The 71167-nt window shown below is 40.6% G+C and overlaps 3 protein-coding genes across 11 annotated transcripts in view; 1 reads left to right on the top strand and 2 right to left on the bottom strand.

The window, feature by feature from the left end:
* The window catches only part of CBX3 (chromobox 3), a 12561-nt gene extending 807 nt beyond the window's left edge, over window positions 1-11754 (bottom strand). The window contains exons 1-7 of one of the 7 annotated variants that reach the window (XM_063098568.1): window positions 10934-11100; window positions 9728-9779; window positions 6617-6688; window positions 6366-6508; window positions 3644-3806; window positions 964-1058; window positions 1-433 (exon numbers count right to left, since the gene is read on the bottom strand). The exon at window positions 1-433 is cut by the window's left edge and continues 807 nt beyond it. In XM_063098568.1, coding sequence (XP_062954638.1) covers window positions 307-433; window positions 964-1058; window positions 3644-3806; window positions 6366-6502 — 522 coding nt within the window. In that variant the 5' untranslated portion in view covers window positions 6503-6508; window positions 6617-6688; window positions 9728-9779; window positions 10934-11100 and the 3' untranslated portion in view covers window positions 1-306. Of the gene's footprint in view, window positions 434-963; window positions 1059-3643; window positions 3807-6365; window positions 6509-6616; window positions 6689-9727; window positions 9780-10288; window positions 10358-10933; window positions 11101-11212 lie in introns of those variants that run through there. The other 6 variants (XM_063098566.1, XM_063098564.1, XM_063098565.1 and 3 more) reach the window with 6 other exon arrangements.
* Window positions 11755-11961: 207 nt separating this feature from the next.
* On the top strand, window positions 11962-21960 carry HNRNPA2B1 (heterogeneous nuclear ribonucleoprotein A2/B1). Of its 3 annotated transcripts, XR_010023810.1 has the most exons (13): window positions 11962-12180; window positions 14965-15000; window positions 15098-15208; window positions 15409-15555; window positions 15856-16066; window positions 16205-16306; window positions 16409-16489; window positions 17191-17253; window positions 18521-18640; window positions 18884-19006; window positions 19719-19801; window positions 21200-21335; window positions 21877-21960. XR_010023810.1 is itself a non-coding variant. In XM_063098562.1 (12 exons), the coding sequence occupies exons 1-11, from the start codon at window positions 12175-12177 to the stop codon at window positions 19778-19780; spliced, it is 1062 nt and encodes a 353-aa protein (XP_062954632.1). In that variant the 5' UTR covers window positions 11964-12174; the 3' UTR covers window positions 19781-19801; window positions 19961-20486. The 3 variants fall into 3 exon arrangements, 2 of the variants coding, with proteins under 2 accessions (XP_062954632.1, XP_062954633.1); XM_063098562.1 differs by lacking the exons at window positions 21200-21335; window positions 21877-21960 and adding an exon at window positions 19961-20486 and having other exon boundaries at window positions 11964-12180; XM_063098563.1 differs by lacking the exons at window positions 14965-15000; window positions 21200-21335; window positions 21877-21960 and adding an exon at window positions 19961-20486 and having other exon boundaries at window positions 11965-12180.
* A 4642-nt stretch (window positions 21961-26602) lies between these two features.
* NFE2L3 (NFE2 like bZIP transcription factor 3) lies at window positions 26603-57282 on the bottom strand. Its single transcript, XM_063100773.1, has 4 exons — window positions 56691-57282; window positions 35479-35661; window positions 29049-29129; window positions 26603-28190 (listed from the first exon to the last, which is right to left on the bottom strand). Exons 1-4 carry the CDS (start codon window positions 57258-57260, stop codon window positions 26928-26930), a joined length of 2097 nt encoding a protein of 698 aa, XP_062956843.1. The 5' UTR covers window positions 57261-57282; the 3' UTR covers window positions 26603-26927.
* Window positions 57283-71167: the final 13885 nt, after the last annotated feature.

Raw genomic sequence — 71167 nt, 5'->3', positions numbered from 1 at the left:
ACTATGGAAATTTCCCCCAACATTTAGAAAAGATGTTCTCTAATGCAGAGGAAATAATATGCTATGGAATCAAATGTCCTTTTCTGATAAAGGAGGCAACTACAGAAAGCTTTTATTTATTTGTTCAAAGTAACCAGTGCTATTGATGCAAAAGAACTCAACAACTCCCCCAATACTACTTTCAAAACGAACACATCAAACTTGATTTTCATTAGAATGTAGTTATTTCTTCACACTAGTAAATCAAAAACTAAGACCCAGATTTTATATATATATATAAATATATATAAAAAGCAATGCAAACAATTATTGAGCTTCATCTTCTGGACAAGAATGCCAAGTTAGTCTCTCTTCATAAAAAGCAATTACAATTTGAGGACACTTCATATTTGCCTCTTTTGCCAGCACCAAGTCTGCCTCATCTGAATCTTTCCTGTTGTGAGAGGAAAAAAAATTTCAGTTAAGTCTACATTGTTTATGTTAACTGAAAATTATTCAAGAAATAATAATTCAGTCAGGGCTGGCCGGTTAGCTCAGTTGGTTATAGCACGCTGTAGACAACACTAAGGCCCAGGGTTCCATCCCTGTACTGGCCAGCCCTGACTGAGTTATTATTTACTGCAGGAAAAAATAATTATTACTGAAGGAAAAAACAAAAAACAAACAAAAAAAACCCAAAACAAATAATTCAAACAAAAGGTATTTAAGTGCTTTGGGAGGGTTATATGGTAGTTGTGACTATTTTCCAATAAACTTCATTTTCCAAAACAGGTCATAGTTTGCTGACCATTGCTTTAACAAACATCATTAGCAAAAGTAACTAGAATCATCCTTTTAATAGATAATCACTATCTAATGATAGAAACTATTCATAAAGCCTTTCCTAGATAAGGCTTCACAATTTTTTAAAAAACATGTCTATTTATTCTTACTTTAAAATATAACAATCACCTATATGCTTACCATTTCATGAGAAACATCAGTTCTCCACTGCTGTCTGTGGCACCAATTATTCTTTCAGGATCAAGGCCTCTCGCAAAGCCTCTTGGTTTGTCAGCCTGTTTAGAAGAGGTTAAGTCATTACCTACATAAATGTTTCCATACATTTTCCCATAAAGCAAACTAAGAATATTAACTTCTGATTTATTTTTATGACATATAGTTCTCAAATAAAAACTTTCCAATACCGAAACAAAAATGATTAGAGCAAAAGCCTATATTTGGTACTAAAACATGTAATATTCACTAATTTTACAAGCAGAAAAAACAAATCAGGATGTCTGATATCCGATGTAGAATGCTTAAATTTCTAAAAATATTCTGAATGAAAAGTCAAGAAAACAAAAACTTTCTACCTCCAAAGACATCAATGGCAGAAACATGTGGATAAAGAGAAAAAACTAATCCTTTTATTTCTGGTAACAATAATTAATAACTGTAAACTCTTACAAGTTAATATTTCAAATTACGTCTTTATATTAGTCTAAATTAACCACATTTTAAAAGCATAAATAAAATACAAAGAGTAAAAACTTTAAAACTCAGACTAACTCACATTGTAATTAGTCTGAATTATAGAAAATTTAATTATAGGAAATCTTAGAAAGTACTTAGTATAAACCAGTGGTTCTCAGAGTGTAGTCTGAAGACCCTTAGGGGTCCCTGAGATCTTTTCTGAAAGGAGTTCTGCAGGTCCCCTCTTTTCATGTTATCTGTGACTTTGGATTGTCCACCAAAACAACATACCACAGCAATCAAATGCTGAAATAGAGCTGTTAAGCCAGACATTAAAGATTCGCAAAATATAAAACACCACACTTTTCTCAATTTGTTTTGGAAACGTTTTTCATAAAGTTATGTTTAACATGAAATAGGTTTTTATTGTTATTTTTAAAGAAATACACAAATATAGAAATTTGTTTTCATTTCTAATACAAAAAATATTGATAATTATAGCCCATATAAACAAAAGCTCTTTGGGATCCTCAATAATTTTGAGACCAAAAAAGTTTGAAAACTGATGATATCAATAGATCCTTTATTCCAACCAGAGTTTTATATGAATGCCCAGAATGCCTGGTTTAGAATGATGGATCTATCGCTTATTGGCTATGTAGCTTTGGGCAAGTTAACCTCTTTGTGGTTCAGGTTCACTATCAATAAGACAGAAATAATTATAGTACCTACTTCATTGTATGTGAAATGCAAATTAAGTTATTTATAATACAGCTTGGTGCACAGTAAGGGCTCAATATAGGCTAAGCATTGTTATTAAAGTTGTGCTTCTATTGAACTTGTGATTTGTTTTCTATAAAATGCAAATATCTATAACTCTATTGAGTCGTCATGAAGATTTAATGGACTATCTGTAAAGTTCCTGGCATCTAGTTCAAATGATCAAATTTAAAATCCAAAGTCTTTACTAATTAATCTGTATTGTACACATAGTGCTCAAGTCTAGAAACTAATTCAGCATCAAGACCATTCCCCAAATTGCCATGCTAGGTCAAGGGTACAAAAAAGAAGTTACCTAATTTTGCCCAAAGCCAGACATATTAGTGAAGCAAATACTGAACCAAAGTACACGGGTAGTGAATGAACCAAATGTCTTGAATTCAAGCCAATAAAACATAAAGCAATTTTTATTATCAAAGATTATATACTTCAAAACCAAAGTACTGTTTGGTAATAGAGATCACACGCAAAAGTACTTTCTGGTAGTTAATGCCACTAATGAACTACAATCAAGATGTTATCTGGATTGTTTTCATTGCAGTGTAAAGGCTTTCAATGATCTGATCTTAGTACTGTTTGTACAGTCATGGGCCACATAATGACGTTTCGGTCAACAATGGACCACATGTACAAATACAGTCCTATAAGATTATAAGGAAGCTGAAAAATTCATATTGCCTAGAGTCATTGTAATGTTGTAGCACAATTAGTTTTTAAAATAAATTTAGTGTAGCCTAAATGTACAGTGTTTTTTATAAAGTCTACAGTAGGGTACATTCATGTCCTAGGCCTTCACATTCACTCACTGACTCACCCAGAACAACTTCCAGTCCTACAAGCTCCATTCACGGTAAATGCCCTGTACAGGTGTACCACCTTAAATCTTTTATACTGTATTTTTACTTATCTTTTCTATGTTTAAATATACAAATTCTTATGACTACCTACAGTACACAGTAACATACTGTACAAGTTTGTATGTAGCCTAGAAGCCATAGGATATATCACCTAGGTTTGCATAAGTACATTCTCTGATATTTGCACAACAACAAAATTGCCTAATGATGCATTCCTGGGAACAGATTTTTGTCGCTGAGTGACACATTATTGTATTTAATACTGCTAGCTTTGGATCACAGGTACTGGTCTGATCAGGCATCAAATCCACGAATATACCAAAAATAGCACTAGCACATTTTGAGTGGAATAAGCACTTACTACACATTTATATAACATAGGCTAAACCATGCCTATCCTTTTTGACCTAAATATTAAGCATTTATAAAAGGCTTCTTACTGATATTTTAAAAGTATCTCTGAGTTTTAAGAAATATCTTAAGAGTATTTAAAAACGAAGTCATCAACCTTTTACAAAAAGCCATTTGGGTGGGTAAAGTTTTATACTTACAGCATCTCTTTTCTTCTTTGACTTGCTATCATCCGATTCACTGTCCGATAAAGATTTTCTTTTTGTACCGTCTTTCTCTTTACCAGCTTTTTGAGAATTAAGAAATGCTTCAATTAACTCTGGACAATCTAAATTTTCTTCAGGTTCCCAAGTATTGTCAGCACTGTGTTCAGTAAAAAAAAATGTTGATTCTATTAAACATGGGTTCATCACCATCATCTGGATCCATTTAACAGATATCTGAAAAGAAAGTCCTCTATCCTGCAGGTAATCATTTCCTCCCTATCCCCTACACTCTTTTGAGAGAATCTGTCTAGATTTCCTCTTGTGTCTGCTTTCATAGGCCCAAGTGAGCAACCTGCTATTTTATATTCAAGTTAACTGAACTTGACTCCAATGGTGTAATTGAAGCTAATATTTCTAAGTTCACAGACAACCCACTTTAGAATTTTCTGGAAGGGCTTTTAAAAAAGGCAGATTCCCAATTCCCACCCCAAATTACTATATCATATCATACCTAGAGTTGGGACCTCCAATACTGTGTTTTAAAACATGATTCTGAGGCATTCTTAAATGTGAGACAATGTTTACAAATTCTGCTGGGTGTTCAAACTGGGAACTGATATAAAGCAGGGGCTGACAAACCAAAAGCCAAAATGTAGCCTTTTGTATGGCCTGCAAACTACAAATGTTTTTTAAGTTTTTAAATGGTTAGAAAAAAAATCTCAAAATGAAAATTACACAAAATTTGAATTTCAGGGCCCCTAAATGGAGTGTCATTGGAACACAGCCATGCTCATTTGTTTAACATATTATCTGTCGCTGCTTTTGTACTATATCTGCAGAGATATGGTAGAGAGAGACATGTATGGCCCGCAAAATCTAAAATAGTTACTGTATGAAGCTTCAGGGAAAAAGATTCTGACCCCTGATATAACGTAAGGCTGAGATGACCATTTCCACGTGTTTTTCAGAAAGGATGTAAAGAAGAAAATGATTACTGATTAACAAATGTGAAACTAAGATCATCCCACAGTAGGGATAGGCTTGCTAACTTTTCATGCTCAGGTCCAAAAAGCCTTTACACAACTACATGGAATGAAATTAGTCATTTTAGGGCTGCTGGGAAAGGTGCTATTAAAACCTTACACTTGGGCCGGCCCCGTGGCGCACTCGGGAGTGCGGGTTGGGAGCGCAGTGGCGCTCCCGCCGCGGGTTCGGATCCTATATAGGAATGGCTGGTGCGCTCACTGGCTGAGCACGGTGTGGGCAACACCACCCCAAGGGTTGCGATCCCCTTACCCATCACGAAAAGACAAAACAACAACAACAAAAAAACCTTACACTTAACAACTTGGTCTGTTGATATTCTGAGACTCCAAAATTGACAAACCTAAATTAATGGATGGAGGAGGACAAAAGAGTCTTCATTCTGTAGTGCTATTTTCATTACAGCCTTCTGCATTTTCCTAATACATAACACTGCACAAGATAGGTTCTCAATCATATTAGTGGCCTCAAGTTTGGGGAGAAGAGAAGTCCACTCATTTCCTAATGTTTTAATGGGTAGAACATAGAGACAAACAGTTTTTCAAGTCTCGTGGGATTCCAAAAAAAAAAAAATTGTCCACCATTTGAAGGTAATCAACTCTTTGGCAAACTGGTTAAATCTAATTTTAAACCACCATTGTATATGCGATCCACCCCTGACCAAAACGCCGTTACGCGATGCATGACTGTAGCTCACAGACATTTTTCTTAGTTCTGCTCTACCAGGTAATTCTTTTAGTGGTAAATCATAAATTTTTGATATATACTTAGGCTTACTTAAGGAGATACTGAAAGATAAAACATAAAAATCTAAACTTCCATTCAACTCATAATTCCCAAATTGCTATATAGGTGGCTTCATATGTAAATGCTGAGGGAAGAAGTAGATAGATATCTAAAGCCTAATCATTTGACTACATATGCCCCATAGCCACCATCCTCAGGTAACTGCTGATCTTCACCTATCTATTTTTAATTGTCATTGCTCACGAAGTTTTATTTCCTGATTTTGTGGCGTGAGGTAAAAGAATCAAGTAGATTAGCACAATAAACAGTGTTGAGAGTATAATTTCTGCATGTTCATTATTTACAAGACAGCTAACACCATCTATAACAAGGAACATGAATAATCAGGAGCTTAAAAAATGCCCAGGTTCTACTTCTTAGAGATTAGGATAAAATAAAACTAGTACAGGACCTAGATTATGATGAACACTTCTGTTTAAAACCACTATACCACTATCATTTTTACCTTCCTTGTACTGTATGTACAGAGGCAGAAAGCTATTTGGGTGGTGCTTCATTGTTTTTTACAGTGTACCTTCAGTGTTTAGTTCCCTCTGTATGGAAGGAAACAATGTATATTAGATATTCTAATCAGTACGATATTTAACTACATTAAATTGCATTACATAGTAAACTACCCCTTATAATTTTATAAATTTGACTCTCCAGGGTAATAAACTAGCATCCAATCTGCTTAGTTTCAACCACAGGCTACTAAAGACTTGGCTCTTTTTAAAAAGATCTCAAGCAAGATTCCCTGGAATTAAGGGTGTCTTTAAATTTAAAGAGACCTATGAGAAAACTGATATGAGATGCAGGCTAAAAACAAAATTTAAAGCCACTTAACTGTACTTAAACATACAATAAAAAAGATGATGTTTCTTACTCTGTAAATCCCTTCCACTTGAGGAAATACTCCACCTTCCCATTCACTACACGTCGGTCCAGTACTTTTTCCACCACAAATTCTTCAGGCTCTGCCTCTTCGACTTTTTTACTTTTTCCATTCTGTTTCTTTCCCATTTTTTGCTAAAACAAAAGAGAAATTACAAAATATATTCTTTTTGAACTTTGAGTACACTGCTTAAATTGTTAAATTCAACACAAATTTTTACTTCTATAGCCCAGAGCAGATACCTTCTGAAAAGATGAAAGTCAACAGACAATAAAGGAACGCTTTATTCTGTGAATTTAGCTTGAACTTATGAGCTGAAATGATACCAAATTACAATCAGAAACACTATCTGGAAAATATTTATCTTTCCCAGTCTTGTATATAGTTAGTCTATACCAGAATAAGTCTACTAGAGCATTTACTCATATTAACCATAACACAAGCCACGAACAACTAGAAAGTATTTTGGATGACAGAGAAGAGAGTTAGTAGTGACAGGTCTGAATAAGTGATAGACCTGTTAAAATGGTAGCCCCAAGACAATTAAAACCCCCTTTCCTAATTCAAACGCCAATATTAAAAGTTTCAACAGTATAGAGAAGAGGTAAACTGCAGAATGAAAACATGTTCAGAATCCTGATATCAACTGCAGGGTCAACCAAGGAGACCATTAGTACATAAAAAAGCATGAGATTATTTTTCACATAATCTCCGTAGCTAATATTCCTGACCACTTGGAACAAACCTATAATGCAAACAAACCTATAGTGACGACTCAAGAAGCCAAAAGGCCAGATTCATTTTAATTCTCGAATGTGAAAAATAATCTTCTTTTACTGGTTTCTCAAGAGAAAGACTTTAAACTGGTGGCTAACCAAATTCACTTTAAACTGGTTTCTTTTTTTTCTTTTTTTTTTAGTATAACACTACTGAAGGAAAGCAGGAGACCAAGCTCAACCGGCCATTTTCAATTACTCAAACGAATTTGTTATAGGAGGATTAAAAACGTATAAATTTTTTAAAAACCTGAAGAAGTTAACTAGAAGATACTAAGGGGGGGGGGGGAATCCCTAATGTAACGTGCATTTTAAAGTCATTTCATCTTAAAACAAGTGGCATTAAAAAAAAAAACCCAAAAAACCAATTGCCCAGTTACTAAAGCCATCCCACAATTAAAGCATGCAAGCAGAGAAAGTAACAGCAATGCCTCAAGACTGCAAAAGAACATTTAAAGTTATGCAATTATATATTAGTGTACACATATATGAGAAGTAAAAATCCCCAGAATTTAAAAAAATTCAGCAAACATCTGATTTTGTTGGGTACTAAAATATTTGCCAGTCAGGCCTAAAGATTCTCATTGCCAAGGTATTTGAATATCTGGCCCAAATAGCTTTCTGCCTCTGTACATACAGTACAAGGAAGGTACAAATGATAGTGGGAGAAGCAAAAAGAAATTGGAATAGACAAAAGTTTATTTATTAGACACTGATCATAGGGCCAGCTGATTAGCTCAGTTGGTCAATGTGCAGCCTTATAACACCAAGGTCATGGGTTTGGATCTCCCTACAGGCCAGTCACCAAAATAAAGATAAAAATAAAAATGATACTGATCATAAATGAAAAACAAAACAGCTACTGTCCATGAAAGGAGAACAAAATAAAGAGAACATCAAAAATAAATACAGAAAATTAAAAAGATATATACTAAGATTAAAAAAAAATGGCAAAAAAAAAAAAAAAAGGCAGACAAAATGGCATACAGTATTGACTACCATGGCATAAGCTCATCTCAAGTGCTCATCATTTTCTCTTAAGATAAAAGTATATACAAGTTTTTGGCTTAAGCCACCAGTTTTTTCAAAGTGTGGGGTAGATTTTGGAGTCAAAATGCATTTCTCATTACTTAAATTCACTCACTTTTGCATTTAAATTACAGCACACATATCTCACAAAACTAATAAAATTATTTTAAAATGAAGTTTTTGTGAACCTTCACAAAAGGAGAAAAGGTTTAAATACCAATAAATTACAGACACCAAACTACCAAATTGTGTCCAAAAACAAATTTAATGGGAGCATCTGTCTGCTTTCTGTAACTATATTCATCCTCAAAGCCTCATGGTCAGCTCATTCCTTTCCCATGCAATACTTGAAGGAAAAGCCAATTAAATTATCTACACTTTGGTTTATTGGTTATGGAATGTGAAGATCAGTTCAATCCTGAGAAGGCATGCAAGATGCTCCATATGCTTTTCCCATTAATAGCTTTGACCTATATGTATATGAGAATCATTTGTAGCAGAGACTCACCAGACAGGCCTTATATTTCACATCTCATTCTTTTTTCCAGAGTATTTGCCTTAATGTTTAATGTAATGGTGGCAAAAATTAACTCACCGATTTGCCCTTTTTAGTGTGAAACCCAAGGAGAGAATGTACACAACAAAACCAAATGTTTTGCTTTACTTAGATGTTAACACTCACATTTACATGCTGCTTAAAATTATTAACACAATGTGTTAGAATTATATACTGTGGGAACCATAACTAAGAATTTTGTGATTTTTATGCGAATATTCCAGTGTTCTTTTTTTTTTAAACTTGTAACTTGACATGGCTAAATATACTCATACATGTCTTTATACGTTTGTATAACTTGTTATGATGCCTAAGAACATAAACTTTGTGTTTAAGAAACTGCTGGAAAGAAAAAAATTGCTTAAAAGATACAGAAGATCTAATCTTCTTCTTGGACATATCTGTGATTTTGCTCATTTTGTGTTTTAAAAAACACTGCAATGATTTAAATTTCAGATCCTTCTGCATTTTAGAGCAAGCAAGTTGAAAACAGGATAAAGAGACCAAAGTAATTTCAAAGATTCAACAACTTTTGTTCTACTTTAGGTGCACAAGGTACCTGGCTCTTTAAATTGTGCACCAATGAAAATATTTGACTTCTCTAGAACTCAGTACAGATTTAAGGAGTACCATGCCAATCAATGAGGTCTTTATCGCTTTGTGTAACAAATTCTTCCACATATATAAATTTGTGTATTTTTATTTCAAGATAAAAATACTCAGAATTCATACTGTGCTGTCCTCCTAATATTAGTCTTCTCTAAACAAATTACTAACAACTAATAACTATGAAGATACTATTAAGTCAAGTTAATAAGGTATCACACTGTTACAATGATTTCGTTTTTGTCCCTAATTCTCCGCCATAATAATATTGGGGGAGCTGGGAAATATATGGATGTAAATTTTTAAACCACAAAGATGCAAAGTTATAATTTTGGGGGGAAAAAACTTGAGTTAGATCCTTAGTATTTACGTCTTCGTTAACTTACCAATGTAGTTTTATTGGAGGCCATTTTTTATTGCAGACTTGAAGAGCTATTGCTAAAAAAATGCATGACAGTTAAAAGGAAGTTTGCATGACACAAAAAAGGCACCTAATACAAGTTTTGTTTGGTTTCCAACCCCCATGTAGTTAGCGCACATTTCAAACATGGATACAAATCCAGAGAAGCAGATTTGAGCTCTTAAGTTATTTGTGATACATGCCTGAGTACACCAGTGTTCTAACCAAGTGAGTATAGAAAGACCTTACTGGGGACATAAGTAACTTAGCTTTACATGGCGAAAAATAGTGGACAAATATTTTCTGCAATCTAAATCCCATTTACAATAAATATTAAACATTCAGCTTTTTTTTTTTTTTTTAAAAGAACCACTCGATTCCAAATCAGGCACAATTCGCCAAACAATTCACACCAGTAAATTAAGGTGAATTTTTCTCTAGACCTCTACAGAGTCCAAAGAGTCTCCTATATAATCCCAACTTAATTTCTACTCAGAAACTCTCCCTCTTTCCAATCAGTAGTTAAAAAACTAAAAGGAAAACACACCCAGGTGCTTTAGCCCCATTTCCTGACACTTTAAAACGAGATCCTCTTACACACTCGCTCCCCCTAAACCCCAGGCCCCTCCCGTCCGCGTCAGCTCCAGCGTCCTGAGGCCTAGGCGCCCGCCCCCCACCCGGGAGCGCGGGCCTCGTGGTCAGCGTGTCCGCGGGGAGAAACAAAGGCCGCGGCGCCGGGGCTCAAGGGCACTGCGCCACCGGGCCCGCGCCTCCCCCCGGCGGTGGCCACGTAACGGAGCTCCCGTCGCAACCTCGGGACAGCGGGCCGCACGCGCCGCCAGGCCTCGCGGCTGCGGGAAAAAACACCGCCCTCCCTGGAGGCCCAAGTCGCCCACCCAACCCGGCGTGGCGGGAGGAGGGGAGAGCCCTTCATCTTGATCTGGCATGGAGGGAAGGAGAGAAGAAAATGCGCTTCGTCTACAAATTAGGCGGCTGTGGCCACAGCTCCCGACTCTCGAGGGCAGTGTCGTTTCCCCAACTAACTACAGGCGCCGGCCCAGAGCCAGGCCCGCCGCGGGGCCTCCGCTCGCTGTTCCACTCCTCCCTGCAGCTCTCCGCGCGGACTCCGGCGCGGAGGGGCGGGAAGCGGAGAACTAAGGGGTCCCCAGAACGCATGTAGTATCTTAGGTACCAGCACCGAATGAGATCTAGACAGACAGCAAGCCACCGACTTCACCGCCTCCGAGCTGCTCCGGGTTGCGGGTCTGCGGCGTCTCCGGCTCCGCGCGCCTTCAGCTCGAGCCACATCCGAGGGTGGAGGGGGCTGGGTAGCTGCGCGCGGGGCCGCCGGAGGGGGGGGAGGAGAGGGGTAGTGGCACCGCCCATGCCGGGCGGCCGTGAGGGGCGGGGCAGCGGGCGCGCGCCCGGCGGGAACGCGGGGCCCGTGGGGGTGGGGGGTTGCGGCACTTACCGTTCGCGGCTTGGCGTCCGGTGCCCCACGAGGGGAGGGAGAGGGAAGGAGGGGCGAGGGTGGAGGCCAGCGTCCTTTCGGCGGAGGCTTTTCTGCTTCGTAGCAGCCTTGGCTGGCGCCAAAACCGGACTCCGCCCACTTCCTCGCGCCCGGGGGTCCGGGCAAGTGGGAAACTAAGAACGAGTGCTCCTCTCGGACCACCCTCTGGAAAGATCTCTCCTAAACTCGAGGGTCAGCCCCAGAGACGTTGCCCAGGGTTAGGTCGGTGCAGCGCGAACTGTAATTTGTTAACTAGAAGTCCCTTCGGGTGTTTCCGGAAGGGGCCGAGGTAGTCCTCTGTGCTGGGGGAGGTGAAACGGCGGGGAAGGCTACAGATTTTAATGTACTGAGAACATAAAATGGGGGGTGGATTATCACAGGTTTAGAAGTTAGGACCACCTCCCGGGTTGAGGGGCCGGGCTTCTGGACTGGGGATTAAGCTCCTCCCGACAGCGTTAATTTCAAACTGCGCGACCGTTTCTCACCTGCCTGCGCTAAGGCGGGGCCTGGACCCAATTCCAAGAGGGAGTTGCACGCAGGCCTCGAGCCTTCCGCAATTCACTGAGCCCATTTACGCAACTGACGTCAAGCGCTATCATTAGCCGCAAGGGGGAAAGGTACGCACTTAGCGTAGGGTGGTCGTAGAGCCTTCCCGCCATTGGCGGCGGTTAGGACGTTTACGCAACGCTCTGACGTAGGAGAAGACGCGTTGGTCGGGGGGAAGGTTCTAGAAAAGAGGCGGCAGAGGCTCTAGCGGCAGTAGCAGCAGCGCCAGGACCGGGTGGAGGTTCTAGCGGTGTTGTTTCTCGAGCAGCGGCAGTTCTCACTACAGCGCCAGGACGAGTCCGGTTCGTGTTCGTCCGCGGAGATCTCTCTCATCTCGCTCGGCTGCGGGAAATCGGGCTGAAGCGACTGAGTCCGCGATGGAGGTAACGGGTTTGATATCAATGAGTTATTGGAAAGGGCATGGCGCGGCCTATGGCGCCTCGGTGGAAGCCGGCCAGCCGCCTCTATGGGACAGCGGCAAGAAATTGGGCCTCTTCGGTAGCGGTTGGTCTTGAGATATTTTTGAGAGGGGTCGTTAGTGGAGGCCTGATCGTACAAACGCCTTCCCCACCCTCAGTCTCCCGGCGCCATTTCCTTTCACTGGGGGTGGGGGATGGGGAACTTTCACTTGGCTGACGCAGCCCCGCTTTAGCGAAACTGGGGCTCGGAGGCGGGAATTTTTTATTCCCCTTTGAAAGAATGGTTATCTGGGGGCCCGGCGTCTCCGCGTTTGAGGGTTTCGGCGGGAATCGGGTCCTCGTGAGCGAGTCTGCGGCGCTTCCCCTCCCCCCTTCCCGGGAACCGGATTTGGCGGCCGCCATTTTCCTCTCTCTCCTTCCTCGCAGCGTTTTTCTTTTAACTCTCTCAGTTCTCCTCGTTTGATCTCTCTGTGAAAGCACAGAAGTGGTTAACTCTTTCTCCTCGGGCTGTTTTCATATTGTTTGGAGGTGGATTTCGAGTGTTTTGTGAGCTTGCATCTTTAGAGTCCTGCGCACCTCATTAAAGGCTCTCTGTCTTCCCCTCGATGAAATGGCGCCATTGCGTTCAGAAGCCACACGGGGGAGGGGGGGCATTACAGGGCTTGCTGGCTCGATTTGAGAGAAGGTATAACAACGTAGGACGTTGGGCCGGTTTAAACGAGAGCCGCATTACAAAGAAACCATTTTGTTCTCAAGTTCTTATTTCTTTGAGTAACAGTTTTGCATGGGTCTGCAGTGATTAAAAAAGGCAGTTGAATCGCAGGAACCTAGAAGGAAAAAAATTGGGAGCCATTATATTAGTACCGACTACAAGCGTGGCAGTGAGGAAAGAGATTATTTTGGGGTTAGGGATATTCCTATTTTAAGTATTTCTACTGGGAAGTTTAATCTGTACTGGGTAAAACTACCGATCCTTGTAAATGGTAAGCCAGAAATTGTGAGGAAGTGAAATTGAAATGAGTTTACCTTTACTTGTAATTTGGTTAAAACATGGCTCAGTCTTTTAATGCGTGCGTTGCTATATGCAAAACTGTTTTTGGCCTGGGCCGCTATGTATTTGAACCTTGTCACTTGCTTTTTTCATTTACGCTTGCAATCATGGTTGATCATTACATTGATAAGCATAAGGTCTCAAGCGAAGGGGGTCTACCAGGTTATTTTCTTTGACCCTAAACACACTTATAAAATAACTTTGTTTATAATCGATAGTGGACATCGGGTAAGTTTGGAAAAAAACTGTGAGGTAAGTAATGAGTTTCTGCTTTTTGTTAGTGATTTGTAAGAATTGTAGATGTACTTTATTTCCGTAATTTATTTGGGTTTAGAGAGACCTATTTACTGACAACATTTAGAATAAATAAGAAATAGCTGGGAAATCTAAATATATTAATCTTGCCAAATCACAGTTATAAAAGGCTGTTTTGGATGTCTCCTAGGAGCTAATTTGGCTATTTTAGTTCTTTTTTTAATTTTCAGAATCCCAAAAACTGTGCAGGAAAAAAATCTGAGTTGGCCCTTACCACTGTTTTTTGAACAGTTGGGAGAATATGTATGGACGACACTTCTGTAGAACTGTGGGTTGAGAACAGTAATGTTTATTGCTAAGGAACAACATTATTTCATGCATTGAAGATTCCATTTGACGTTTAGTTTATATTATTCATAGCAATTGGTCCTAGATATTATGACCTGTTCTAGTTTATGGCCTGAAAATTTTTTTAACCTAGTTTATTTGTAAGCCAGGTTAAATGATTCTTCCATGACGGCCCCAAATAAAATGCTATTAATGCAGCATCCTTGGTTGGTGATTTGCAGATATTAAAAGATTTCAGCTCAGATTTTTTTTTTTTTTTTTGACTTGTAAAATTTGAGGCACTTGTGTGGTTTGCCAGATGGCCACTAAATCCAGTAAGCCTGAGCTTTTGATATTGGGAAATAAGTGTAGTGTTATAATATGAAACATTTATTGTGGTTTTTGAAATGTGAGATTACTGCAGGTGAATGTATTTTACTGTGCATATGGTTGGTTGTTAACTGAGTAGCAATCCAGTTTAGTATTGTCTCCTAAATACTGAATATAGGATAGGAGTACTCACCAAAAAAAAAAATCAGTATGTTAAACTATTTAAGCTTTAGATGCTACTGGTCATATTAATTTTAAGCTTATTTTTATGCATACATTGAATGTATAAAATTTTTCGTAATCAAGAGAAGTTATGTGGAGAAACTTAACCATATTTGCCTTAATAATTTTTTCTTTTTGATTGAGATACTTAGAATCACCACCGGAGGGGGCTGTTAAGGGAAAATAAATCTCACTATTCGTGTATTAAATCCTGAAATAAGTGGTAAATTTTGGGTCATTAATAAGGAACTGATAGTTCCTTTTTTATATTAAGAAAAATCTGGATTGAGTAAGTTAATTTCTGTGTTTTTAAGATACAGGGTTGAATGAAAATTTTGATTGAATCCTTTAATAACCCTTCATTGACCACTGAATAGATTTGTTCCTTTCTCAAGAGTTTTTAACAATTAAGTGATACTAAACTGTCAAGTAAATTTAGATCAAGCATTAATGACTTTGAAACTTGTATAGTTCAGCTGAAGCAATTTTTTTGGTGTAACACAGCTAGTATGCAGTTTAACATATGGTTTAAATTTGATGTAAGTTTTTTTTTTCCCCCCCAGAAAACTTTAGAAACTGTTCCTTTGGAGAGGAAAAAGGTACTCTGCCAGCAGGTCACCTCATATTTAAGAATTTAATTTCCTGCATACAAAGAGAAAATATAAATAAAAATTGAAATGGTGTTTTCCTTTGCAGAGAGAAAAGGAACAGTTCCGTAAGCTCTTTATTGGTGGCTTGAGCTTTGAAACCACAGAAGAAAGTTTGAGGAACTACTACGAGCAATGGGGAAAACTTACAGACTGTGTGGTATGTTAGCTATGAAATTCTGACTACAGATACTAGCCCCTTTAACTGTTTAACTTCTCTTTTTAAAACAAATGATTCATGCAAAAGATAAATGAGCACTTAGAGTAAAAAAAAGAAAAGAAAAAAAAACCTGTTGATGTTCGTAGTTTATAGCACAAATAATGAGAGTGAATGCTGAAGTTTCCCCTTTGGTTTTAAAGGTAATGAGGGATCCTGCAAGCAAAAGATCAAGAGGATTCGGTTTTGTAACTTTCTCATCCATGGCTGAGGTTGACGCTGCCATGGCTGCAAGACCTCATTCAATTGATGGGAGAGTGGTTGAGCCAAAACGTGCTGTAGCAAGAGAGGTAAGCAAAACATAACTTCTCTGTGCAATAAACATGAAGAAACTGCTGTCAAACTGAAGGTTAGAATGTAATTTTTGAAAGAACTGGGTTTTAGCTCAAGATTCTTTTTCTTATTTAAGCTGTGTTGTATTTTTTTTCTTTAAGCTTATTTTCAAAAGACCAGGCTCTTCATAAGTTATTGCTTTGTCTAGTATTTTATCATAGGGTAGATGAAAGCCATATGGTACAAAGATGTGGTGTGCTTTCATTTGTGGTTGTAGTTCTTGTGTTAGAATGACTTTTTCTCCCCCACTATTTTAGGAGTCTGGAAAACCGGGGGCTCATGTAACTGTGAAGAAGCTGTTCGTTGGTGGAATTAAAGAAGATACTGAGGAACATCACCTTAGAGATTACTTCGAGGAATATGGAAAAATTGATACCATTGAGATAATTACTGATAGGCAGTCTGGAAAGAAAAGAGGCTTTGGCTTTGTTACTTTTGATGACCATGATCCTGTGGATAAAATTGTATGTAAGTGTCTAGGCACCAGGTGTATGGCTCTTTCATAAATTTTGGGTATGTTAACATCTACAACTTTATTAAAAGGTAAACATTTTAAGTTATTTACTGTTAGAGTTGGTTTAATGGTGTCTAAATTTTTCATTCCAGTGCAGAAATACCATACCATCAATGGTCATAATGCAGAAGTAAGAAAGGCTTTGTCTAGACAAGAAATGCAGGAAGTCCAAAGTTCTAGGAGTGGAAGAGGAGGTAACTTTAATTCTATTTTTTTCTATTCTCTCTCTCTCTCTTTTTTTTTTTTTTTTTTTTTTTTAAATCAGTGTTTGCTACTAACTAGGCCATTTATTGTAGGCAATTTTGGTTTTGGAGATTCACGTGGTGGCGGCGGCAATTTTGGACCAGGCCCGGGAAGTAACTTTAGAGGAGGATCTGGTAAATTCAAGTTCTAAATGTTTGAAGGGTGAATGAGCTTGATGAACAAAATATTATGATTAGGTTTTGAATTCTAATGGGGAAATCTGCCCTAACCTAAAAAGTTGTCACTAAGACTTTTTAAAACATGGTGGTGATCTCTTTTGATTTTGGCCAAGCAAGAGGTAATAGGAGTTAATATAATTTTGTAATTAATTAGTCTTATGTTAAAGATGCCATCGTGGATAATCAATTTCAGATCTTTTTCTGATCTTCAGTTTTTGAAAAAAGTTAAAATGACCTTGCAAACAGTCTTAAAAATGAGGCATTTTATAAAATAACGAGTTTGAAAATGTCATAGGGGCTTTGCTTATAGGGTTAAAATCGTCTATAACTCTGCTGGAATTTTTATTTTAGCCTTCAGTTGTATTTTTGTGGATTAATGTAATAAGTTGCCAACAGAAAAGCCTAGAACCCTATCCCATGTTATTCCTATGGATAAATGAATGGACTCTCTTAAATTGAGGCTTGCTAAGTTAGGTTGTTACCTTGATAATGAAATTTAATTACATACTCTCACCTATTTAATGAATAAACCAGTAACACTAGTCATAAGGTTTCTAATTTATTATCCTGAGGTACTAATAATGTAGAGGAAATGGGTAACAAAAATCGAATAGGGTGAACAGGGTATAATAATCATCTTTTTTGACCCTTAACAGATGGATATGGAAGTGGACGTGGATTTGGGGATGGATATAATGGGTATGGAGGAGGACCTGGAGGTCAGTTTTTTCCACATTTTGGTTTTTGTGACCATGATTTAATCACATTGTGTGTTGTCAAGTTGAATTTCTACATTAAATCTTGTAATGTCTTAAATTTTAATGTTTTAGGTGATAGTAGTATAATTTGGCCTTTTATAGTTTGCATCTTAGTTTTATAGCTTAAGGAAAGTGTATGCTTGTAGGTATTAATAGAGTGCATAATCACGGATGGATTTTAAATGAGATTTTAAAGATGCCATCACTGTATCCTGTTGTTTCTGAAGCAAAAGAATTGAACCTAGGTGTTGGTATTTTATGCACTTCGATTTTCTGAAAAGTTACAGAATACTGGATTTGACTGAAATCAACACATAAGGGAGTACACGTAAGAGCAATTGTCTTGTCTTAGTCCTTAACCTAGCTACTGGGTCTCCTTGGATAACTTCCCAAAGGTCACCTAAGGAACTTCTCCAAAATATGCAACTGTGTGCTACACATAAGGCTGTGAGCCACTGTTATATGTCAAGCGATATATTAGATGTGTTAGTTGTAGTAGAGAAGACTGGTAACTTGCTGACAGATTTCCTAATAAGAAAGGGATATTTAAAACTATGAGCTAGCAATAGAACTGATTTCTGATTTTGCCACTCATTAGGCATGACTAAGTTATTCCTATATGTATCTCACTTCCGACTTCACTTTGAAATTCAAATTTTAATTGGAGATTGCTGAGTTCCTCAAGTAATTTGAGACTTTATTAGTTTTAAGAAGTATTGAATTACATGAGTTTGCTAATTTCCGATTCTCCCCCTATTTCTACTCAGGAGGGGGTAAATAAGCTTGCTTATACTTTAGGTAAGAGACATGATAATCAATAGGAAACATGAATTGAGAACTTAATCTTTTGGACTAGTAGGAGGCTCTTATACTTTCTCCCAGTAGCCCACGGCACTTGTCTGCCTCCACAACCTTTACCCAAAGTACACATATAGTATTTCAGGAGGGACCCTTAATGTCTTTAACTTTAGGGGAGAACTGTGGCATTATAGGTATTTTCAGTCTGTATAAATGGTTTTATCTGGTTGGCTGTGGATATGTACCCCAGTCCCCAAATGTTTACCAAGGGTAGGTATTCCATCTTTGACACTATTCTAGAACTACAGATTTTATAGAATGAATATTTCACTTATAAATGTACTTTGGAAAGCTGGAAGTGGGTGAGATAAGACAGTTTAAGTGGTATTAAAAATACTAAGTAATTACTTAAAGACTTATTTTATAATAGGTGGCAATTTTGGAGGTAGCCCTGGTTATGGAGGAGGAAGAGGAGGATATGGTGGTGGAGGACCTGGATATGGCAACCAGGGTGGGGGCTACGGAGGTGGTTATGACAACTATGGAGGAGGTAATAAATTCACCTGCAACCTTTATGTGGGAATTTGGATTGGAATTCATGAGTTTTAACACTTGAAATTTTTTATTTCAATGTTGTCACTTAGATACCTTTAAAAATTTATAGATAGATGTTTTGCATTTGTTCTGATTTGTGTTTGTGGGAGCTTTGTCCTAAATACTCAGCATGTATCAGTGGTTTAATCTTTGTATTGCTCTGAGGTCCACTGTGCTAGTATTCCAATTTTTTTTACAGGAAATTATGGAAGTGGAAATTATAATGATTTTGGAAATTATAATCAGCAACCTTCTAACTATGGTCCAATGAAAAGTGGAAACTTTGGTGGTAGCAGGAACATGGGGGGACCATATGGTGGAGGTAATTTATAACTAAAAATTTGGTTCCTCAGATTTTTGTGATTAAAGGATTAGTCTTTTATGACTTAAGGGAAGATATATTAAGTGTGTTAGTTTATATTTGCGTAATGCTTCTATCATATAGTATTAATAAAATACTTCTATCATATAGTATTACTAAAATAAATTCTGCAGAAATCTCCAGAAGTATTTCTCTACAAACAATTATAAGATTAAGGATTGGGATGGTAGAGTTGGAATATTCAATGGTATGAACTAATGTGGTCTGAGGAAAGTAGTTTAGATATTTCTGGTGGGAGTTCTTTTTTTTTTACTCAAAAGTGGTATGAATTTGTGTAAGCCTCTTTGGAAGTTACATAATCCTAAACCTTTATTCAAACCATAGTTTGGCTTATTCCTGAGAAAGTTTTCACAGGACTGGATTTCTTATGTCTCTTGTGTTTGATATACTCTTAAAATCCCTTACTGACTCAAATGATGGTAAAAGGGCCCTTTAAAATATCGGCATCAGTAAAATGTTCTAAAGTTAGAAGATCAAAATAGAAATGTGAACCTGGGTAATTCATCTCCCAAATATTTTGGTTAACTCTAACACAGGGTTATGGTCTTGTTTTAAAGACTGGATGAATCCATTGTAAAATGGAATCAACTGTAGTATCAGGCTGATTATGGGAAATTAAAGTAGTTTGCTTTTTCTTGTTCCAACACTTTAGGAAACTATGGTCCAGGAGGCAGTGGAGGAAGTGGGGGTTATGGTGGGAGGAGCCGATATTGAGCTTCTTCCTACTTGCCATGGGTAAGTAGCTTTTTGAGTTCTACAATTATTATTATTTTGGGAGACCTAGCAGCAGGAGTAAAAGCTTTTTAGGATCATGTTAATCTTTCCTTAAAATCTGGTTAGATGGATAATTTCATAACCTATTTTTTTTTTTACTCTTTACTTCTGTTGAAACAGGCTTCACTGTATAAATAGGAGAGGATGAGAGCCCAGAGGTAACAGAACAGCTTCAGGTTATCGAAATAACAATGTTAAGGAAACTCTTATCTCAGTCATGCATAAATATGCAGTGATATGGCAGAAGACACCAGAGCAGATGCAGAGAGCCATTTTGTGAATGGATTGGATTATTTAATAACATTACCTTACTGTGGAGGAAGGATTGTAAAAAAAAAAAAAAAAAGAAAAAAAAGAAAAAAGAAAAAAATGCCTTTGAGACAGTTTCTTAGCTTTTTAATTGTTGTTTCTTTCTAGTGGTCTTTGTAAGAGTGTAGAAGCATTCCTTCTTTGATAATGTTAAATTTGTAAGTTTCAGGTGACATGTGAAACCTTTTTTAAGATTTTTCTCAAAGTTTTGAAAAGCTATTAGCCAGGATCATGGTGTAATAAGACATAACGTTTTTCCTTTAAAAAATTTAAGTGCGTGTGTAGAGTTAAGAAGCTGTTGTACATTTATGATTTAATAAAATAATTCTAAAGGAAATTGTGTAATTATAGACTTTTTATTTTAAATAAGTTAAGGAGTGGGTAGTATAATTAAGGTCTATTGCAAAGCTGTTGTTATGTTTGTTGTAAGATAAATGCTGGTCAGATATAAGTGTGTTGTCTGCAATTCATCAGGATTAAATTATCTAGATAACTTAAGGGATATCTCTGCAAGGAGAAACACCTTTTTAGATCTTTTAGATGCTGCTTCTTCAATGCAAGGAAAGGAAATAACCCCAGCGAGGTACTCTTCAGGGACACAGGTCTAGTACAAGAGAACTCTTGACGGCTACTAAGTTCAGCCAGTCTTAAAAAACTGTGCTGTTTCTACAAAGCTTTAACTACAGTAGTTTATAAGGATGCCAACGAAAGCTGAGGGTGTAGAGCAAAGTAGTTCTAAGCTTCAGTTAAACTTCTTTAGGTAAGATCTTATTTACTTTTCCTTTCTTAATTTTCCTCCCTAAAAGATAAACTAATACTCTTCAATGATCTTTCAGTATAGTGGTTCTTATTGTAGTTTAACATAGCTATAAATTGAGTTTAACAATTTATAAACTCAAGAGAATAATTTTATAAACCCTGTTTTCCAATCTGTCATTTACTTTAATTATTTTGGTTGTTTTTCCTTTTTTTTCCTTCTTTCCCTCCCCCTCCCCTGTCATGAAGATTCAGGTGCTTAACTTATCATTTTTTTCCCTGCTGGAATTTTAGCATTGATATGAACCATGGACAAGTATATTCTGCTGCCACAAAGACTGTAAAGTGCTTCATTTCAACAGCTGAGGCAAGCCAAGTGATCATTAATAAAGCTTTTCTTGGTTCCTTCAGTGGTGTTGGTAGTAAAATGGTAGGTAAAAGTTAGGCTGCAACCTCAATAAATCATGAGATTTCCCACCATTACACCCTTGTGTATTCACATTTCTTGGATCAAGCATTTTGAGTGAACCTAGGGATTCTTATTAAAGACATTTTGTTGTATTTATGGTTCTAGCTTTACATGCTTATCAGGATGAGGCTAAAAGAAAAGGCAGGGCAAAATGGTTGAATATTTTCAGATTATAGTTTATACCTATAATGTAGAAGACACTTTACTCCTAAGTCTTACATGTATCCAGTATTAAATAAATGGGTTTAAATGTGGTAGTTCTTGCTGAATGTCCTACCCTACAGAGATATATAGGTTGTCTACTGAAATTCATTTCTTAAACTAAATATCATCAGTGTTTAATTGCCTGGCTTTATTGCCTTTTTCAGGAATGTGGTATTCAGGGCTTATTCTGCTATGCACCAGTGAGTCTTCTTTGATCCTAAGACCACCACTGAAGTTATTTAGGTTCTTTGGACAAACATGATAAACTTCTTCAGATACTTTTTTTTTCCTTTGGCAGGAAGGTGTCTTGCTGCAGGTAACTAATGAAGAAGTGGTCAACCACAGAGTCTTCAAGAAATAAGAAATTCTGTACCATCTGAAAGTAGTTCTTGTTGGTGCCTTCATTTAAAAAAGCACTCTTAATATGAAAGGGAAATGTTTTTTGAGAAAAAACAGACTTCATTTAGTACAGGTTCTTGATATAAAACAACTACAAAATGAGTGTTGTTTGTAAAACAGTAACATCAAGTCAGCTAGAGAGATAAATGTATCATGTTTTAAATTAGGTTTTGTTAGTAGACAGATTAGAATTCTATTTTAAATATAAAGTTTATAAAATAAATACTTTTGTATCCAAATACTTGGTGTAATGTTTACACATAAAATGTGTGAATCTTGTTCTATAAACATTTCAGTTGTCTCTAAAAGGTTGACATCCCCTAAATTTTTAAAGCAGTTTCACAAAGCTATGCATATTTCCATTTATCTTTCAGTATTAATAGACAAATGAGGAAAGCATTGTGGACATTATTGGCTGTCCCTAATAAAATGCTATGATTTATGCACTGTATATTCAGCGTTTGAATACTGCTACAATTTTCTGGCTTTATCTTGTATGTTTAACATTGCTGGTGGCGTTTTGGAATTATGGATTTTAACTAGCTAGAGTGATCTAAATTAACTGGCTGTGCAGGGTACTTGAGATGTAAAATATGTCATACTAGTTTGTCAAATGTCAATTAGTTCTATTACATTTTACACTTAGTAAACAAGTATCAGTGGTCATCTTTTTAAAGGGCTAAACTTTGTGGATAAAATTTAATAATATACCCGGGCAGTTGGCTCAAAAAATTTAACAGGGACTTGGACATTTACCTGAATTGGAAGTCAGAAAAAAAATGACAAGGGCAAAGTTAATTGACTTGTTTTAATTAAAATTTCTTTCGGTTTTGATAATAATGAAGTATCTTAGCAGGTAAGTGAAGGTAGAAGTGGTTAAAGGTATGATGAGCTGTTTTCTGTTTGAAAAAGCTGCATCTGTTATCAACTATATACTTGTCAGAATACTTGGCTTCAGGTTTATTAGGAAAATGATTAATTTTGAAGGCTTAAAAAAAAATGGCTCTACAAAGAAGTTGAATTTTGAAGAAGTAAAGGTACGATACACAACCTCAAAATACCCAACTCTTAAAACCAACAAGCTCAAGGGAGTATCCAAATAACAGGGAACAAATTAGGTAACAGGGCAAAATGAACTATAGTCAAGATGAGGGTTTACTAAAACATACAGTACCTAATGTTGGATTTTCAGGCATTTTTCTGGTGTGGTATTTTGAGTTTTAGGAATTGAAATTTAAGGTAGTTTTGGTATAACCTTAGGCACTGTCCTGAAAAATAATTTTATATAGGGCATTGTTAAATTTTTATTTCTGAAGCCTAACCCTTATTGATTGATGCATAACACATTACGTAAATGTTTAGAGCAATGGTAAACTCTTCAGCATATGTGGGTCTCTAATTGGGAGCAGCTTAGCTGTGTGATTCTGGCTCAAGCTCTAAGTGGCAATCAGAAAATTACTGGGGTCGGAGAATTTGCGTGGGAAATAGCATACTAACATGGCTGAAAAACTAATGGCTGTTATCTTCGCCAGAATAAATAACCCAAGAGAGGAAGGAAGAAGCTAAAAAATATGGCCAAACTTGAGAAATAACACCATCTTGCATTCTAATTGTCACACAACACGAGCGTGTTCTCACTGGTATGATTACCAAGAGGCTAGATAAGTTGGGGACCATCGGTGGAGCCTGCTGGCTACCACTCAGGAGTGCTGATCTTATATTGCTCATTTTTGTGAAACTGGATCTTTATCCTGTGTATGGTTTTTGATAGCCCAGTTTGGCAGATCAGTACAACTTAAGTTGGTCTGAAAATCTAACTCCTACTGGACTCAGGTATTAAATGCTGAGTTAATTTAGGTAGATTATAGAAGTATCAAGTGTTGCTTTGTTACTGATTAAGTTGGTAGTTCAAAAGTACAGGTATGTTCCTTTGCAGAAGGTAGAAAACAATCTCAGGACACCTGGAAGTAAGTTCTTGGCTTTCCTTATTTTTTAGAAGCCACAGTTCACTTGGAACTTAGGTACTCAGGCGGTTGATATGCCTTATACCAACCACTATGTAATATTATTGCAAGTTAACATGGGGGGTAGGGGTAAATGGTTGGGGGTAACAAGTCAAGCCAGTGAAGTGAGTGGCTTACCTGAGCAAATTTAATTCTTAAGGTTGGGGGACACTGACCAAGCTACTTTAATTCTGAGTTGGGGGACACTGACCAAGCTACTTAAGGTGTGTTTAAGAAAGTCAGAATTTTAACATCCTATTTGAACCAGCCTTAATAGGGACCCCAAATACCGAGACTTTAAGCACATACTGTTTGGAGATTGCATATGGTTGCCAATTTGGACTCCCTTGTTCCTCATCTGTTCAACGTGGCATTCTGCCAGAAATCTTACAAAGGTTTGTTAGGAAGAGATGTCCAGCATAGTATGTGTAAACTCTCATTTTCGAACTATTAATGCTTATAAGTAAGGAAGGTCAGAGTACTTGGGATCAGTTCAAAGTAAAGTGGGAGATTTGGGCCAATCCACTGAATTCAGGAGGGATAAAGGTACATAACTAGAAAATGCACTTGAGAGGCCAAGTACAAACATGAACTAGATACATGAGTAAATGTTACATATCTTAACTAATTCTTACCAGTTCCCAATGAGGTTTGTTTTTAAGCCCTGTACCAAAAGGATGCCTGGGGCACACTATCAGAAGTTAAGGAGAGCCATTGAATCTTAATCATTAGCTTTTAATGTAACCATTACATCCTATTAAATGTTTTGATGGGTTTCTCTAAGAATTAATTGCTTATCCATGTCTTGCTGAGATGAAGACCAATTTAGGTGTATTGTGATCAAAATTACTGAACTATGTAGGTGATGAGGATGGTCCTGGCTAGAGACCATTTTAGTCAACCGTTGGATATTAGTTTCTTAAATCCTGTAAATAGTTTACACTAAAATCCTGATGTAGGGTTTATTCCACTGCTAAAATTGAAATGTCAGTGATGGTAAGGTAAGCAACTTTGGTTTAGGGTCCTGAATCCCCGTGTGTTTAAGTGTGATTGGGGGTGGGATCAGAAAACTAGCCCATGGTAAATTAGATCCTCATTGTGAAACTGACTTGAAAATCTGATTCATTGGCCTTTGGTCTCAGTGCCCCAAATACCTTGCAAATTTAAACTGTAGTTTAAACCAGTTACCATGAACATTTTGAATTTGTTTCCTCCAACTGCACATTTTCTCCCTTGGTATTTTCAGAGTTTTCAAAGAATGCTGAATCTGACAAATAGGTAGTCATGTTTGAATATACACTTACCAGTTTTGAAACCTACAAGTAAATTGGTACTGTAGAAGTTGATAATTGTAGATTGAAATGATTTATGCTGTATGTACCCTGGAGTTACAATGTAAGTATCAAAATATTAAGATATTTCAGGTAATTCTTGCACCATCTTCAGGAAACAAATGGTTATTGAACAAAACTGGTTATTGAAGGGCAGTGTTTGCTGGTAAAACCTAGGGCTTGAAAGAAGTGCGTAGCCCAGCTTAAAATGGAAACAATTTTTATTATAAAAATTAACTGTATAAACTGGTTTTGTAACCCAGGATCATATTTTTATGACTTGTGATGTTCCACATCATAAAACAATGATTCCTGTGGCAGAAATACCTGACCACCTTGATCCTGATAATTCAGAAATTAAGCGTTAGACTAAAGGTGCACGTTAAAATCTTGATGTTCTCACAACTTGACAATCTGGTTGACAGCCATCTTCAAAAAATTCACAATATGTTTACAGTTCCAATAAAACTCATTAAATGGAGTTTTCAAGTACCATTATTTCTAGGATTAATCACTGTAGTTTATTTTCAAATTCACCTGTTTTTTTCCCTTATTGTCCTGTTCTTATTTAATAGTTACATTTTTGCCCATTTTAAACTTTTAAGCATCTTTCAGGTGGTTCCATGGTTTCTAGTTGTTTGGTTGCAAAATCGTTCTATTGACTGTTCCCTTACTGTTGGTCCCCCCGCCCCCTTCTGGTATGGCTCAGGTTTTGACAGCAAGGTAGGGAATTTGGTGAGATCTCAGTATCTAGGGTGTGGGGCCATCCCTACTGGCTGGCTTTACTACTACTGCCAGGGACCCTATGGGTTTAGTAATTTAAGAAGTTCTGTTTATATGCAGGGATCTTGGTTGGGGAGGCCTGTGGCTTAAACTACCTGTGACTTTAGGTCTTTTTCCTCAGGCACATTAAAGCCTAACAGACTCTGATACTTTAAAGCTCGAGTTCCTTGGCTTAGAGCTTGACCATTTTTAGTTCTCATCAGTTTGGCATACTATGTTGACCTCACTTTGGCCTGAGTGATCAATTTGTGTAAATTAAAAAAGTTATCACCATGCTGTCGTGTTATTAGATGTTCACCTTTCTTCCTGAATGTGAATATTTTAAAGGGTTTGAAATAAGGTAAATTTGCTTGGAATTTTGCTATAAAAGGGAATAATTTCTTATATAAAATTTGCACAAAGAAAATTTGTAAGTTAAAAGTTCATGGTATGGTTCATATTATCTTAATTCTATTTTTCCATGAACTTTCTGAAGTACCCTCATACTTCAGTGCTAAGAAACCAAATGAAAATGTTAAGGTTACTTTAAATTTTTAGTCATATAAAAAATACATCTTAATTTTTAATTAGATCCCCATGTTTTGTCTTTGAAGTGACCATCTTATGAGAAAAAAGGCTGCCAAAGTTACTGGAAGTCATCAGGTTTTCATGTCACCCTATCCTTTGAACAGAACTATTAATGAAGTTCCCCACGAGTGTGATCTTGAAGTCCTAAACTGCTCATATAAGCTTCAAAACAGTGATTCAAGTAGCAAGCAGTACTTAAAGATAAAACACTTGAACAAAACTCCCGGTTCCTGAACATTACTGTATCCATACAGTGGAGTCCACCTTCAGTTTCTTCTCTCACTTTTTCTCTTTCCCTTTTGGATTTCTTTGTGTCCTGACGTCCCCAGTTCTTTTGGTACAATCAAAACACTTCCATCATGGCTGCAATGAAGAGCATACTGGTTTGGATTGACCGGCCTACCCTGGTCATCTCGTAACCTACTAAAAACATCACGATAAAGGTCATGCAGTTTCTCTTTCATTATGTTAACAGCTTTGTTACATTGGGCTTGCTCTCTCTCAAGGGTTTCCTTCTTTGCTTGCAAGTTACATATATCATCTTCTAGATTCAAAATTATGTCTAATTTGCGTTTACGACAGTTCTGAGCTGCAACCTTATTTTTCCCTCTTCGTCTGATATCACGGATAAGTGAGACTTGTAAGTCTGTTAGGTAGTACCTGCTTAACATGCTGTTGAATGAATCAACAGGCATGTGGACAATTTCATCCACAGAAAAAGGGATATGCAGAGCTTTAGCACGTCGTTCATCACGGCTTAAGTTTCTATCTGTGTCATCGAGGTACCTATTCCTTATTTTCTGTGATTTTCCAGGCCATGAGAAAGAGTCAGAAGTGGATTCTGGGGCAGTTGGCTGTAAGTGATAGGTGTGGTTATGAAGTATGTGTTGAAATGCAAGATCCACATGAAAACCAGAATCACTCCTATGAGCCACATGACAAAGCTCACTGGGTTCTGGGTAGCAGCCTCCTACAGCCCCGTGAAGGTCATGATGGGAGAGAGAATCAAGGTCACGACTATAACCTCTAGCACCTTCTTCACGCATAGAATGAGAAGAATTAGACTTGGTGACAGAAGTGCTATTGTGACTTGAATTTAAGGAAAGGCCAGAATCAGAATCTGGTTCTTCGAAAAGCTGAGAAACTTCCATAGGATCAAAACCTTCTTCAGTAGCCAATGACATAAGGTTTATCTCGTCAAATATGTTTACATCAAGGCCATATAATAGGTCTTGGCTTGTTAGATTCCTCATCTGGTTGTCAATAGGAAGAAATCCTGTCAAATTAGTTCCAGGAAGGGTTTGCTCAGGATTGATATCAGAATTTAACTGCACAAATGCCTCTTGTGCCTGTGAAGTCCTTATTACTTGATCTCTTCTATATGTATTGTTGGGACACAGCAACATGGCCTCATGAAGATTCACATCGTGACTTATAGCCTGGCTAAAATTTACATTATAGTGTGCTGAAGAATTCATGCCGTCATTTATACTGCCTGGAAGAGGAGGAATATCTCCCAATGAGATGCCCTGAGAAAGGAAGAAGAAAAAAGACTTTAAATATGCAAAACCCCATTTCAAAAGCAGTTCTATTATCTGATACAACTTTACTTATCTCAGTCTTGTCAATTCTATACTAATAGGGATATACTGTTGGCTATGAATAATTCCCTAGTTAAAATACAGGCAATACAGGGTTGGCCGGTTAACTCACCCAGTTTAAGCATGGTGCTGATAACACCAAGGTCAAGGGTTTGGATCCCCATACCAGCCAGGAGCCAAAAAAAGAAATACAGGCAATACAGCATGTGACGTGAGCCCAAATCAGAATATGGTGTACTTGGGGAAAATAATTGCTCTTTGAATAGCCTAGGAATTTAGAAAACTTGATTAGGTTAGTATAAAAACTGATGTCATTTTATTAGTTTTAAATTATAATATTGTAATTTACTACTTTATAATAAGTAAACTACTGGCAATTGAAATCCACATTCTGGAGGGTCAGGGATAATAAGCTGTGAAGTCTGTGAAGGGGAAAGGTTTAAAAGACCCCGTAAGCATAATCAACTATAATGAAAACAAATGCTACCAGAAAAAGCTATGCCTCAAGTTTGCTAAGTATTTACTACTGTTTTGCATCAATGTAACTGGTCTAAATTTGATTGTATCTTTGGGATTATTTGGAAGGAGGAATGGCATACGTATTTGGCTAATTCTCCAAAGTTAAAATGTTACTATAAAAAGCAAACAAGTCTGTTCTTAATGTATTTGATATTATTACATAAGTATTACTTAAAACTGCTCTATCATCCAAATAAAACGGTTGTACTTATTTAGAGGTCAGTGCAGATATGTTCCTGCAAGGATAAAAGCCAAGGTTCCAGTTACCTCCAGTGAATTTTCAGGCTGTGATGAAAGCAACAGTAAGTCTTCCAGAGAGAAAGATGTATCTGTCCCACTTAGATGTCTCTGTAGAAAAATAACGGAAGGTGCATCATTCTTCAGATAAATTAGTACACTGAATTGGTTTGCCTGGGGCTTTAGCCTTATTAATCTTTAAAGAATAACCAGGTCTTTCCTCCATGCTGGATTTTTATACTTATTTTGTTCCTTAGTTGTTTAAAATGCATACTTAAAGTCAAAAGCTAATCAGTATTTCTCTCTCCTTCCTAAACAGGGACCATTAACTCCAAACTCCACTATTGCTGCCTTAATCAACTTCCATATAATAGTTGTGGTGGTTGTTGGCTGTCTGGTATGGGGATCAAAACCCCTGACCTTGGTGGCATAACACTATGTATATAATTTTTGGCTAGTATTTTTAGTTGCACCTTATTTTGTCCCTCCATATCCAACCCTCCCAATTGGCTACAAAATATAGGTAATTTTTACAGTCAATACTTTACATTTACCCAAATGTTTTACTAACTTACTCATCATTACTTCATCTCATCCCTGCCTTCAGAGTTTAGCTTCTTTCTTGTTGAAATAACTCCTTTGATCTTTTTAGAGAGGATCTGAGTAGTAAACTTCAGTTTTTGTAACCTGAAATTATTTTGCCTTCGTCTTTAAATGATAGGTTAACTAGTAAAAGTAATCAGGTTTACTGTTTTCCCTCAGTGCTGTCTTATGGTATTTATTACTATTGATAAGTTTGTTATCAGTGTTATTTTTTTGTAGTGAATCTGTTTTTCCTCAGGTAATTTAAAAGATTTTTTTCTTAGTTTTTGATGTTCTGCTTTTTCACATTGATATGTCTGGGATTTAATTTTTCTTTTTAATACAAATCTTTCCATGAACTTATTTTTTTGGCAACTGGCTAGTACAGAGATCAAACTCTGGACCTTGGTGTTATCAGCACCATGTTCTAACCAACTGAGTTAAATTGCTAGTCCCTTAATTTGTTTTTATTTACTCTGGGACCCTGTGTACTCCTTTAATCTGAGGACTCATTTTAATTCTGGAAATATTTTGCCATAAACTCAAATACAAGGGTACTTTAAAAAGTTCATGGAAAGATTTATATTAACTTTTAATTCTATTTTCCACAAACTTTTTGAAGTACCCTCATATTGCTTCTCTTTCATATTTGCTAGTCTCTCCTGGGACTTCTAAAATAATTTTGGTTTCCTCATTCTGTCATTGTCTCAATCTTTCTTTCATATTTTGCATTCTGTATGGTCTATTTTTGGTAATTTCCTTAGATCTCTCCTACAATTTACACTTTTCTTTAGTCATGTCCAATCTGCAATTCACCCCTTCCACCGAATTTTAATTAAAATGACTACATTTTTTATATGTAGAATATGAGTTCTTTTCTATATTCACTCTTTTCTCATGATAGTCTGTTGTCTCATACATTCTGTCCCCTCATCTTGAATAATTTTAATACCTTAATTTTAGAGTCTTTTTCAGAAAATTTGTGAATCCTGACATTTTTTGCATATAGTGACTCATGGCTGTTTATTTCTGCATGTCGTTTGTAATTTTTAAAAGATAAACTCATCTTTGTTGGGCGCTGTTTCTATAGGACTCCTACACATCCAGGGTTACCAACTGTGAGGCAGTTTTGCATTTTTCTCTGCAAAGACCTGTATTTATATCATTTTCCATACCTTACTTTCTTGGCTCAGGATTTCTGATTGTGATGGCAGTGTAGGTTTAGACACTATATCAAGCTTTTTGGGTCCTATTACGGTTCTGACTTATAAAAGGCGAAAAGAATTGTCCTAGTCCCCATTTCCTGGACACCAGAGCCCTTAATCGTGAAATCTGGTTCCAATTTCTCTTTGAGGCTCTTCAGTGCCTGATTATCTTAAACTCTGGATCTGAGCTGCTCCTATGTTTTTTCTATCTACAGAGTTCCCTCTCTTTGGAGTTCTGCTGTGCATTTTAAAATATTATGTTTTACCCAGGATTTGTTTTTGGTGTGTACATATCTTTACATGTGAGTTCATGATCCTGACTGAAGTACTCATGCTGTGCACCACTCCCACTCCTTTTTACTTTAGGGTTTTCTTTTCTGAAGATTCAGACCAGTTGGTCTGATTGTGTGTATGTGTGTATACACAAATAACTTCGTTTCCTTTCCTGCCAAATACCTTGGGTTCTATGATGCCATGTTTCAGGGCCCGTAGTACATTAGATTTTCTGTATCTATTTCTATGGATGCTATAGAACTATTAACTTTAGCCTAAATTGGTAAATAATATATCTTCTTTGTTCCTCTTTGACTGGGAAATTGCACATTTTAGTGGACTTCTTTGCCAATTAGATTCCTATTTTAATTGATTATTCATTTCTTAATTTGTAGAAGTGTTCTATTCTGTTAATGACCCCAAAGTCAGACTTGTTAGTCCTTGGCCAGCCATTGACCAAAATTTGCTGATGGTTACAAGAAAGAATGGATAACATCAGGACAGATTTTTGTGGATCCCTGTGAAAATCCTTATGGTAGGTAAACACCATTATTTGCAGAAAATATTTGGAACATAGAAGTATGGGAATGAGGATCAATTCTGCTTAAAGTGAATTATGGGCTGGTCCTTCATTAGTTTTTGTGCTTGCTCCCTTCTCTAGTGCCCAGGAGATGGGGGGCTGAGGGGGCTAACCCCTACCAACCAGGCTCTGTAGCCCTCAGGTTGGGTGGTAGGGCCACAGGAGATAGGGACAAGAGACAGAAGGTTGGGCTTCTGCTGAGTCTCGCATCAATTCCAGCTCTCACTGAGATCTATTTTTCCCAAGACTCCCTTACATCCTAATGGTGTGGTAATGGCTTCATGTTGTTGCTAGTTCCTGGCCCGCCTACCCCCCCATCCCTTGGTTTTTACCTTAAAAAAAACCAAAAACCTTTTCACTTAATTCTCTTTAGAATCTCATCGGGATGTGCCTTCTATTTGAGGATTTTAACTGTGGAAAGCATTCTGTTTGAAGTCACTATGAAACAGTTTTTCTGTCTACCACACCTAAGAAATTATACAGAAAACTTTTGAGATACTTGGTTTCATAAAACTTGGCCATTTCTAAATCTAATTGTTTATTTTTTTCTGTTCAGCTGTGTCCAGATCTTGCATGAGAATGGACAGCTCAGCCATTTAAAAAATTAATCCATAGGACTTATTCCATATTTTCTGTTCAGCTGATTGCCAGGAAATTAAGTCAGACTTTCGTAATTCTCCTTTCTAATGTTCATATAAAATATGAACACACACAGTTCCATTTCAGTTCAAGAATTCATTGCATGTTGAACAGAGATCACCACTAGGCGTATTCAAAGAACATGGTGGACACACGTTTAAAAGATTATCTTTTAAAACATTTAACATTAATATAAGCTCAATTTCTATTTAGTGAGAGGCGAATGACTTCAGACCACTTAACCTGCATATACTGTGTACTTATTCTTCATTAATAGACTGCAGGCTAAGTTCAGGCCTGCAGTGGGGCTAGAAAAAAGTCATTGTTAATGAGTAAATTATGTCAGTCATCTCAGGAATTCTTCCAGGGTTGTCACCTGAAAGAATGGAATTGTCAGTGACTCACTCATCTGACAGCTCATTTCTGTTTTATTTCAACATACTGTGAAAGCATCCACTAAGTAACATCTCAATGAAAGGGAGAAGAACATATTGTTGGAGCTACTATAAGAAATGTATAATCTGCAGTACATAAAAATGGATATAAGTGCTAACTAAACAAAACTGATACAGGCTAGGAACAAGGAGGTACACAATGAGGAGCCAAGCCTGATAAGAACTAAGGCACAAATGCCTTGTTTTGAGTGATTAATGTATTTCTGAAAAGTTTTGTACAGATTGATGTTTGTCCTGCACCAAATTATATTTTAAGTTCTCTCCAAGGAAGCTCCGTACTTCATCTGTCCCCTCATTAATATTTAACCAGTGCCTACTATTTGTCTAGCAGTGAATTTGTTCTACAGGTAAGTCAAAGAAGTAGAGAAAGCAGTTCTTGCTTTTCTGGGAAGCCCAGTGAGGGAGTAAAGATAAAGATATACCCAGGAGAAGAATTAACCAATAGCATAAGGCAATATATAATTAAGTGTTAAATAAGTTGCAGAGAGACTGCGGTAAGAACATCTTTTCCCTCGAAGAAGACTGTGAGGCACTCAGGAAAGTGGTCTGAAATGTTTCCTTCAAAATAAATACGGTTCTTTCAGTACTTCAATATAAAAGCCCATAGGCATTGATTTGACAATATAATGTGCCTGGGAGGGGGTGGTAAAGCCACACCAAGGGTATATGAATTATGAGGAAATATAAGGCCTAGATAAGTGAGAGGAGCTGGGGAGAATACCAGTTGGGGGAAAGCACAGGCAGGTGCTAAATACTTCTGCATTTTAAAGTGAAATGCTAGGCTGCAATTGAGGGTTATAAAAGGATTGAAGCCGGAGAAGCTAGGGAGTCAAAATGGAAAGGTTCCTGGGGGGGGTGAACTCTCCACCCCTCCCTCTCACCTGAATGGCAAAAAGGGCTTCAAGGAAACCACTTAGAACTTGGTGTGTGTTCTCTGCAGTTTGGGGACACAGCAGCTTAGTGTCCTGGCTCTTGCCTGAGGAATATAAAGGAAAAGAGGCCAAGCAGGGGATGTAGTGACAAAGGGTGACTAACAAAGGGTTTAAAGAGGTGTTTTCAGGGCCACTGCCAGATAGCAAGTGGTTGAGAGGGCCACTGAAGAGGTAGTGTATGCCACCGAATATTCAGGAGCAAATCCTAAAGGACCAGCTAGAGGGGGAGACCATGAAGGCAAGGGTCTCCAAAAAACCTATGAAAGGAAAAGTAGTGCCCATCTGACAAAGAATTTTAAATGTATCCTACAGTCAAGGGAAATAACGTCACGTTGGTGCCAGTCAAGTAACACCTTTCCTGAGTTCTTACGACCCTACACACCCAGGCCCAGAGAAAGCAGCCTAACTAGCAGGGGGGAGGATGAACTGGGGAAATAAAGGAGCAGGCCATGCACACACTTTTCCACTTCAGCCAAGCCTGTGGCTGCAGCAGATAAGATAAAAGGAAGGGATTTTAGTTCAGAGGTTTAGAGAATTACAATGGATTGCAAAGGTACTTCAAAAAGTTCGTGGAAAAAGTTAAAAGATAATATAAATCTTTCTATGAACTTCTTGAAGTACCCTCCTATTACTAATTGCTGCACTGGAATGACCAGAGGGATTTTTTACCTGACTGTCTAGAAGTCATGGGGCCTGCCCTAGATTTCACCCAAGGTGTAGGGAAGAACTAGTTCCCCTAAAACAGGTTAGAACAGGCTAGAGGGAGCAGGGGAGTGGTGGGTAGGCAAAGAACAAAACTGTTTTCTGATTTCACTCCATAAAATCGAGTAATTTTGACATAAAGTTACACCATCAAGGCTATAGTGATGACAGGCTGTCTGAGAAGGGCCAGGGCCTGGTACTCCCATCCTCCAAGGGTGTTCAAGGCACAGTCCCAAACCCCACCTCCTGGGGAGGGGACATGCTGAAGCAGGTCCTGAGAGACCCATCAGGGCAATACCTGCAAGGGTGTGCCTTTCAGCAGGAAGGACCATGTGATTAAAGGTCTGTGGAACCTCCAGGCCTGCCTCTGGAGCACCTGTTTGCCAGGCTTGTGCGCAGGACCTCAGCAGGGTTCAGCAGAAACCAGAGTACAGCCCAAGTGAAAGAAGGGGGAAGCACAGGCTGCAGGAAGAATCCATCTCTTCAGCCTGGCTCCGGGAGTTCATCTTTCTACACATCTCACGGCTGAAGCATGTGGTTAGACAATGAGGAGCCCAGGAGGTAGTCCCGCTGCGCCTTGCCCTTACTCTACACCAGAGGCACAAAATAGTCTTCTGAATGCCCACTGGTTCAGTTTGGCCCACCAGGAGACAATAAGAATTTGAACCCACGCCTTAGCTGGAAATGAGGGTGAATTGCTTGTAGGGTTGGTCCTCTGGCTTGCTCTTCCGGACCTGGACGGCCTGGCTCCTTCAAGTGGCGGGTTGAGGATTTCTGGATTCAGAATGCCAGCTATCTCTTTATCACTTGCCTTGGCAAAGACAACTAGCAAAACCTGCTAGCAGGTTCGTGGAGGGTGTATGTGTATTCACACACGAAATGTGGAGTTTAACTAGAGAAAATTCTATGGGCTGATTGCTTCGTAAATCAAATTACTACTTCTGCAATTTAAAAAATATGTATTTTCATATGTCATATTTGCTAATAGTAGAGCACACTTAATGCAAAATTCATTCTTAACACAAACTGTCAATGCCACAAAATCTACCTCAAAGCCAAAATGGAAAGGCTGGAATATTCTGACATGCTTACCTCATTTCTAGACTCAGTGGGTTTTTCTGCCTCCCAGTCAGGTTTCTCTGCTATTTTGTTTTCACTTTCCTTATTTTGCTGTAGTGATTTCTCCTTCTGGGCTGACACCCTTTCCTCATTTTCCTCATGCTGGGAACTGTGATCCAGAGCTTCATGCTTGTTATCTCTTTGTACCTCACTCTCCTATAAAAGTACCAAAAAATATGCTTAGTAGAAATCCATATTTCTTCAAATAAGCAAACAGTTTTTAAAACTGTTAAAACTTCCTGTTCCATGATCATGAAAAAACCACAAGTCAAAAGCTAAGACTGGCATTTCATTATTTCAGTATCAAAGAAACGTTTCATTCTGAAACAACAGCCAGTTTTATGTCCTGTCCTTCTTAAGTACTCACTCTGAGACAGACTGTTCTAATCTTCATAATTTAAATTACATGCATTTATAAAACCACTGAATTAAAAATATTTGCAAATTAGATTAGATTTGGGAATCAATGTTGCCAGCAGGCAGTTTTTATTTAGTTCTCTGTTGAAAATAGATCAAACAGCTAAGTTGGAAGCAAACAGTGATTATAGAAAGATCTGAAAAGTATTATTACAAACTATTAATTGTGGTTCTCTCTGGAAGGCAGGATAGGTTGGGGGCAGGGTGGGAAAGAAGGTGACTTCACTTTATAGACTTTTGTAACTGTTAAAATCAGGAAAACAAATATATTTTTATTTTGAAAAGGTTAACACCAAAGCTTCATCTAACATCTCAATAGATATTTTCAACTATGCTTATTTATCCAGATAAATCCTTCCTTTTAATTTACTTTAACTAAAAAGACTGAAATAATTAAAAGGCTAGAGAATTCTCAACATTCAAATAGTTACCATTTGGCATGTATTGTATATATGAGTACTGATACTTTCAATTATTATGTATATATACACACACTTTTTTTTTTTTGTAAATGGCTGGCCAGTAAGAGGGTCCAAACCCTTGACTTGGGTTTTATCAACACCATTTTCTTTTTTTTTTTCGACTGGTAAGGGGATCGCAACCCTTGGCACGGTGTGGTCTGCACCACGCTCAGCCAGTGCGTGCACTGGCCATCCCTATATAGGATCTGAGCCCGCAGCCTCGGCGCTCCCAGCGCCGCACTCATCCGAGTGAGCCACGGGGCCAGCCCATCAACACCATTTTCTAACTAACTGAGCTAACCAGCCAGTGCTCAATTATGATATTAAAAGTCCTCTCTGTATAATTTCCCCCCCTCTAATATAAAGGCTTCTCAAATTCTTTCAAAGGATCTATTTTTAATTTCTGACTTCCAGGAACATGGCACTAGACTAACTCAAAGACAGCACCTCTTTCCCACCAAACCACAGGAATGTTAATCTTTAATAATAAAAAAAGGGAAAGGTCAAAGAAATGGAAATCCACACATGCCGTAAGCAAGGAGACGACTCAAAGCAAAAGCAAGAAAAGGAAGCTGATGTCCTGCGGGCCCACATGGCTCTTTTATGTGCTTCTCTTCTGTCCAACTGTACCTAACTCCACGACACACTCTCCCCTTTTGACATTGTGGATGACTCTCTTGCTCCTAGCTCAATTATTCTCTCCATTTGCACGCTCCATCACAACCCTGCTCATGCACTCAAGATACTGCTCCTGCTACTCCCGACATCAACAGTTTCCCATATATCGTACAAATCCCATCAGCCTACTAACATACACTATCTTTAGAAACCCCTTCATTGGTCCCACACTACTCTTTAGATCCCACCCCATTTTTTAGCTCCCCTTTAGAGCAAAATCCTCCAAAGAATTATCCGGACCAGTGTTTTCTCTTGAACCTATTCCAATCAGGATTTTGTCCCGACAACTCCACTGAAACTGCTAATCAGGATCTCCCAAATTTGACAGTTTCTCATCTTATTTTACAGCAAAATTTGACTTAAGTTACCACTGCCTCCTCCTTGAAACAGCCTCTTTACCTGGCATTCAAGCACCTCTCTCTTTATTGTCCTGCCTTCACTGAGGACTTCTGCTTTGCTGATTCTTCATCTCCCTGATCTGTAAACAGCAACACCCCAAGTCTTGTCCTCAGGACCACGGAGCACTCTCCCATTTTGCAGCCCTGGTATTTGCTGCTCCTTCTAACTGTAAGACTCTCTACCCACCCACGCCCCCGTTTCCTTCAAATATTTTCATCTCATTTCTCTTTCCTAACCGCTCAATGTAAAAAAGCACCTCTCCCATGAATATCTATCTCCCTTACATGGCTTTATTTTTGTCCATAGCATTTAGCACCAGCTGATACATTTCCATATTTATTTGTCTGTCTGTCCCACTAGAATGCTAGTTTCTTGAGGGCAGAGACTCTGCTTGGCACCTACTGTATGCCCACTGCATACCCCAGATCCAGGCACATAATAGACCCTTAATAGATACTTGCTGAATAGCTGAACTCTTAGATACAATACTCTAAGGCTTTGGTAGGGATCCTACTTCTGATGGATTGTTCTTTCCTGCTGTTACATTGCTGATTCCTATCTAAATTTGGGGAAGAAAGGAAAAGGTGACTGGTCTCCACTTTTTACCTTTTTTACCATCTGTCAAAGCAAAGTTTCTTTTTGTTAAACCTGAAGATAATCAAATTCAAAATTCTGGATTCCTGAGGCAGCTGTGTTTACAAGTTTGCTGTTTATTGACAGAGCTTCTAATCTCTAAAGCACCTGATCTATTTTAAAACCACTGAAGCAAGATTCCCTTAATCTGTAATATGTGAGCTAATACAAAACACATGGAGACACAAGATTATTTTGCATATATTACATAAATAAATAACAACAGAGGGAAACAGTGACTAATATAGGACTAGATCAAGCCTGTAAGGAATATGATCAGGTAAACTTTAGTCTGGGGAGACTATTTTGTGGAGAAACTTTTAGAGTGTAACAGACTGGTAACAAAGGTATGTCAGATGGCTTGCCTAAAAACAGCAGTGCTGAAGGCAGAGAAATGCTACATGACCCAAACATACACTGCAAGAAACCAAAATTAGGTTAAAGATCCTATCATATAATAGATCATAACTCATTGAATGAAATGAGTTAAATAAAAGGATCAATGATTCCACTTGAATATAAACAAATGAATAAATGAGGAAAAAAGGAAATCTCTTCCTTACAGTAGAGAACAACTAATAAATATAGAAAGAATGATGGAGTTCTAGAACATCATCAATGGATGCTAAAACTCAGGAGGTAAAGTTTTTTTTTTTTTTTTTTTTTGGTGACCGGTAAGGGGATCGTAACCCTTGGCTTGGTGTCGTCCGCACCGTGCTCAGCCAGTGAGCACACCGGCCATCCCTATATAGGATCTGAACACGCGGCCTTGGCGCTCCCAGCGCCGCACTCTCCCGAGTGAGCCACGGGGTCGGCCCCAGGAGGGAAAGTTTGATGAGAAATAAGATAATTAAATAAAGTATCATTCCGCAGATTACTTGTTAATTACAAAAAGAAAAATAATAGCACTACAGAAAAACCTTGCAGACATTAACCAAATGGTCAAATTTATCATCATAATATGGAGATAAACTGACATCATGTGCCTCCGCATATGAAGAACAGAATACCACTTCTGTGATTTTCCTGCCAAAAATTCATAATCTAATCATGAGGAAATATCAGTTAAATCAAAAGTGGGGGCAATCTTACAAAACAACTGATTGATATTCTTCAAAAATCAAAAGGTCAAGAAATAACAAGACTGAGGAATTTTTTCAGATTAATAGTGACCAAAGAGATTTGACAACTAAAAATGCAATGTGTGATCCTGGATTAGATGCTGATCCAGTAGAAAACGTAGCTATAAGGGCATATTACTGAGGCAATATACAGATTCTGAACATGGACAGTAGACTAGATAATAGTTTTTGATTCATGTTAAATTTCCTGATTTTGCTAACTGGCTATAAAAAAAAAAGCATTGTTTTTGACTTAATTATACACTAAAGTAAGTATCTGTGTACTGAGGAATTCAGTGGCTCCAACTCAAATGTTTTAGAACAAAAAGAATTACATATGTATATATAGAGATAGAAAAAGTTATTAATATAGATAAATGGGACAAAGTGTAAACAACAGGTAAATCTAGGTAAAGCATATATGTACTATTCTTGTAACTTAAAAAAATTTTTAAATTATATTTAACTAAAAATCCATACATAGCAAAATCACTTTGGCCAAGGCAACAGCAAAGGGTTGACCCAGAACTATCCTTCTGTTAAATTTTCTGCTAATCTATACTTTTCCCTCAAAGTATATAGTCATATCAATTGCTTTTCTTCTTCTTCTCTCAGTTGCTTTAAAAATTATTCTCATCTTTTCCTTTCTAACACTTAAATTTCACATTTCATTTTCTTACCTAATTGTTTTGGCTATGCTTCCAGAATAATGTTAAATAATAATGGTGATACCTGATATTCTTGCTTATGAATTTAATGGGAATGCTTTTAATGTTTCACCAATAAAGATGACATGTGAACTTTGGAGACAGTCAATCATTTTTCAACTGAGTACCAAAAACTACACTAGATGCTGAGTGAATAAAACAAAATAGTGAAAAAGTACATTCAGATCCTCCCCCTTCAGATCTTATGTCCTAAAGGGAAAGAGAGGGCCGGCCCATGGCTCACTCGGGAGAGTGTGGTGTTGATAACACCAAGGCCACAGGTTCGGATCCTGTATAAGGATAGCCGGTTATCTCACTGGGTGAGCATGGTGCTGACAACACCAAGTCAAAGGTTAAGATCCCCTTACCGGTCATCTTTTAATTAAAAAAAAAAATAAATAAATAAAGGGAAAGAAAACCAAAACTACAAGTGAACTAAAAAAATAACTGCAAGTTAAAGTAAGTCAAAGAGAAAAAGCTAGCTATGTGAAAAGAAAAGACAACTGCATTCAAGGCATAGACAATACCCAAACAGTGTACTCATTTGCCTGTTACCATAACATATTTAATTAGCTTCTTAATGATGGATATCTAGTTGTTTCCAATCTTTTCTTATAACAAATAATTTAAAAATGTCCTCATACATACTTCTTTGCACACATGTGCAGGTAGGATAAATTTCTAAAATTTATTTATTTATTTATTTATTTTAAAAAGATGACCGGTAAGGGGATCTTAACCCTTGACTTGGTGTTGTCAGCACCACGCTCTCCCTAGTGAGCTAACCGGCCATCCCTATATGGGATCGGAACCCGTGGCCTTGGTGTTATCAGCACCACACTCTCCCGAGTGAGCCAGAGGCTGGCCTAAATTTCTAAAATTTATGTTGGGTCAACACGTATGTGCATTTTTATTTGATGGATTCTACTCCACAGCCCTTCAAAACAGTTTGTGCCAATAAAAATTCCTATCAACAATGGATAAAAGTGCCAATCTGACAGATGAAAACAAGTTATCCCACTGTAATTTTATATTTCTCTCATTATGAGCAAGATTGAATATCTTTCACAAGTTTAAAAGTATTTATATTTTCTCTTCTGTGAATTGTTTGTGGCCTTTGCCCATTTTTCTATAGGGGTGTTGGTCTTTTTCTTATTGGTCGATAGTAATATAAGATCGTTTTTACTCACCTGCTCCCATCCAGTCTCCACAGAAATATAAGGGTGAATAAAAGTGGGAAGAAGACCATTAGGTGGCTCCTGCAATACTTTACATGAGAGTAGATGACAGTCTAGGAAAAGGTGGTGGTAACAGACATAAAGATAAGTAGAGAAATCCATGATACATTTTGGAAAAAGAAAAGTCAGAGCTTGCTGATGAACGGGAAATGGGAGATAAAGAGAAAAAGAATAAACAATAACTCCTAGATTTCTGAGTTGAATAACTTGGTGGGTAGTTGTAAGGAGAATCCTTTAAATATGAAATGTGAAAAGTCAAGTAGAAGTACCAGTTACACTGGTGAGATAAAAATCTGAAATTTCGAGTGAAAGTCTGAACTGAAGGTATAAATTGGGAACACATCAAGATAAAAAAAAAAAAAGGCACAGGAACTGAGGAGATTCCCACAAGAGTGTACAGAGTGAAAAGGGAGCTCAGTAGAGTCCCAAGGAACTGCAACATGAACAGGTCATGCAAAGAAGCCATGAAGCAGACTGAGGAGAGGAAGTGAAGTATGGGGGGAGCAGGGGACTGCAATGTCTTGGAATCCAAGTGTTTCAAGAAGAAGGGAGTGGTTGATTGTGTTGAAATGCTGTGAGAAGTGGCACAAGATACAGACAGAAAAATATGCACTGGATTTGGCAATAAGGAAGCTACTGGTAGCCTTCAAAAAATCAATTTAGGGTCGAAGCCAAATGATACTGTGCTGAAGAGTAAATGGGAGTATGACAAATTGGAAACTGTGTACAGACAATTCTTTCAAGTATTTTAGCTATGAAAGTGAGTAAAGAAAAAGATCAGAGAAGTGTTTTTTGTTTTGTTTTGTCTTGTTTGTAAGGAAATAATTTAGGAGAAAAGATAACTGCAAAGCAAGGTCCTTCAGAAGGCAACAGAGGATGGACTCCAAAGTACAAGTGGCAGGACTGATTTTGAAAGAAAGAAAAATAAAGCCTTTATTCCAAGACAAAGAGTAAGAGGTGAATACAAGAATAAATTTGAAGATTTGGTAGTAGGAAGATTAATGTATTCTTGTTTTTAAGGGGTATCTTTAAAATGTAGAAATGGGAAGACTTTTTTTTTTTTTGGCAGCTGGCTGGTACGGGGATCTGAACGCTTGACCTTGGTGTTATCAGCACCATGCTCTCCCAAGTAAGCTACCAGCCAGCCCAGTAAAAAGTAGAAATGGATACTGAACATTAAGTTGATTTTCAAATATGTCCAAATTATTTGACGTACTTTTCTTCAAGTGGTAGAGCTTAATTCCCCTCCTTTTGAGTGGAGGCTGGACTAAGTGAACTGCTTCTAACACATGGAATATAGTGGAAGTGATGGTATAGCACTGTGGCTTCCTCCTTATTCTCTCTCTGATTGCTTGTTCTGGTGAAAGCCAGCTCTCATGTTGTAAGGATATTCAAGCAGCCCTATGGAGAGGCCATGTGGCAAGGAACTGAGGCCTCCTGCCAACAGTCATGTGAAAGATCCATCTCGGAAGTGGATCCCAGGGCCAGCCAAGCCTTCAGATGACTGCAACGCAACCAACATCTTGATTACAACCTCATGAGACCCTGAAAGAGAACAACCCACCTAAGCTGCTCCAGAATTTCTGACCCACAGATACTGTGGAATAATAAATGTTTGTTGTATTAAGTCATTAAGTTTTAGGACAACTTGTTACGCAGCAATGGATAACTAATACAAACATTAAAAAAAATGCTCTTGGTATCTATATTCTTTGCATACCTTGCCAATATTTAATATTTTGCATGAATATTCTTAAGAGTGATTCGTGGTTTTCTTTGATGTGTTTTCTTTAGGTCTTGGTATCACTGTCACGCTGGTTTTGAAAATAGAATTGAGAAGATTTATGGAACATCAGAATTCCTTACTCTTGTAAAGTTTGAAAGAATTCCTCTTGAATTCTGTCTGTAGCAGGAGTTTTTTGTTTTTCTGAAGAAACTACTCTAACAACTTGTTCAACCTCTTTCATGGGGTAAGCCAAACAGCCCTCCAAAAAGGCTGTTCCACCTTACACTGTCATCAGTGTTATCTGAACACACCCATTTCCTCACATCCATCCTACCCTGGGTTCATTTCTTTCTTAATATTCGCAAATTAGAAGGCTAAAAATGCAGCTTATTAGCAGCTACAATCTCGCAGATATCAAGTTATGTATGAGATGAGAGATGAATGTGAAGACAATAGGGACAGATCAAAGTGTAAGATGAGGAATTAGAGGATCCCAGGGGAGGAAAGTCAAGGTTGAAGTCGGAATTTGTGCTTCACTGCCTGGAGGTATTTGCTCTTCCTTTTTGGCCAGGTAGAGGCAGGAGAGGCAGAAGGTGGGACCTGGGGCAAGTCACTACAGAGTTGAAAACCTGGTTTCCTGAGAGGGCCCTTTCCAGCTCTGACACTCCAAGGGTCTATGAATAAGTGGCCATATAATTCATCACCCATACTAGGTTACTTTCCATTAAGCTGGGCAATAAGCATAAACCAGGACTGTCCTATATGGTCACCCTATGAGGCCACAGGGGAAAGAGGAGACTGAATAACTTTCATGAATCTTGATGGCAGACTGAAACATAGTGACTGAATTCCACAGCCCTAGGGAAGAAAAATACTTTAACTTGCACAGCCTTAGGTATTTAATGTCTTCTTAGATAGTCCTTCATGTATTCATTCAACGCTCATTTATTAAGAGCCTATTATGAAGCTAACAGGAATCTGCAGCATAAGAAGTGATGAATGAGAGGAGGAATTTTCCCTGGGCTTAGTATGGAGATGTGCAGCCCAGACCCCTAAGGAAGGACTTGTGGTGACTTTTGGGAACCCATGGCAGCCAGCCTTCAGCTGCTGAGAGCCGCCTCACCTAAGGTCACACCCTTCCTAGGGCACACACATCCCATGAATGATCAGGTGAGGGTAGAGAGGCCTGGCCATCCTGGCCCCATGTGGGAAAATTGTGGCACACCATGCTAGCCCCAGAGCACCTTTTTTGTTATCCTGTGTCACAGCTTGACCTCTGCTCCTGTCTAATCTTGCTTCCTTGTCCTCCTTTCCAGTTGTTGATCCCAAGGGCTCTCTCTGTTATAAACTTCCTGCACACTAAACTCAGTCTCAAGAGTCCACACCCACAGAACCCAACTTGTGACAGCAATTCTATCATGAAGGGGACAGGGAGACCAGAATCTCAAGGCAGGGAAGGGTGGAGGATTCACTATTATATTTATATTAACAAATGAAAAAGACCTATTGCATCGTTATATAATGTGCACAGTCTGCAAAGCCCAAAATAGCCTAGTGGCTAGGAGGGCTCATACTCAAAACGGTGGAGTCAAAAGGCCTATCCTACCCCAATAGTGTGGAACCTCAGGGCGGCTGCTAAACCTCTTCAACGCTCAGTTTCCTTGTCTGTGAAATGAGGAGATGATATTATCTAATTCACATTTAAAAGATTCTTTTGGGAGGAGAGAGGAAGCCGCTGGCTGGTACAGGGATCAAACCCTGGACCTTGACATTTTAAGGATTTAGTTGATAACGCCCCTTCATACATTTTAAGATGCTATATAAACATTAATTATTGCTCCTTTCTACTGCTTTTTGGTTCTGAAGAGTTGCAATTAATGACTAACTGCTGACAACTCCATCAGAATTTCAAGAGAAAGCGATACCAGCCCCTGGTAGCCAGTAATTACTATCTCTGCTCTCTTCTTTTCATTTTTCTCAACTCAATGACATGGAGCTCAGATATAGAGTATATGTGTTTTACAAGCATTGTTGTATATATGGAAAGTTTATAGTCCATGCTCTTAATTTTAAGTCTAGGTAAGTTAAACCCATCATTAAGTTATCTTTTATTTGTGTGTAGGTGATTTTTTACCCTTGTGGGGCTGGGACCCAATTAAAAAAAGAAGAAAGTTTCCATGCTTGCCATAGGAAGCCATCATAAACTTGTCAGCTGGGGGGCTTAATCGCAACGAAAAACCCAGTGACTAGTACAGAATCGGCACCCACTGGAAGGCCCGCCCCACCACATCCCACTCTGCTAGGAAATGACCCACCTTGTGCCCTGCAAGGATCCAGAACCTTCTCAGTCTGTGCCCTTTAGCCAAAACTGGGTTCTCCTGTCTCTAAAATCCCATGGCTTCTACGTTTTCTCTTAGGGCACTTACCCTATTCCATCTAAAATAATAATCATTTGGGTCTTTCCTTTCCTACTGGGCTGTAAACTTATAATACCTGCCGTCCAGCCATTCACCTTTGTCCCCTTGTAAGGAGCAGAATAGAATAGTCTTGCACAATGGTTTTCTGAATCAATAAAGGTAGGGGAAGGGGAAGAAAGGAACAAAGCTGAGCTTTTCTCTTCTTGCAAAGTCTCTGAAGCCTCTGTCAACTGACAACATGTGTTTAATACACTGTATTAGGACCTGAATAATGTGATGGAGAATTTGCCCCTGAAAACACCCTTTGTGAACAGTCTCAGCTGCCTTACCTGGGCTTTTCATTTATTCATCTGGGGGAGGAGGGACTGAGACATGCTTTGACCTTGAGGGTGGATGAGGCTTCAAAGACAAAGAACAGCGTGGTGCCTACAAGCATGACATCAGAGGGAGAGGGGTGAAGGCCAAAGAATTCTGAGACCTGTCTCTAGGCTGGAGGTGAGCTGGAGTCATCAGGTCTAGAGAGAAACAAGGAGCCAGATAAAGAGAGACTGTGTCCTGTTTGGGCCTGGGTGGTTTTTAACAGCAGTTTATAAAAATTATAGCTTGTGTCTATCGAGCACTCGCTGTGGGCCAGGCACCGTGTACATCATCTCATTTAAGTTGCTCAGTATCCCTGTAAGGTTTGTATTGTTATCATCCCCTCTTACAGAAGAGGAAACTGAGGCACAGAGAGGTTAAGCCACTTGCCTTATGTCACATAGCTAGTAAGCGACAGAACCAGGATTTGACTAAAGGCATTTTTCATAGCCAGCTCTTGGCTGCTATACTGGTGCTTGTGGATGTCCCCCCAGAAGCTGACCCCAGCAAACTTGGGGGCTCCTGTGCTGGCATCCCCAGTGGGAGGCTGGAGCAGAACACTGGAGGGTGGGCCCAAGAGATGTCAGGGCATTTCTTCCCTGTGATGCTCCAGGGCCCCAGCAACACTCCTTCTCCCTTCTCACTGGAAGTCTCTGGGCACCCACTATCCCTGTCTGCTCCCGCCCACATGGCTGTAAGAAGTCCTTCATTGAAATCTCTTCATGTGAGCTATCTCAGGTGAACTCTGCCTCTTGCACAGACTCCCGCTTGGGTCATACGGATCAGAATGGCAGTGGTGGGAGGAGTGACTCCATACCAAGCACAGGAGCTCCTTCTGTTTGCATATTACTGTATCGTACAAAAACAGCTGAATAAAATGCAAGCGATGGATCTTGTATGGATTATGATTCAAACCAACCCACCATGAAAAACTATTATAATTGGGGAAATCTGCACACTGACAGGGTATTTGATGATATTAAAGAATTCTCATTAATTTCTTTTAGGTGTGCTTACGGCATTGTGGTTACGTTTCGGAGAATCCTTATAACTTGGGGATGTATACTGAAATATTTACGGAAGGTATTCTGGGTCCATGAAGGTAGTGGGAGAGTAGAAAGGAACAACACTGGGCTCTCTTCTTTTGCTTGCTGAGTCCCTGCAAAGAGCCCGCCTGAGAATCACAAGAAGTCATGCCTGGGACGTGTTTTGGTAACTGATGAAGCTGGATGACAGGGACGGGGGTGAGGGTTTATTATCCTACTCTCCACTTGTAATATATGCTGGAAGTTTTCCACAATAAAATGTGATATAGGCTAACCTCTCTTCTGAAGGCCCTTGAAGGAGGCAGAGAGTCACCTAAAAAAGCTGGCAGACATCCTCCAGGTGGCTGAAGCTAATAGACAAGGGGCCGATATCTGATGTGATTCTGCACCAGGAAAGGTCAGGCATAAGATAAAAATAACCAGTGTTTCCAAATAGAAGTCTCAACACCTACGATACCAGGACATGAGCTCCGACCTGCACACTTTCATTTTATTATTTTTATTTATTTATTTTTTTCTTTTTCGTGACCGGCACTCAGCCAGTGAGTGCACCGGCCACATTCCTATATAGGATCCGAACCCGCGGTGGGAGTGTCGCCGCGCTCCCAGCGCCGCACTCTCCCGATTGCGCCACGGGCTCGGCCCTGCACACTTTCATTTTAAATGGAGCTGCTTCTCATGCATGTAACCCCTCTGGCAGGTGGGGAGGGCGGGCAGTGGGGGGTGTTGGCAGGAGAGATTCATTTATGATTCACTTATTCAATGCTAGATTATCCCAGCAGGCAGGACAGGCCAGCTAGTCCTCAGACTGCACAATGTTTTTGTATTTTCTTTATTATGGAAAACTTCAAACATATAAACAAAACACAGAATAATATAGTGGACCGTCCGAGTACTCATCACCCAGTTTCAACAATGACCAACCTTCTTCTATCATCAATACCTCCACCTCACCCCCAATTATTCTTTCACACTTTTTAGATAGAATTTACACATGCAGAATTGCATAAACATTTGCTGTACAAATTGACAAATGGAGGCACCATGTAACTCACAGCCCAGGCACGATACAGAACATTTCAGAAAGTTCTCTCCTGATCTGATATTTTTATCTGTTTTGCCTGTTTTAGAACTTAAGCATGAGTTTTAAACTGCATTTATTTGCAATCTAGCTCTGCATTCATTATTAGTTTTTTGCAAGCTAATTCCCCATCCCTCAACCTACTCTGCCCCCATCCTGAGGGATTTTCTTTGAAATAAGTGAGGAAATAATAAAAGGAGCTTGAGAATTCGGGTTTTAACTTTAAAACATCTGGTAAGCCAGGGCACTAGCCTTGGCCCTGCCACCCAAGCATGTCACTTTGGCCCAGTCCTTCAGCTATTCTGGGCCTTAAATTCATAGAAAGGCTTTCAGCCAGGCTCTCCCTCCATTCGGGTGTTACTGGACATTGGGAAGTCCCAGGGGAAGAGTGCTATGGCAGGGGTCCTCCAGCCTGGACCAGCACAAGAACCACCAGGGGGTTTGGAAAACACCAGAAGCTCTGATTCAGCAAGCCTGGGCTGGGCCTGGCAAGGGCATTTTAACAAGCACCCCAGGTGACACTGATGCAGTCACAGGTCTACCCTTGGAGAAACTCTATAAAGAAAGGCCAAGATGTCCCTCCTGCGGAAGAGCTTCAGTAGAGCTTCAGTCTGCCTTTGGGGCTCTGCCGCCTCAACAAGCCCAAGGCCTCCTTCACATAGCTGCTCTTCAAATATTTGAACTTGGCGATCCTGTTCCTTCCTCAATCTGATCTTCTCAGCATGAACAGCCCCAGTTCGTTCAACCATTTTCAGCATGATTTCCCTCCTTGGGTAAAGAAGGATTCCTTTCATGCTGAAGCAGATCCCAGCACGACCTTACAGTCTTTGGTAATCTCCTCTACAAGACCGAAGTTTCCTGGAGATTCGACCTGGGGCTCAAGAGCAGTAAGCATGAATCATCTGCTGAACATATATTAATATGCCAGGAACTGTAACAGCCCTTTAACATACAGTTGTCATTTCATCCTCACAAGAAGGTACCAAGAAAGAGGTTAACATTCTTCTTCTGCCAATTTAGAAACCAAGGTTCACTGAGGTTGCCCAGAAAGAAACAAAGTTGGGATGGTGTGATGGTTAGTTTTACATGTCAACGGGGCTAGGCTATAGTACCCAGTTACTCAAACACTAACCTAGGTGCTGCTCTGAAGGTATTTTGTAGATGTAATTAGCATCGACGATCAACCAGCTGACTATACTTAAAGGATATTATCTTCAGTAATCTGGATGGGCCTCATGCAATCAATTGAAGGGATTTATGAGCAAAACTGAGGTTTCTGAGGAAGAAATTCCACCTCAAGCCTGTGGCATTGCAGCTCCTGCTCACTTTCCAGAGTTTCTGGCTGCCCTACAGAGTTCGGACTTGACAGCCTCTATAATTGTATAAGCCAATTCCTTGAAATAAATGTATGTGTGTGTGTGAACAGACATCCCTCGGTATCTGTGAGGGATTGGTTCCAGGAACCCCTCCCCCCAAAACCAGTTACCAAAATCCAAGGATGCTGAAGTATCTGATATAAAATGGTGTAGTATTTGCATACACACATCCTCCCATATACTTTAAATCACCTCTAGATTACTTCTAATACACATTACAATATAAATGCTATGTACACAGTTGTTATACTGTGTTGCTTTTTATTTGTATTATATTATTTATCATTATTTTTGCTGGCCAGTATAGGGATGGAACCCCAGACCTTGGTGTTATCAGCACCATACTCTAACCAACTAAGCTAAGCAGACAGCTAATTATTGTTATTTTATTTATTTATTTATTGGGGGGGGGGGATTTTTTTTTTTTTTAAATTAAAAGATGACCGGTAAGGGGATCTTAATCCTTGACTTGGTGTTGTCAGCACCATGCTCTTCCGAGTGAGCTAAATGGCCATCCCTATGTAAGGATCTGAACCTGTGGCCTTGGTGTTATCTGCACCACACTCTCCCAAGTGAGCCACGGGCAGGCCGCTTGCGGGGGTGGGGGGGGAATATTTTTGATACACGGTTGGTTGAATCCACGGATACATAACCCATGGATACGGAAGCCTGTTTGTATTTATTCATATTCTACTCGTTCTATTTTTCTGAAGAACCCTGACTGATACAGATGAGAATCCAGTTCTGTCCAACTTCAAAAGGTCATGTCTTGTCTCTATGCCATGTCCGTACTCTGCCAAGCACCACCTGCAATTGGACCAAAAACAGCCCAGGCACATACATCAGCCTCGGTAAGCATCAGCTGCCCAGAAATGTGTTTGAATATTAATGTAGATCTTTAACAACTAGATTTCGTGAGTAAACTATTCCTACCACAAGACTGCCACGAATGGGAGAAGCATTTGTTTTTATGATTGATGTTTTGCAGTGGGTGGGAGGTGTGGTTTACTCAGTGCTTAAGAACAGTGACCTGTTCTATTCCAGGCAAGGTCACTAACTTGCTATATAACTTTAGGCAATCCCAGGTTTCATCACCTGATTAATTATAATGCCAACCTGAAAGTCTGCTTTCCACTGCCTGCATCCACTCAAATAGCTGGCATTAAATGGTCAGATGGCCCATCTGGATTTCAGATCTGACCTACTTTCTAATTGGGACTCTGGCCTTGAAGGACCCAAGATAGATTCACTTGTCATATCCTTGGAAGTTCTGCAAAGCCAATGCAGGGTGATGAATAAGTGTTCAACAGGCAAATGCTGGCTGAACTAACCCCTGCGTGCTATTAGCAGGTTATAGCTAATACCCAGTTTCCACGCTCAAGACGGTTCGACAGTTCAAAGTAGAAGATGCCAAGTCCCATAAAAGAAATGTTACAGAGTGCAATAGGGCTCAAAGGAAGGAACACGAAATGTTTTGTAGATGAGGTGAGAACTAAGCTAAGTCTGAGAATTTAATAGCAAAAGACTTCAGAGGAATTAAAGGCAGGCATTCTGGGTATAGGTAAACTGGGCATGTTTGGGAGAAAGGAAGGGAGAAAGTTTTAGCTAGAATACAGGCTACAGGGAGAGGATCAGTGGGCCATGAGCAGCAAGGACACTTGGGGACTGGATCACTCTGGCCACATGGGGAGCCTTAAATGACAAAATATCAAATTGGTAGGCAATGGGGAGCTAGTGGAGGCTCCCCAAGTGAAAATGGAGAGACGAACCAAGGCGTGCTTTGGAAATCTGCACCTGACAACAGAATGGATGGGAGTAAATTGGGGAGGGGGCATTACAGAGCCCCAGCTGAATGATTAACAGTAGCTAACATTATGAGGGCTTACCATGTACCCACCCCACTCAACTTGACTCGCATCATCTCATTTAGTCTTCCCCAAAACTCCCTAAAGAGAATCCCTAAGGTACTCTCGCCATCCCATTTTATAGATAATGGAACCCTGGCTTAGAGAGGTGAAGAAGTGTGTTGCAGGTCATGCAGTCAGTGGTGGGGCTGAGGTCTACCCAGCTGGTCTGACTCCAGTGCCAGCACACTTGATCACCAGACCAGCCTGCCTTGGAGTCGGGGTCTGGGCCCTGCATGCTGATTTCCACCATCTGAGCTGAAAAGTAGGGGGAATAGAGAGGGGAGAATGATAAAAGAGATACTGCAGAGATTATTTCTCTGTAACCTACCAGTAAAGGTGAAGCACTGACTAGAAAAAGATGGTCTGAACAAATGTTCTCCAGGATTTTACATCGAAAAAGCAAAACGTCAGATTTCCTCCTGAGCATATACCAAGTTCTGCTGCAAATGATCCTACACATAGACTAGATGATCCCAGAAACAGCTGACTTGGTGGGTATGGGGATCCGAACGCTGACCCTGGTGTTATAACACTGTGCTCTAACCAACAGACCTAACTGGCCAGCCTGCCTTAGCTTTTAATAGTTGGAGCATACTTACTAAGCAAGCTGAACACCCCAACAGTTGATAGAAGGATGGTGGTTGTGAAACAGAGCTCCCTACATCCTCATAACATACGCTATCTGCTTCTGTAGAATTGCTTGCTTAACCTAAGTAATTCCATTTTGCCCTGTCTGACCTGTAGATTACCTCCCCTTCTGCATAAGAAACCATTGACCTTCTCATAGAAACAAGAAACAATTGCATAGAAACAGGAGCCATACACAGTGAATTATTACATGGGAACAGGAACCATACACAATGAAAACTTATATGCTTGACTGCTCGAACGGCTCTTTCTCGGCCTCTGTGACCTAGCTCCCTAGCTTGCTTTGTGCACCTGGACAAACCCATGTGCCAACAGGATGTAGTTTTTGCCTTTAAAAACCCTACAAGACCAAGGCCCAAGGCTGCTCTTCCTTGGTTGCTCCTTGGGAGATGGACGCTGGCCAGCTGGAGTGAATAAACTGCCCTTTTCTGCACAAGTGGCATGTAAGTGCATTTCTTGTGGGAGGGTGCCTCACAACAGTTGTTATGAATCAAATTGTGTCCCCCAAAATTTGTATGTTGAAGTCCTAATCCCCAGTACCTTAGAATGTGATCTTGTTTGGAAACTGGGTCACTGCAGATACAATTAAGTAAGCTAAGATAGTAGGGTGGACCCTTATCAAATATGACTGATGTCCTTATAAAAAGGAAAATTTGGAGACAAACGTGCACATAGGAAGGACACCATGTGAAGCAGTAACCAAGGAATGCTGAAGATGGTGAGCAAACCACCAACAGGTAGGAGGAAAGAGGCCTGGAACAGATTCTCTTTCACAGACCTCAGAAGGAACCAACTCGGCCAACACCTTGATCTTGGACTTCTCACCTCCAGAACAGTGAGATAATAAACTTCTGTTTAAGCCACCCAGTCTGTGGTATTTTGTTACTGCAGTGCCAGCAAACTAATACAGTGAATTATGCCATCCATTCCCATACGAAGACCATTTACAATGTCCATTAGTAAGCAAAATGAAAATCCTACTGTGAAACTTTGTTGTACTGCAATATATGTAATTATAAGACTATTTGTTTCATAGCAGTGATTTAAGAGTGGGCAAGTGTCTGAAATTTCATCTCTAACTGTCCAGGCATTAGGGACTATCTTTGATTTTGAAATGAAAAACAATTTTTACTTTAACAATCAAGGATCTTCTTTCTCTTCCCCTCACTCTTAAATACAGACTGTATCAGATTCTTTCTGTGGCCTGAAGAAACCAGCCCCATGGGCAGTAAATCAAGTGGTCCTACTGGACGCCTCCCCCATGTTAAATAAAAATTATCAGAAGCTTTTGTGTTGGACTAAGTTCCTGCACTAGGCCCAAACAGACCAGAATGGAGTCACCCCTGCTAAGTTCCATGTCACTTAGGTTGTGGTCTGATCTTCCAAGAAGTCAGGAGAAGGTGGTAAACAGCCAATTTCCGAAAGGAGCCAGTTTTAACCTTCTATAGGTATGATAATGAAATTGCCTCTGCTTTAATCCTTACACAAAAGAGACAGCCTGAAGTAACTGATATTAACTAGTCAGTTATTTGTCTGTTGTTCTGTCTCCCTGTCCCTACCTTACAAGGAAAGTAACTTTAAATGACCAATCCTCTTTTTGTTTTTTGTTTCTGCTTTCTCCAGCCTTTTACTGTCTATAAAATCAGCTTCTGCTCAGCTCATTGAACACTTATTCGATTTTATGTAATAACGTGTTGCCTGACTGCAGAATTGCAATAAAGCCCATTGAGATCTTTAAATTTGTTTAAATTTTTTTCTTTGACACCCAGCAGAGAGTCTCTGTAGCAGGCATGAAACCACATCACAACGACCAATGCCCTCTCAGTTCCAAAGTAGCAACAACTCTCTCAAATACTTATGCTGGTGTAGGCAGCCAGCCCATCTTCAAATATCTTCACACATTCAATCCTAGGACAACTGCTCATTTCTCTGTTTAACCCTCGCATTACTCTGAAGAGCATGTGCTTCCTCGGCTGTAAGCGAACGGCCGTGGTTATGAAGGGAAGCATGTCGGCCCTGGGGAATTCCAGAGCCTGTTTTCAGATAATGCTCAGCCCCACTAAGAAGTGAAACCAAAGCAGTACTTCTTTCAACACTGGAAAATCCCCTACTCCTAAATAATTCTGCACACGTACAGAAATTATGGAAAGTTATATTATAAAAGCAGAAACTCTTACAACTCAAATGTAAGCCACTGGAATTATCTATCAAACAAAACCTATGATGTTCCTATGGGGCAAAGCACTCCCTCTCAGAAGTTAACAATAGCTAACATTTATTAAGCTCTTTAGACATGACAGGCACAGTTTTAAGCCCTTTACTCGGAATGAACTTTTTAATTCTCACATGGACTCTGACGTAGGCACCTTTATTATTCCCATTGTGCAGGTGAGGAGAATAAAGCACAGAAAGGTTAAGAAACTTTCCCAAGGTCACAGAGGTGTAAGTGGCAGAGCTGGGACTCAAAATGAGGCAGTCTGGCTCCAACACACCCTACCCCATGACAACCAACCAACCAACCAAGCCAGATGTGCAGACCAGCCAAAAGGAGTAAAGTGCATGGGGATAGGTTAAGGAGACTGGGTTAAAGACAGAAGGCAAAAGAAGAAAATGACTGTGGTCCAAGCACTGTGCTGGCATGTCACATGTGCTTTTCCCATTTCATCAGCCTAACATCCCATGAGGTAAACATCACTCTCCCACTTCAAACATGAGACACTGAGGCTTGGAGTGACTCAAGCAGCCTGTGGGAGGGTACGTCACTAAGTGATGCTCCCAAGCCCAGGTCTGGCTGATGGAAAAGATGGGTGTTGTTTTCTCAGCCCATTTTCTACCAAAGTCGTGGTTCCAAATTGTCACCTCTGCATTATGAAAGGTACAATCTGCTTTAAAAAGTCAACCCAGCATCAGAGAGCAGGGGTCCTGGGACCTGGAGACAGGCTGAGTGGGGGCTGAGTCACTCCCATCCCAGATACATGCTTGTCCAGAGAGCCTGAGTACAGTGTAGGTGCTTAACTAATGCACCAGTGTGGGAGTCAGGAGACTTAGGTTCTAGCTCCACTTCTGGCACTAATTAATATGTGGCTTTAACTAAGTCCCCTAACATTGCCGGGCTTCTATTTTCCTTAAAGTACAAATCGGGTATAAGAATGCCTGGCCTGTGTGCCCCACAAGGCTGACAGCCTGTGTGCATTACCAACAAAGGTGAATTGGCTGTGAAGACTGGAAGGTACACTAGACAGCTGATCACTGCCAGACTGAACATAACCAGGTCATCCCAGCAGCTAATATGGTCCAGCAGATGCACATGTGCCAGCCCAGCTGGAGAAGGCACCACCAGGCCCTGTGGTGAACTTCACTCTCTCCCCTAGGAAAGCTGGACTGAAGGCCTCAAAGGTAGTCTGGCTGGGCCCAGGCCCCCAGAGCTGCCTCCAAAGCGGGCCTGCCTGTCTAAATAGGTATCAACCAGGCAATGCTAGGACAGAAGTCCTTCATGAGCAAAAAGGCTCCCCTTCCTGCAGGCCCCAGTGCGCTCTTCAAGCAAGCATGTTGGCACCGAGCTGTGAGGGGGCAGGGTGCCATCTGGTACAGCATCCTGCATTGGGTTTCAACTCTGTATGCTACAGAACCAGGAAAGGTAGCAATGTAGCACGTACCTCTCTTTAGGAGGCAGAGGATCAGGTGAGAGAGACCCCATAGGGGCCGGATTGATGACTGAGCGAGGAAGAACCTTCCACTGTTTATTCTGAACAGACAGGAGCCCAACAAGACTCTCCCTAACCCCCACACCATTAGATCCGGGGGTCCCCAGGAAGAAGAGATCAGATCAGCATAACAGTGAATCACTGAGCACACAATGACCTCTCCAGGAGAGGGCGGAGAAGCTTGTCTGGCAACTGCCTACACAAGCAGGGCGATCATGAAGAGCAACAAACAAACCAGTTAAGCCCAATCCTCATTTTGCATAAGACTACAGTCCACAAAAGCAACGTCCAAGGAACACTTGTGAATCAACACCAGTTGTTAACACTATAGCTTAATCCAAGAAAGAATTAAAAAGGTCCCCTGGAAGGAAGTTTGAATAAGGTGGCTTTGTAGAAATTACCGAATAATAAGGTACCACCTTATCCAAAGTTTCTTCCAGGAGACCTTTTTTTTGCAAAAGTCGGTATTAAGTGTCCTTAGACTTGAACGGTCCATGGAGAGCACCAGACTTGGTGAACTTTGTTTCAAAAAGAAGTTAAGCTGCAGAAGGGTTTGCACCCATCAACCAAAGGGAACTTGCTAGTCATTAGGTGATTGTCAGGGGACCTGTTTTCTTTATGCTAATAAGGAGTTACACAACTTCCAGGAGGGAGGACTGTCAGGCAGGGGGGATCGTTAGGGCACAGAGGCACCGTCTGCCAGCTCGCCTCGAAGCGGACATCGACCATGGCTCCTTGATCCAGGAAAGCAGCAAAAACGAACTGCAACTGGGTTAAAATCAGGGCGAAGGCCATGGCTTTAGATCGGGAGCGTGGTTCTTAAGAGAAACGTGCATCCTCCCAGAGACCAGGGCCTCCTTCGTAACCTCCTGGTCCGGCACGGGTTCCAGAGAAAGAAATCTCAGTGTACAAGAGGTACTGAACAAAAGCAGTGGGCAAGAAAAGTAACACCATCCCTTCTCCCCTCCCCGTCCTTCAGCCATCGAACACAAGGAAAGGTGTACTCTACAACCAAACGGCTGATTTCACCCACCTCTTTCTCAAAAACCTAAAAGCCATAGCGACAGCACTAAGAGCCTTCATTCGCATTCACAAAACGGAGGAGCAGAGTCGTCCGCGAACCTACAACTACCCAGGGGCTAAGGGTGGAAAGCGAGATCGCGTGTGCCCCCTGCTTAGATCCGTCACAACCCTCCAGGGGTCCGGCCAGTGCCGCCAGCCCCGGGCGGTGTAGACGCCGCCCCTCGCTCGCGTCCCGTTCCGGGTTACCTCGCTCGCGCTTCCGCCGGCGTCCGGCACCCTTGCCGTCGGTTCCACGGGAGCCTTCTCCTCCTCCCCGGCGGCCACGGGGCTACCCCGAGTCGCTCGGGGGTCCCCGCCGCCCCCGTGCGCAGCCTGGCTGCCGCCGTCCACGCTGGCGCCGACTCCTCCGGCCGACGAGGCTGCGGCGGCGCCAAGCAGCCCGTGGGCCCCGTCCGTGTCCCCGGCCGCCACGCTGTGCACGAGCCACGCATCCACGCGGGTGCGCGGGATGAAGGGGACGCCGAGCGCGCGCACCTCCCGGAGCAGCTGGCCCTCGGGCGGCGCCGCGGGGTCCGGCTCCCGGCCTTTGGGGTGCAGCTGGCCCGCGCGCCCCCACCCTCCCGAGGCGGGGAAGGGGCTGAGCGCGTAGGCGGAGCTGGCGGGGCCGCCCAGGAGCAGCAGCTCAGCCCGCAGCAGGGTGGGCGGCGGCAGCAGCAGGTAGAGGTCCAGGTCTACGTGCAGCCCCGCCAAGCTCAGCAGGACGCTGAGGTGCAGGAGGCCGCCGCCGGCCGACCACCACGGCTTCAGGGTCTTCATCTCCCGCCGCGCGCCCGGGGACGCCCCTGCCGGCGCCCGCGGGTCCCAGCGCCCAGCCGCCGTGAGGGCACGTGCGGGCCCCGCGCGCCGCGCACCTGCCCGGAAGGGGGAGGAGCGGAACAATGGACCCGGACGCGCAGCGGCCGTCGCGTGCTCCCCGAGCCGGTACGAAGGCGCTCCCTCCGCAGCCAGCACAGTGCCTGGCGCCGCCGGGGCTCGGGAGAGGCGGAGGAGGAGCCACCTGCTAGCCAGGCCCGCTCGCCCCGCCCCGCCGCCCCGCCGCCCCGCCGCCCCGCCGACTCGCGCCTCGGCCAGGCCCCGCCCCGGGCCGCGGGCGCCACCGCCGGGAACACGCCCACGGCCACCCCGGGCCCGCGCCCGTGGGAGGGGCCGCGCGGGGCAGGGCTCCCCGAGCTCAAAGCCGCATTGGGCGGGGCGCAAAGCTTTCTGGGAGCAGAAGTTGTCCTGGGCCCAAAGTTCCCCTTGCAACCCTTTGGCTGTGAGCTGGGCCAGCCTAGCTGAAAGCTCGGGTGGGAGTGAGCGGGGTGGGGGGGGGGGCAGGTGGGCAGGAAGGGACAGGATTTGTAGACTGGGGGAAAGTAACTAGGACAGCTGCGAGGCACCTGGCAGTTTGCAAAGGGCTCTCACCCACTTGAGGACACTTGACTGTACCAGTGGGAAGAGGAGGCTCAGGAGTCTGACCCTTGGATTCCTATCCCAGCCCCCCCACCTGCCAGTTGTGTGACCTTGGATGAGTCACTCAACCTCTTTGTCTTAGTTCCCTTATTGGTAAGATGATGATTGGTGTAAAATGAGGATTGGTAAAGATGAAATATTACATGTTAAGTCCAGTTTGACATATAAATTTCACAGCTGCGATTGGGATCAAACAGTACATCCCCCCCCCCCCCCCCCCCCCCCCCCCGCCTCACCAAATCCCTCACTCTTCCCTGGGCTTGCTCTGCATATTGCCGGGCTTTCCCTCCTTGCAACCTTTGCTGTTTAAGTGAGGGTTAAGACATGGGTGGCACCAGCAAAGGACATCACCAAGGATGAGCAGTGCAGGTCATCCTGTATGAGTTCAACTCCCTCCTTCCACCACTTACTATCCTGGACCTTGGACAAATCGCTCACTCAGTGTCCTCTCTGTACGACTTATAACACGCTCACCCCGCCCCCATCAGACCTTTTGTGAGCCCCAAATGAGGTAATACATGTAAACTACCAACCACAGCACTGGGTAAGTAGCCAGTGCTCTCTGTTACTTATCGTTTGTGTTGCTTTGCCTCACGTGGAGTGACGGAGATGCAAAAAGGATTACTCAAAGCCCATTTCATCTGAGCAGTGAGAGACCCTGAAGGGGTTAATTTCCTGGAACCCTCAAGAGAGAGGAATTCTTCCTTGGGAAATTAACCACGAACTGGGGTTCTCTCCCCTTATTTATTTTCCAGACCAGGAAAGTACAGAAAAGGAACATAGGTGGAGTTATGGCTAAGTATAGTTTAACAATAGAGGCTGGTAAAATCAGTGAAATAACAAAGTGACATTCCATAATGCAGTTTGCAAAAGGTTAAGTCAATCCACCAACAAAAGCTTGTTCTTAGCAAACACTGTGTTTTCCTACAGAATTTTCCTCAGTATTTTTACATAACAATAAAGCAACTTTCTTAACATATCAATCAGTAGGTTAACCTGCTCTCAAGGACGTTTGTCCTTGAGAGCCAGCAACTTTGCTGTGTTACAATTCTATATCCACAACAGAGATTTTAGCCTGGGGAAAGTCCTGTCTTTTGCAAGCTTAACATTTCTATATGTAATTTTAAAAGGTTAGGTTATACCTGAAACTACAGGGCTTTGGAAACTAGGCCCTGTGAAATACATTTGCTTTATAAATGTTAGTATACTCCACGTTTGCATCACCCATCCATCCTCCAAGGCATAGCCCTAAAACTACATCCTCTGAATTTTCTCCAGTTGGAATTAATCTCCCCCCCACCATCTGTTCTCCCACAGTGATTTCTCCATATGCCAACATTGCAACACTTGGCCCATTCTACTTTGAGGATTGGTCTGATTTGCCCATTGTAAATCCTTGAGGGCAAGGAAACTGATTGGTTCACCTTTGTGCCTACATAGTATCCAGCACTGGGCCTTGCAAGTGTAGGTTTTATTAACCTTCATTCCCTTCCTTGGGGGGAAAGGGAAAAGAGGGGTGCCTACCTGAAGGTTGGCAGTTGTGTAAGCAATTGAATAAGACTTGTTTCAAAAGGCCGCTTCCTCCACCTGGTTTTCTCTTCTCTCTTGGGACTAGTGTGATAAGAAGAGATTTCCATCTGCCCAGTGGGGTCCAGGGAAGCAGAAGCAGACTTTATTCTGCTTTAAGCCTTGGAGGATGGGTTAGGGGGTGATAATGAAGATGTAGAGAAGTGATCTCGAGGTTAGCAAGATTTGGGACAAAAGACCAGTTCAGAGTGCTTAGTCCCTGAACAGGGGCTTCCGGGCCTTGGCTCAGAAAATGCTGCATTCAGGTTTTTACTGAGGACCTATTAACTGCCTGACGCTGTACTAGAGGCTGTGAAGGATTTGAAATGGAGTACTTTTGTTCAGTAAGTTTATGGTTTCACTTGGGAGAATAGATACAAATTTGTGAAACACTTAGAAACAAGAGAAAGAATGTACTCAAATGCCAAAATATTGAAATGTAAATGACTTCAGGTTTTATATAGGAAGTGCTATAAACCAAGTGAGGTTTATAGCACTTCTTCAAGGTGGTACCTTCCAGAATCTTGCACACAGCTGATGCTCAAAAAATGTTTTCATTGAATTGAGGAGGTTACACTTGAAATATGTTTTGAGGCATCTGAGTAGACTAGGAACGGGAAAGGCATTCAAACTTCCCTTCTGACATTAATTGGAGAGTGGGCTGACCCCTCCTCACCTTTTTAAGATGTGAATTGATAATCATAGTATCTATCAGACTACTCATTTCAAAAGTGTGGCTTAACTCTACAGCTTCCAGACTGGTAGAAAAGAGGGCATATAAAAGACCTTGTAGTAAAATGTTAAACAAGAGACTCATAATCAATTTTACATACCCTTGACCTTAATCACAACAAAATGTCCCATTTTTAGGAACATAGGGAGTGTGGAGTGAGAATAGAAGGGAAGACTTCTTTTTAGGTTTATTTCTAGAATTCCTCCATCCAGGAACAGCCAAGTGAAGAGTGCAAACCATTGTCTTGTAAAGCCTTGAAAAGTCATCTGCATTTATAAAATCCTTAAATCAGTGGTGCTACTCATAGGATGGTCTGAAACTGGTGCCAGTCTGCAAACTTTGTTTCTGGTCCAGATGAGGTAAGTAAAAGAATTGAAAGTGTTTAGAAATTTTTATAGTACTTTGACATTATTGTGACATTCAACACATAATCCATGGACTTTTTTTTTTATGCCTTTGTTTTATTTTATTTTTCTGGAAATGAAAGTAATGACCTGAAACAATTTGGAAAATCAAAAAAAGTTGGTCCTTCAGCAGGGTCAATTTCAGAAGCATTGCCTTAAATGGCATGTCCACAAGGTAGGCAGCTCCTGAGAGATGACTTCCATCAGTTCCATTACCTTGAGTGTGAGCTGGACGTGGTGACTTGATTCTAACAAATAGAATATGGAAAAAATGATGAGATGTCATTTCTGAGATTAGGTTACAAAAAGATGGAATGGCTTCTGTCTTGCTTATGCTCTGGGAGAAGGAAGCTGCCGTGTTGTGAGTAGCCTTGCACAGAGGCTCATGTGGCAAGGGACTGGTGTCTTTGGCCAATAGCCAGTGAGAAGCTGAGGCCTGACAACAACCACTTGAAGTGAGCTTAGAAGCAGATCCTTCTCCAGTTGAGGCTTGAGATGATTGTAGCCCTATTCAGCTCCTTGATTGCAACCTTGTGAAAGACTCTGAGTCAAAGGACATATCTACACTGCACAGGATTCCTGACCCAGAACTGAATCTAATAATAATAAATGTTGTTTCAAGTCACTACATTTTGAGGGTAATTTGTTATGCAGCCACAGATAACTAATATGCCTTGTATTAGAGATGGACATCAGACAAGTAGAAGGAAAAACTAAAACTGCATGTGCATGTGTGCAGTGCAGTTAGTGATGTATTCACTGAATACTTTATAACTATGAAGTAACATTACAGTAGTACATTCTGGCTTAACCCTTTAAATGTAGAATTATAACTTGGCATGAAAGGTAATTACCACTAAAACAGCCACCTCTATCTAGCTGGTGAGCACACCATGTCAATTTCATGTAAACATATAATTAGGAAAAACTCTTTTTCTCCTCTCTATGCTCTCACAGAACACATCTGACAACAAATGTGTGGGTTTTCCACACCAACCAATTATTCATTTCTCTGGGGATATCAATCGGGTGTCTTACAATTCAGTTCAATTTGGACACTATCTACCCGGAGTTAGTGTCAGACCCCACAGGTTAAGGCTCAGTCTCACAAGGCGGCCCCGACTTCAGATGCCAATCTCAAGTCCATGCCTCCCTAATGCTGATCTACAGGCTATAAACCGGGGGTTCTCACGACTCCCTCTTCAAGTTTTATAATTTACTAGAACGGCTCACAAAACTCAGGGAAACATTTACTTGTATTACCATTTAATATAAAGGATACAATAAATGGACGAGATGTGTAGAGCGAGGTATGGGGGAGGGTTGTGGAGCTTCCATGTCCTCTCTAGGCCACCACCCTCCCAGCACCTCCATGTGTTTAGCTACCCAGAAGCTCTCCAAACCTTAATCTTTTGGTATTTAATGAAGGCTTCATTATGCAGGCATGATTAATTAAATCAATAGCTATTGGTGGTTGAACTCAGTATCTAGCTAGGGTGGGAGGTGGTGGGAAAGGGGGTCTGAAGGTTTCAATCTTCTAATCGCAAGGTTGGTTTTCCTGGCAACCAGCTCCCCCATCCTTAGGGACTTTCTAAAAGTCACTGTCTTAACATAAACTCAGGTGTGGTTGACAGGGGCCCATTATGAATAACATTTTGCTCCTCTCACTTTTGTTGCTCTGGGGCTATTTCAGGAGGGGAGCCAGGGACAAAAATTAAGTATTATAACAAAAGATGCTCCTATCGCTCACTTAGGAAGTTACAAGGGTTTTAGGACTGTAGCCAGGAGCCAGAGATGGAGATGAAATATATGTTTCTTATTATACCACAGTATTACAGCATCTATCCAAAATCAGCAAGAAAGAAAACAGGTCAAAACCTTGGCGTCCTTTTTCTTTTTAGAAAGTTTCTGTTAATAGTAGACACAGGAAATTTAAATTTGTGGTAGAAATCCCAGGATTAAGCAAAATAGCCTATTAAAGCCCAAGGCATAAGTTAAGATGTGTCATATTATCTAGGAGAAAGAATAGCTTTATTATGTATAGCTAGTTTCAAAACAGACATAGTCACTAGAATTTAAATGACTCTGCAATTGTTGAGACATTTCGCTAAAGGCGTCTGCAAAAGAGAATAGGCTTATGAATGGCCTAATTTGCTATCTAGTATCGATCTTGGTGATGATGAATTGACTGAAACTTAATGAAGAGGAAGAATTTACGCTTTTTCTCTTGTTAGTCTATAATCTTCTGGAAGCTTGACTTCGGAGTTGCTTTGGACAAGATGATGATAATGATTACCATCAATGTGCTCACATGTAGCATTCACAACAGGAGCTACAATGTACTGAACCCTGCTCTGTGCTGGGCCCTTTTCATGCATAATCTTGTTTACTCATCACCACAACCCTATGAAATAGTTATTACCCCCATTTTACATTGTCTAATGGGGACACTGAGGCTCAGAGACATGCCACCCTCTGCCCAAGGAAATGCCCATGGTAAATGGCAAAGTCAGAATTCAGATTCACAGTCTCTCCACTTTCCACTGCCATCTACTTCTCCGTTGCACTGTTTGGCTTGTTTATCCATGACTCACCCTCGTCCTCCTGCAAGAGGGAGTACCCTTCTTCAATCAGTGCCTTCTTCCCACAGCTTCTGAATGCGTAAGATCTGCTAAAGTCTCTTCTCTGCAAAGTTTCAGAAGAAATGACATTTTGGTTTTGTCCCTCCCTACGAGGCTCCTCTTTCTTGCTCTTTTACACAGAAGTAACGAACCCTTTATGTATAGCATCCTGTCTTATTGTTTGGCTCATTGTGGTGATTCCTGTACAGTTTTTATCCTATTGATCCATGCCAGCCTCATTTACCTTCAGCCACACATATTAAGCACCCATGGTGTTAGGCAATTATGTTTTAGCCGACGTCTAAGATGGTGGTGGGCGGACGGGAGGAACACCCAAAATGGCTGCAGAAAGTTTCAGGTCCCTACAACAGCATGTTTTCTGAGAATCACAAAACCCCCCCTGCCCCTGCTTCCTCACCACCACATCCCTTTCCCGCGCGTGTGAATTTCTCCACCTATAGAAGAGTCCCCAAACCCGGCTTGCTCCCTTCCCCTTCCTTCCTAGCCCATAGGAACAGTCCAGCTCAGCCTAACTGGATATAAAAGGCCCACCCCAACTCTCCCTGCCGCTGTTCCCACCTCTGAGAAGGCAGCCCGCTTGCTCATTTTACCTTCCTAATACATTTTGGTTGAGTCCCTGTCTCCTGGTGTGTTTTATTTTCATGCTCAGGCCGGGGCTTTTCCTTTCACATGGGTGACAAAAGATGTTCAAGGTGAGAGCTTGCAGTCTTATTAGGGAAGCAGGATGTGTGCAGGGTGACATGCACACCACTGATTTAGGAGGCTGAGACTCCTCAGGTGAGGAATAAGTTCTTTTACAGCCAGGGCTACACCAGGGAAATGACAAGCTAAGCAGGCTTGCTGCCTCCCACCTAGTCTCTGGGTGTGAATTGGAATTCTTACATTCAGGTTAAGGTATTGGAGTTTGCCATTGCTCTGTGTGTGTTTGTGTGTGTAAAGGGATTGCAGTGGACAGAAAGGGAATTAGGAGGAGGGGTCTAGGGGACATTGGAGTCAGGCTGATCAACAGGGAAGGAGAAGTCTACAGGTTTACAGCTTACACATTTGGGAGCAAAAGGAACTATCTTCGCCAACATTCGTCATGTTTATCACATCCAAGGTGCTGGGCCCCTAAACTATTCTGGGCCCGGTTCTGTTTAACCGCCCACACAACCCTAGTTTACTAGTCAGGGTGGGCTAACCACTATAACTAACAACTCAGTGGCTTAACACCGTGAAAGTTTACTTTTTGCTTATTTCACAGTCCAAAAAAGGGGGTGAGATTAAGGGAGCCCGTGCTTTCTGGGGTGATTTGAGGACACAGGCCCTTTCCTTATTGTGGCTCTGTCCTCTTCTCCATTTGGCTGGTGGATGGAGGGAGTGAAGAGCAAGTGTGGAAGGATCTGAGGGGCCAGGCCTGGAAGTGGCACCTGTGACCTCTGCTCACATTCCATTGTCCAGAACTCGGCTGCATGACCACACCTATCTGCAAGGGAGGCTGCAAGATGGGCCTAATTGTGCCCAAGACCAAGATGTGACTGTCTTTGCCATGTGTGGTGAGCCACTGTCTGTCACTTGTATTCTGAATTCCATTCATTCAAAGACTACTTATTCAGCACCTACTGGGTATCTTACTCTTTTTGACTAAAAATATTTTAGCCACTCATAGTGGATTAATACACTAACGCAAACCTAGAGCAAGGTAGTACAGCAGTACACCTTACTGTCTGTGTTTAGGAAACGCTGCCTGGTGAGAATGGTCAGCGGTGGTGGTCACATCATGGAAAGAGCTTGGGATTTCAGGGTCTAATCCTAGTTTGGCCCAAAAAGGTCATTTTGGAAAGGACACCTACATTTCTGGACCTCAGGCCTTCTCACCTGCACAATGAGAACTTGAATTGGACAAATTTTTACTCACCTTAAGTGTCTCTGAAGGCCCTGGTGATAAGTGAGGAATTATGTTAGGTGATGACCAAACTCCAGAGTTCTTGTTTAACTATGTGGCTTTTCAGTCCTAAAAGCACCACCACTTAGCTTTGGAAAAGAAAGCAAAAGATAATACACTCTACTCTCTTTTTTCTTTTTTTAAAGATGACCAGTGAGGGGATCTTAACCCTTGACTTGGTGTTGTCAATAGCACACTCACCCAGTGAGCTAACCGGCCATCTCTATATGGGATCCGAACACATGGCCTTGGTGTTATCAGCACCACACTCTCCTGAGTGAGCCATGGGCCGGCCCAATACACTCTACTCTCGCTTAAGTCTCCATCTGGAAGAGACGTCTCTCTGACTTTGGGATGCATCTCACGTTTTTTGTCAGTATCTGTCTCATGACATTTTGCAAGTCTAACGATCATATTGATCTGCATTCCCTGACTTCATATAGTTTGATTGTGGGAAAACAGCGTGTAAGTAGTTGGGTTGTGGGCAAAGTCACTGATTATCCACAAAGTAGAAAACCCGGGCACCCTGAATTGGGAATTAATACAAGTACAGTTTGCAGAGGGCTGATTTATTGTCCTTTGCTAGAAGAAACTTTAGTTTTGAGGCCAGTGACCCTGACCATTATTTAATAATGTTGATGAGTTTTTATCATCTGAGCTGACCATTAGTTTAGCATCTGAATTCTCTCATTTGTTTAATCATCTCCCTCGAGCACATTTGTATTTTTGGTAGCAGCTATAATGTTCTCTTTACTAATTCACATCATTAAACAATTCCTTTTCAACTGCTTCTTTGTCCTTGCTGGTTTCCTCTCACTCCTAGTTTTATCATCCTGAACTCAGGAATCTCTATCTGATCTGATCTTAAATTGGCAACAGCTTTTCAATAGCCAAACTAGAAGAACAGAACAGAAGGCGGGATTCTTCAGCCACCTGGTCCACTTCTGAGCCTCCTCCAACCTCTGCCTGCCTTCTACCTACCTTCTAAAGAAGTAAATGCTAGTCATAGTTTTTGTTTGCTGAAGAAATGTGTCTATGATATTGTAGTGGGTTGAATAATGTCCCCACCAAATTCATGTCCACTTCAAACTTCAGAATGTGATCTTATTTGGAAACAGAGTCTTTGCAGATGTAACTAAGGTAAGGATCAAGATAAGATTGTGCTATATTAGGGTGGGCCCTAATTCCAATGTGAGTGCCTTATGAGAGACAGAAAAGGACACACAATGACACAGAGAAGGCAATGTGAAGACAGAGGCAGAGATTGAGTGATGCTGCCACAAGCCAAGGAATGCAGGAACCACCAAAAGCTGGAAAAAGCAAGGAAGTATCCTTGCCTAGAACTTTCAGAGGGAGCACCTTGATCTCAGCCTTCTGGGCCTTGAACTGTGGGAGAGGACATTTCTATTGTGTTAAGCCACCAAGTTTGTGGTCATTTGTTGTGGCATTCCTAGGAAACTAAAACAGGTGTGTTTTAAAATTTTCTTTCCACTTTTATTTTGTTCTTGTTGTTATATAAGAACTATTTTTCCATGAAATATTATTCAGCCATAAAAAAGAAGGAAATCCTGCCATTTGCCATGACACAGATGAATCTGGAGGATATTATGCTAAGGGAAATAAACCAGACTCAGAAAGACGAATACTGTATGATCTCACATGTGTGGAAAGTGAAAAAGAAAGGCGATCTCATAGAGGCAGAGAGTGTATCAGTGGTTCCCACAGAGTGGGCGGTGGGGGAAATGGGGAGACATTACCAAAGGTTACAAACTTTGTTATAAAACAAATAAGTTCTGGGGATCTAATGTGCAGCATAGTGACTATAGTTAATAATACTATATTGTTTACTTGAAATTTGCAAAGAGTAGATTTTAAGTGTCCTCAACGCCCACACATAAATGGTAACTAATTGTAGTGATAGATGTGTTAATTAATTTGATGTGGTAATCATTTCACAATGCGTATGTGTATCAAACCATTGCATTGTACACCTTGAATACATACACATTTGATTTGTCAATTATACTGCAATAAAACTGGAAAAAGCCCTCCTCTTCCTCTGAGTAAAGACTGGGGTTCTCTGGGTGTTGCTGAGTTTGAGGCAGCCTCAGAACAGAGGTGTGGGAGGGAGCGTCACTGAAAGTTAAGGTGTTGGCACTCAGGAGGCCAACGCTTGCCCCATGTGCAGCGTGTGACACAGGAGGTTTTGTTCTGATGGGGGGAGGCTTGTCTGAAGAGACCACCCAAATCCTTTACTGTATCCTTGTCTTATCTTCCAGCTTGACCTAGACCCACCCTTGCTTCATCCCTCTCCTCCCAGCCACAGCAAGGCCCCCGCAAAACACTACCTCGGGCTTTTATAAGAGAAGGTAATTAAGAGTTATCTGTGACTCACTTTTTCCAAACTGGAAATAACTTTAGTTTTCTTCCTGATCGTAGAAGTAGTACATGCTCATTCTAAAACAACACCAACGGACACTACAGAAAGGAAATAAATAAGGACTTAAAATTACCTAAAATTCCATCACCCAGAGATAATTTTTTTCTATGTAATATACACATGTGTATATTATTTTCTAAAAACAATTTTTATGATAATTTACGTATATAAAAATCATAACTTATATAACGATTTATATATAACATAAATTATATATAATTTACTAAAATAATTTGTTTTGGTAACAGATCGTTTTTTGTAACTGCTTTTTACAAATTACTATATTGAGTTCATTTTTCATATAAACAAATATAGCTCCATATTGTCATCTTTATAGGCTGCAAAGTATCCCATAATTGGTATATACCTTGATTTAGTTCAACAATTTGCTACTGATAAATGTACAGGTTGTCAAATTTTTGCTATTATTATGAACGACTGTAATAAATTCCTCTTATGCATATTTTTGGGTGCATTCTGACTTTATATACTGTAAATCCCCCCAAGTTTCTGGGTCAAAAGATATAAAATTTGGGGGGAGGATTAGATATGTTCTTCCAATAGCTCTCCAGAAAGGACCACATATGGTGACTATCAGCATTTTTTTAAAACAGTAAAATTTTGAATTACAGTAAATATACCCTGATTTTCTGAGTAAAACTAATATAACCTTGCCATTACTGACATCTAGATTAGAAAGGATCTTTTAAGAAAAGCTTCATAGGGTAATTTGCATTTTTTTGGAGAGAATTTTTCTTGTTCTCTCCTCTCTCGCTTTCTATCCTATCTCATTTCTGTCTGACAGTGCTTTGTAATCCCAGTGTCCCAGTATTATTGATTACTTTCTGACTTTAACAAGCATCAGTTAACCATGAACATTACTCTGCATGATGTATGTCTTTTTATCATTCTGTGGTAAGTGCATTTTCCCAATGAACTGTATCTCTTCGAACCTTCAGGATTGGCAAGATGAGTTAGGAAGAAACAGGATCTGGATCTGTTTCCTACATAAGTGTCAATATTTGTTAAAACAAAGAGCTGGGTGTACCCTCAGTGGAATGCCATCTGTCCTTGTCTTGAGGGCCTGCTGGAAAATCTTTTCGGAGCCAAGAAAGAGCTGGTTATTTGGCATAAGTGACACTGAAATTCAGCAAGGTGCTTTACAGACCAGAAACTGGCTTATGTAAAGAGATGCTTTGCTGTGTGGAAACTGGAAGTATAGAAATGTGTTTCATTTGTGAAACGATAAAATTAGGGCTTGTTTACTTTACCAAAGTATTTCCCATGGGAATCTTTTAATCAGCAGGATCACCCAGTTGATTTAAATGTTCGGATTATTAACAACATACTATTGTTGTACAGCTTTTTGGGAAGTGAGCAGTTGACAAGGTGAAACATAATTCCCCTGTCATAGTTCCGTTATTTCAACCATATTGTCTCTGAAGAAAGCAAGCTCCTCATCTCTTCTATGACATATGCAAACTCAGTTGTATGTTAGTTTTAGGGTTTGTCTTGGGTTGACTGTCCCCTCAAGACTTAATCCCCACTGTAGCTGTTGAGGGTGGGAAATCCTATCACAGTAATTGAAAGGTGGGGCTTGAAGAGGTGATTGGATTGTAGGACCATGCCGTAGTGAATGGATTAATAATGGTGGTCAGGGGTGTGGTTCTGAGGGCTTTAAAAGAGGAGCCCAGAAAGCCTGTCCCTGTCTCTGTTCCACCATTTTCGGCAATGTGAGATACCTGGGTCACTGTCACCACCATGGCCTTCACCAAATGTGTTCCCTGGGCTTTGTACTTCCCAGCCTCAGAAACTGTAAGCAATGCATTTTGTTTTCTTTATAAATCACCCAGTTCTGTGTATTTTGTTATAAGCAACAGAAATGGACTGATACAGCTGAAGCACAACACACAGAGCCCAGAGCATCAGAGCTGCATCCCCAGGGCTGTGCTGGTCCCTCATCTGCTTCATCAATAGCCATGATTTTTGTTATTTATTTTATTTTTGTTATTATTATTTTTTTCTTGGTGGCTGGCTGGTACAGGGATCTGAACCTATAACCTTGGTGTTATAAGGCTGCACTTGTACCAACTGAGCTAACCAGCCAGCCGCCCTCCTTTTTATGAGACAAGCATGTCCAACATGGTTCTGAGTATGGTCAGTTACCCAATCTGAGTACCAAAGGAAGGTCTTAACTACCTGAATTCCTTTGCAGAAAACTCAGATTCCTCTGACCAGCAATCCAAAGAGTAATTCAAGAGTTCATCTTGGATAGGAGTGAAATTCTTCACAACATTTTTGACAGCTTTCAGGACCCTACACTCCTTCTACAGTGCATTGCTCAGTGGGATGTTTGTTACTCAGAACTTGTGATCCATCTGGGTATCGTCCAACTCTTCCCTGAAAACAAATCGATTTGGGAACCTCAAACCATCTGTGGATTCTGACTCCACAACATTCTCGTGACTCCAAACCACTCCATCCAGCTATGGCATTCCGTCCAAGTTTATTTCTAACAGACATTACCACACTTTGCTTGGATCTTTGGCTAATCTTGGTCCTCCCAGGAAAAGAACAGTCACCCAGCCTGAGTCAGGGCTCAGGGCCAGCCCCTCCAGTTATTCCTCCCTCAGACTGGAATGGACTGGGAGTGCATATCTTCTCTTACTGCAAAGCATTCGGCTGCTTTGGAGACACCTTAGCCCAGTTTAACTAAATCCAGCTAATCAGGAGGATGTTGGCCACTATGGAAACACAAAATTCCAGCCCTCAATGATACCTGGGCATGTATACCTAATTGTTTGTTTGTTTATTTGTTTTCCTGCTGGCAAGTATGGGGAACTGAACCCTTGACCTTGGTGTTACAAGGCTGCTCTAACCAACTGAGCTAACTGGCCAGCCCCCTAATAGATTTTTTTGTATGTGCTAAATTATTTAATTCAAAAAAGATTTAAGGAGTACCTACTATGTGTCAGGCATTGTACTGAGAATATTGTCCTGTGAATAAAACTAAGTCCCACCTCTAATGGAGCTTGTAATCCGCTTGGGAGAGAAAGACAATAAACCAATAATTTGTCAGGGGATAACGAGTGCTAAAAAAGAAAAATGAAGCAGGGGGAAAAAGAAGGGGAAGACGGTGATGGGATATCTATGCCCACACATACTCGTGCTGCATAGGGAAGTGGCAGGGAAAGTCTGACCTGAAGGAGGGAGAAAGCCACACAGTTATTTGTTTTTTTTTTTTTTTTTTTTTGAGTTTTCAAGGTCTAATTGATTTTTTATTAGTGATTCGTGAACTAAGCAGCATTCCATCTATGAAATGGAAAGGCACTTGGCTGAGCTGAGCAAAGGAGGTTGACATTACAGGAAGAGGAGGCTGAGGAGACCTGATTGGGGCTCCCTTATAGGTGATTCCACACAGTTATTTGGAGGAAAGAGTATTGAGGTAGTGAGAATAGCAAGTTCAAAGGCCCTGAGGCAGGAGAGTGCCAGCTATGTTGGA

This window comes from Cynocephalus volans, chromosome 6 (assembly GCF_027409185.1).
Source record: "Cynocephalus volans isolate mCynVol1 chromosome 6, mCynVol1.pri, whole genome shotgun sequence".
In the NCBI taxonomy this organism is placed as follows: Eukaryota; Metazoa; Chordata; class Mammalia; order Dermoptera; family Cynocephalidae; genus Cynocephalus; species Cynocephalus volans.
The sequence above is the reverse complement of the archived record's forward strand: the minus strand, read 5'-3'. Positions and strand labels throughout refer to the sequence as shown.

Bases quoted from the DNA above. Each gene is read 5' to 3' on its own strand.
- HNRNPA2B1 (XM_063098562.1), top strand. The intron at 15,209-15,408 runs GTATGTTAGCTA...TTGGTTTTAAAG, and splicing joins GAAAACTTACAGACTGTGTG to GTAATGAGGGATCCTGCAAG. The intron at 17,254-18,520 runs GTCAGTTTTTTC...ATTTTATAATAG, and splicing joins GTATGGAGGAGGACCTGGAG to GTGGCAATTTTGGAGGTAGC.
- NFE2L3 (XM_063100773.1), bottom strand. From the start codon at position 57,260: ATGAAGACCCTGAAGCCGTGGTGGTCGGCCGGCGGCGGCCTCCTGCAC. The intron at 35,662-56,690 runs GTAACCCGGAAC...GTACTTTTATAG, and splicing joins CCGGCGGAAGCGCGAGCGAG to GAGAGTGAGGTACAAAGAGA. The intron at 29,130-35,478 runs GTAAGCATGTCA...ATTTTTCTACAG, and splicing joins CCACTGAGTCTAGAAATGAG to AGACATCTAAGTGGGACAGA.